Source organism: Pongo pygmaeus, chromosome 16, assembly GCF_028885625.2.
Source record: "Pongo pygmaeus isolate AG05252 chromosome 16, NHGRI_mPonPyg2-v2.0_pri, whole genome shotgun sequence".
Taxonomy (NCBI): Eukaryota; Metazoa; Chordata; class Mammalia; order Primates; family Hominidae; genus Pongo; species Pongo pygmaeus.
The window spans coordinates 24,920,440-24,992,528 of NC_072389.2; the positions used below are offsets into that span (position 1 = coordinate 24,920,440).

The 72,089-nt window shown below is 44.4% G+C and overlaps 1 protein-coding gene across 1 annotated transcript; it reads right to left on the bottom strand.

Annotated features, from left to right (window-relative positions):
• Window positions 1–31,727: 31,727 nt before the first annotated feature.
• On the bottom strand, window positions 31,728–45,002 carry LOC129028681 (putative golgin subfamily A member 8G). Its single transcript, XM_063653220.1, has 19 exons — window positions 44,837–45,002; window positions 43,021–43,140; window positions 42,375–42,434; window positions 42,106–42,186; window positions 41,212–41,250; window positions 40,905–40,952; window positions 40,732–40,816; window positions 40,527–40,636; window positions 39,407–39,493; window positions 39,194–39,301; window positions 38,911–38,998; window positions 38,268–38,524; window positions 37,932–38,000; window positions 36,507–36,582; window positions 35,983–36,074; window positions 35,316–35,413; window positions 35,133–35,233; window positions 34,888–35,043; window positions 31,728–34,802 (listed from the first exon to the last, which is right to left on the bottom strand). Exons 1-17 carry the CDS (start codon window positions 44,918–44,920, stop codon window positions 35,170–35,172), a joined length of 1,566 nt encoding a protein of 521 aa, XP_063509290.1. The 5' UTR covers window positions 44,921–45,002; the 3' UTR covers window positions 31,728–34,802; window positions 34,888–35,043; window positions 35,133–35,169.
• Window positions 45,003–72,089: the final 27,087 nt, after the last annotated feature.

The window sequence follows — 72,089 nt, forward strand, 5'->3', positions numbered from 1 at the left end:
AGTGAATCTGATATTAGTTGGTGTGGGAAGCAGGCTTAGAGAAATATCGATCTATTGCAAAAAGCGCACTTCTCTTTGGACACCTGAAAAAAAGAGCATGCATTAAATGCATTAAAACTCTATCAAGAATGCTTCAATAAAATGCTTCCAAAAATATATTGATATAGCAAATAAGATTTTGATAATTTTCAGGGTAATGCTGATAATGTTTTTAAATAAATGAGTTCATTTGTTTTGGCTTTTCCTTCTCCCCGTTTCTCGCTAAATATTGCAGATCTGCCACCTTTTAAAAAATAGATGACACTTCCATTTCCCACTCCCACTAATATACTTACAGCTCCTCTTTAGTGAAAATTCTAATGTTCTTGTGCTCCAACAGAAAGGAAAAACACAGTAGCACTTTATTACTTAATCTTGGAGAAGTTACTCACCTTGTCTGAAATTTATTTCGTGTCCTGTAAAATTGTGCTAATACAGTACAGTGTTATATTAAGGATCAAATTTAAAAATGCACGTGGAAGGTCTTTCAAAAATAAAGAGGTGTGTAAGATGTGAGGCATTACCCCCCGCCATGCATTCATTTGAATGATGCCATTTAAGAATGTTTTTTGGCTGGAGGCAGTGGCTCACTCCTGTAATCCCTGCACTTTGGGAGGCCAAGGAGGGTGGATCACAAGGTCAGGAGATAGAGACCATCCTGGCTAACACGGTGAAACGCCGTCTCTACTAAAAACACAAAAAATTAGCCAGGCATGGTGCCGGGCGCCTGTAGTCCCAGCTACTCGGGAGGCTGAAGCAGGAGAATGGCATGAACCCGGGAGGCGGAGCTTGCAGTGAGCAGAGATTGTGCCACTGCACTCCAGCCTGGGCGACAGAGCCAGATTCCATCTCAAAAAAGAAAAAAAAAATGTTTTCTGGCCGGGCGTGATGGCTCATGCCTGTAATCCCAGCGCTTTGTGGGAGGACGAGGCGGGTGGATCACGAAGTCAGGAGATGGAGACCATCCTGGCTAACACGGTGAAACCCTGCCGCTACTAAAAATATAGAAAAATTAGCCGGGCGTGGTGGCGGGCGCCTGTAATCCCAGCTACTCCGGAGGCTGAGGCAGGAGAATGGCCTGAACCTGGCAGGCGGAGCTTGCAGTGAGGCGAGATCGCGCCACTGCTGTCCAGCCTGGGCGACAGAGCGAGACTCCATCTCAAAAAAAAAAATTAGCCGGGTGTCGTGGCGGGCGCCTGTAGTCCCAGCTACTGGTGGGGGCTGAGGCAGGAGAAAAGCGTGAACCTGGGAGGTGGAGCTTGCAGTGAGCCGAGATCGTGCCACTGCACTCCAGCCTGGGCGACAGAGGAAGACTCTGTCCTGTTTTCTAAAAATAATTATTTATAACATATAGTTTACCTCCAGTTGGACATTTCCTCTGCATATGTGCATATATTTACAAAATTGAGCTTCCCAAAATCTGTAGTTTTCATTCTTTTTCAATATCATGAGTACTCAGACCGCTGGAAAATCCTCATATACCATGCTTTAACCATCCATGGCTTTTTAATTGGATCTCAGTCTTTTTGTTACTTGATTTCTTTGCTTATTTCATGACCTCCATGTATCTGCATTAAGGGAAATTATAAAACCAAAACCTAGAATGACATATTGGGACATTATATATTAAAGATTTATGGCTTTATTCAGTGGGCACTGAGAAATCCAATCCTGTTTTTTAAGCTGTAAAATGAGGCAGCAGATTGATCCAAAGATGAGAAAATGAATGGAAGAGGCCATTTTGAAGATGGTCACAGTAGTCTAGGTGGAGATGGGTATTGAAAGCATTAATTAGAATAATAATAAAGAGAATCAAATGTAAAGCAAAGTTTGGAGAAACATTGAAAGAGTCAAGTAGATTAAGATCAAGGGAATGATAAAACACGTAGAGGGAAAGTGGAGACAGACGCCTTTCTCTAATTATGTTCTCCATTTCTGACCTTCATTTCTATTCCTGTTCTCTCTTTTTGTAATATCCTTTTTCAATCATCTCTGTTTATTGAAATCTACACTTTAAGTGCCAGGGTACATGTGCAGGATGTGCAGATTTGTTACAAAGGTAAATGTGTGTCATGGTGGTTTCCTGCACCTATCAACCCATCACCTAGGTATTCAGCCCAGCATGCATTAGCTATTTCCCTGATGCTCTCCCTCCCCACGCACTCCCTGCACCAGCAGGCCCCAGTGTGTGTTGTTTCCCTCCCCATGTTCTCTGCCCTGGGTGATAGAGCGAGATTCCATCTCAAAAAAAAAAAAAAAAAAAAAAAAAAAGGTTGTATTTTCAGTGTCTACCACCATCACTCACTGTCCCTAGAGGATTTAGGCACAGTTGGGCTGTGGATTATACTTTGAAAAATTCTGGACTAAGTTGCTGATTGAATTTTATCTTTTATTACAGCATCTCTCCCCAATTGCCTTGGCCCACTAGTGAACAACTACTAGATTTAGATTTGTACGTTTCTTCCAACCCATCTCTTTTGAAGGTTTATTATAGGGTTATGTACCCATTCACAGCTTAGTACCTATAAATGGAGAGGATTCTCTGAAGATAACCTCCATTTATCACCTCTAACCTCTTATTCTTGGGTTGTGACCATTTTGCTTACTCAGGGATTCCTCAGCCTTTTAAAAAAGTGCTCTAAAGCGTAAATTAAAGTAAAAAGCATTTTTAATGATATTCAGGTATCCATTAACTATTTGGACTTAACAATCCTGAAATTCTATAACTCAATGAAATGCACTTTTATAATGTTATACATCTATATTTCAATTACCTATTAAGATTTAAATCACAGCAAAACTTCTTTCTCTCAGAGAATGCACAGTGAAAGTTGAGAATTTACCTCTCATTTCTTTCCAGTATTTCTTTCTCCCATTTTGTGTGAGATATTTGTCTTTATAATTTGATATATTATTTTGGTGTTTGCTGCTTAAATATTGCAACTATTATGGGTAACTGAGCTGGTTATTGACATTGCTTGCCACTTATTATAAATAAGAAAATGAAGACAAGTCAAAATGTCAGAACCTGTTAATGATGGGATCGCAGTTATGGTTGGATAGACATCAAGGATGGGAGTAGCTGGCTGCTATTTATTATGACATTGTACCAAGTGTGTTACCTTTCGTTATTTTATTTTTTTCTCATTTTATTCTTACTTGAATCATGTAAGTATAATCATTCTAGTGTTACAGAGGAGAAAACAGAATCTCAGAGAGTAACCTGCCTTAACCACACCAATGTAAGTAATAGAGACAGAGCAGAAATCCTGGCTTGCTTGACTCCAGTCTCTGCTTTCCACGCTACACTGTGCTGCTATGATGCTTAATTTATTTACTGTATGACAACTCAATCAAAATAGGTTTAGTCCAGTGGAAACTGTATGATACTATGTTGGTGGATGCATGTCATTATACATTTGTCCGAACCTCTAGACTATAAAACACCCAGAATGAACCCTAATGCAAACCATGGACCTCAAGTGACAATGATGTGTCAGTGTGGGTTCATCAATTGTACCAAATATTCCACTCTGTCCAGGGGTGTGGCTAATGGAGGAGGCTATACATGTGTGGGAGCAGGAGCTACATGGGACCTTTTTGTACCTTCCTCTTAATTTTACTGCAACGCTAAAATGGATCTTAAAATATATATATGCATTTCTTCTTCTTTTTTGAGACAGGGTCTCACTCTGTTGCCCAGGCTGGAGGGCAGTAGCACAAAATGCAGCAGCAGGATTCTCCTGCCCCAGCCTCCTAAGTAGCTGGGGCTACAGGTATGCACCACCACGCCTGAATAATTTAAAACTTTCTTTGTAGAGATAAGATCTCACTATGTTGCCCAGACTGGTCTCAAACTCCTAGGTAAAATGATCCTCCCACCTCTGCCTCCCAAAGTGTTAAAATTACAGGCGTAAGCCACTGCCCCTGGCCTAAAAAAATTATATATATATATTTATATTATATATATATTTATATGTTTATATATATTTATATTTATATATATATATATTTTTTGAGACAGTCTCACTGTGTCACCCAGGCTGGAGTGCAGTGGCATGATCTTGGCTCACTGCATCCTCTGCCTCCTGGGTTCAAGTGATTCTCATGCCTCAGCCTCTCGTGTAGCTAGGATTACAGGCATATGCCACTATGCCCCACTGATTTTTGTATTTTTAGTAGAGACAGAATCATTCCTGATATGGCTTCTAGACCCCAGGAGGTGCTGGCCAAGGGGAGGAGAAAGGAAAGAGCTGATGCTGGCCCCTGCACCTGCCTGGTAACACCATCATTCACTCAATTGAGGCACCGACTGCTCCAGGTAGGTGCTGTAGCATCCTTTTGAGACAGGGTCTTGCTCTGTGTCCCAGACTGGGGTGCAGTGGTGCAATTATAGCTCACCACAGCCTCCAACCCAAGCTCGAGTGAGTCTCTGCCTCAGCTTCCTGAGTAGCTGGGACTACAGGCACATGCCATCATAACTGGCCTTTTTTTTATTTTTACAGATGGGGTCTTACTATGTTGCCCAGGCTGGTCTCAAACTCCTGGCCTCAAGCAATGCTCCCACCATGGCCTCCCACAGTGCTGGGATTATTGATGTGAGCCACCATGTCTGCTTATGGCATCTATTTTTACTGACCAGAGGTGTTTGTCACTCACCCGAGGTCACAGGGCTGAGATGGGGACACAGGCACACAGCCTACACTCTTAGTTCCTGCTCCTGTCTTTGGAAGATTAGAAATGTCTTATTCTGGCTAGACCAAGGGGTGTGCAAAGGCAGGAGGTAGGGAGATGGGCCACAGAAGCCAATGATCAGAAATGCGCAGAGCTTCAGGCTTTTTTTTTTCTTTCTTTTTCTTTTGAGATGGAGTTTCACTCTTGTCGCCCAGGCTGGCGTGCAATGGCACAATCTCAGCTCACTGCAACCTCCGCCTCCCAGGTTCAAGGGATTCTTCTGCCTCAGCCTCCCAAGTAGCTGGGATTACAGGTGCCTACCACCATGCCTGGGTCATTTCTGTATTGTTAGTAGAGACGGGGTTTCATCATGTTGGCCAGGCTGGTCTCAAACTCCTGACCTCAGGTGATCCACCTGCCTCAGCCTCCCAAAGTGTTAGGACTACAGGGGTGAGCCACTGCACCCAGCTGCTTCAGGCTTTTTCTAAAGAGATGACCAACTTGTTTTTCTTGAGCCAGAGCCTCAAACTTAGGGAGGCCCTGTGGGTTTGGTTCTGAGTCTGTCTCCATCTCTGGACTGTGCTCTCTGGGAAGCCACGGCCGTCCTGGCTCATTTTGTGACCTCAGGGGCTGGCAGGTGGCCTGGCATGGCCCAGGCAATCAAGAAAGGTTCTTAAATAAATGAATGACTCAATGAAGGGCAAGAAGGCAACAGGAAGGACAGTGCTTACCAAGGGGCCAGTCCACAAGAGTGGAGCTGAGGGAAGGCTGGCTTGGCAGGACACTGAGACACTGCGTTGGGAGACTGGGAAGCAGGGAGGGGGAGCAACAAGTGCTATGAGATTGGGAGGCAGGAGAGGGGCTCTCCCCTCCCCACTTGTGCAGAGCAAGCCCTCCTGGAACTCTGTCTGTCTGTACTCCTTGGCAGATGCTTTTAATTGACTAGTACATGATATTAACAACTAAACGTTCTAATAATGGAAAGAAGGAAAAGGAGAAACCAAAACGCCATTGATTGCCTGCTCATCACTTGCTGGGCTCTGGGTTAGGCACTTTTATTTATTCATTTATTTTTGAGATGGAGTTTCACTCTTGTCACCCAGGCTGGAGGGCAACAGTATGATTTTGGCTCACTGCAACCTCTGCCTCCCAGGTTCAAGTGGTTCTCCAGCCTCAGCCTCCCGAGTAGCTGGGATTACAGGCACCCACCACCTCACCTGGGTAATCTTTGTATTTTTAGTAGAGATGTAGTCTCATCACATTGGCCAGGCTGGTCTCGAACTCCCGACCTCAGGTGATCCACCCACCTCGGCCTCCTAAAGTGCTGGGATTACAGGCATGAGCCACTGTGCCCAGCCTGGGTTAAGCACTTACATTCATGACATCATTTAACACACATACCACCTGGCAGGGAGATACTGACATACAGGGTACCTGAGAGGCTGTCCCCTGTCCGATTACCAGAATGTGACATAGCCATAATTCCAACCCTATTCCATGTGACTCTGAAGCGTTTAACCAACTCTCAGCTGCCCTCCTTCAGTCAGGGGTCCCCACAGGGCAAAGTGCAACCAAAGTGGGAGTGAGACCATTTTCTGTGGTTCACAGACCAGGGCTTTTTCATTTAGAATATCTATTTATCATATATTTAGATATATACATATATTATATTGTATTGGGGAGAGAGAGAAAGAGAAGGTGGGGGAGAGAGAAAAAGGAGGCAGGGGGAGGGAGAGACAGACAGACACACACCAGGACCTGCACTTTACTTATTTATTTATTTATTTTTGAGATGGAGTCTCGCTGTTGTTGCCCAGGCTAGAGTGCAGTGGCGCGATCTCGCCTCACTGCAACCTCTGCCTCCCGGGTTCAAGTGATTCCCCTGCCTTGGCCTCCCAAGTAGGTGGGATTACAGGCACTCATGACCATGCCTGGCTAATTTTTGTATTTTTAGTAGCGATGGGGTTTCACCATTTTAGCCAGACTGGTCTTGGACTCCTGACCTCAGGTGACCCATCTGCCTTGGCCTCCCAAAGTGTTGAGACTACATGTGTGAGCCACCCTGCTCAGCCTTTGTTATTTATTTTCTTGAGACAGGGTCTTGCTCTGTTGCCCAGGCTGGAGTACAGCAGTGCAATCATAGCTCACTACAGGCTTGAGCTCCCGGGCTCAACCAATTCTCCCACTTCAGCCTCCCAAGTAGCTGGGACTATAGGTGCACACCACCATCCCTGGCTAATTTTTTTAAAAAAATGTTTTATAGAGATCATGTCTCACTATGTTGCCCAGGCTGGTCTTGAACTCCTTGGACTCAAGCAATCCTCCTGCCTTGGCCTCCCAAAGTGCTGGGATTACAGGCTTGAGCCACTGAACTCAGCTATTATACTTTATATATACATATACATAGTTAAACCAAATACAATTGCTGTGATTATAGCTTGAAAACGGTCAGATGATGATTTCATATGGTCCACCATAAGTATTTGTTTATATGTGTGTATTTGTTTGTATTTACAAGGACCTTCTTATTCAGGGGTAACAGTGACAACAAACCTTTATTGAGCATTTACTATAAGCTATACATTGTTCTAAGCATTTTCATACACCAAACACAGCAAAATATTATAACCCACATTTCAGAGAGGGGAAAATGGAACAATGGCCTCATTATATGGCAAGTTATCCTGGCTTGTCACTGATGGTGATGGAAAGCCTCCTTTGTAAACAAGTTTACTGTAAGAGGAATGGGGCCGGGGGGTCAGCTGAAAGGAGAGCACGCAGCACCTATGGTGAGGACATGGTGGTGCAGGAGGCTGGGGAGGGACTGCGGTTTGGAATCCCCATACCTGAGGGGCAAGGCAGCAGTGCTTACATACGGGAGCAGAATCCAGCTTAACCAAGGCCCAAGCTTCGGGAACCAGTAGGCAGAGCAGAGCAAATTCTGAATGAGGAGTCAGAGGCTGTGGGATCCCATTCTGGGCCCCAGTGAATTCCCCATGGTACAGGCCCCAACCTCAACAGCTGGTCCTCAGGGTGGCTGAGTCAGGAGTGCCTTCAGCCACAAGTCACAGGAAATCCACCTGGCAGTGACTTAAAGCTGCAGACAGTGGCCATATTTGACAAGGTTGGAGGTTAGCACTGCAGCTCTTTGGCATCAAGGATCCAAGTTCTGGCTGTGCAGTGGCTCACACCTGTAATCCCAACACCTTGGGAAGCCAAGGTGAGAGGCTCTCTTAAGCCCAGGAGTTCAAGACCACCCTGGGCAACATAGCAAGATCCTGTCTCCACAAAAATAAATTTTTTGAAAAAGCATCCAGGTTCCTCCTGTCTTCTCAGTCTGCCACCCTTGTGTGTTTGCTTTCCACCTCCAGCCTGTGTGCTGTCACATCCTAGTTCAAGACAAAAAGAGATGGAAGAAGTGTCTATCCCTTGCATTGGCCAGAGCTTGATCACACGGCCACTTCTCTTTTGAGACAGGGTCACCCAGGCTGGAGTACAGTGGCACGATCTCAGCTTACTCCAACCTCTGCCTCCCAAGTTCAAGCAATTCTCCTCAGCCTCCTGAGTAGTTGGGATTACAGGCATGTGTCACCACACCCGGCTAATTTTTTTTTTTTTTTTTTTTTTTTTTTGGTAGAGACAGGGTCTCACCATGTTGCTCAGGCTGGTCTGAAACTCCTGACCTCAAATGCTCTGTCCACCTCGGCCTCCCAAAGCACTGGAATTACAGGCGTGAGCCTCGATGCCCAGCCCACATGGCCACATTTTTTTTTTTTTTTTTTGAGATGGACTCTCGCTCTGGTGCCCAGGCTGGAGTGCAGTGGTGCAATCTCAGCTCACTGCAAGCTCTGCCTCCTGGGTTCATTCCATTCTCCTACCTCAGCCTCCTGAATAGCTGGGTGCCTGCCACCACACCCGGCTAATTTTTTGTATTTTTAGTACAGACGGGGTTTCACTGTGGTAGTTAGGATGGTCTTGATCTCCTGACCTCATGATCCACCTGCCTCAGCCTCCCAAAGTGCTGGGATTACAGGCCTGAGCCACCGCGCCAGGCCAACAACTTCTAACTACAAGAGAAGCTGAGATACTAATGTCCAGGAAAGGGAAAGGGATTGCCGCAATGGGGCCAGAACCCTCATGACATGGCCCCTGGAGCTGGGCACATGTGCTTCCTCCCTTCTTGGTAGCACTCATCACAGCTGCAATCTGGTCTTTATGTGGACCTGTGGTTGTTCGGTGTTTGTCTCCCATGGACTAGGAGCCCCTTGAGGGCAGGACCTGCTTGTACATTCTCCTCCATGTCCCTAGTCCTGGATCTGGCACACAGAAGGTACTCAGATCACAGATTAACTGAATAAATGAACAAATGAATGATCTAAAGAAGTCTCCTTCTTGGCCAGGTGCAGTGGCTCACACCTGTAATCCCAGAACTTTGGGAGGCCAAGGTGGGCAGATCACTTGAGGTCAGGAGTTGGAAACCAGCCTGGCCAACATGGTGAAACCCCACCTCTACGAAAAATACAAAAATTAGCTGGGCATGGTGGTGGGGACCTGTAATCCCAGCTACTCAAGAGGCTGAGGCACAAGAATCACTTGAACCCAGGAGGTGGAGGTTGCAGTGAGCCGAGATTGTGCCACTGCACTCCAGCCTGGGCAACAGAGTAAAACTGTGTCTCAGAAAAATAAAGAAGTCCCCTTCTCTTTTGGGCTGACAGATGAAATCTGAAGTCTCTTTGATCTCCAACATCCTACAGCCAGTTGGCCAGGCTAAAACCACTCTTTATGGAGTGTCCACCATGCACACTAATAAATGTATGTGCTGGGTGCAGTGGCTCATGCCTGTAGTCTCGGGATGATGGCTTGAGGCCAGGATTTTAAGACCAGCCTGGGCAACATAGCAAGACCCCATCTCTACAAAACAATTTAAAAACTAGCTGGGAGCCAGGTGCAGTGGCTCACACCTATAATCCCAGCACTTCAGGAGGCCGTGGCAAGCAGATCATTTGAGGTCAGCCGTTCAAGACCAGCCCGGCTGACATGGTGAAACCCCATCTCCGTTAAAAATACAAAAATTAGCTGAGCGTGGTGGTAGGCACCTGTAGTCCCAGCTACTTGGGAGGCTGAGGCAGGAGAATCACTTGAATCCAGGAGACAGAGGTTGCAATGGGCCGAGATTGCGTCACTGTACTCCAGCCTGGGTGACAGAGTGAGACTCCATCTTAAAAACAAAACAAAACCACAGAAAACAAACAAACAAGCAAAAACTAGCTGGGCATGGTGGTACATGTCTATAGTCCCAGTTACCTGGGAGGCTGAGATGGGAGGATTGCTTGAGCCTACATGTTCAAGGCTGCAGTGAGCTAGATCATGCCTCAGCAGTTCAGCCTGGGTGATAGAGACTATCAAAAAAAAAAAAAAAAAAAAAAAGAAACAAAACAAAAACTCCCCACAGTCATATTCCATGGTGTGGTGGGCTTAGAATCCACACAGGCCTGGGTCCAATCACTGCTCAAAATACACCAGCCTATTAACAACACTCTATGCCAGGCCCGTACCAGGGGTGTTGTGTGTGTGGTGTCTGGTTGCCCGGTTTCAAGTTTTATGTGCTGGCTGTGTGATGATAGGCAGGTTACTTAACCTTTCTTTGTTTTATCTGTAACACAGGGATAAAAACAGTACCAAACTCACAGGACCCTTGTGAGGATTAAGTAAGATAAGGCCTTGAAGAGCTTAGCTCAGACAGGCACAAAGCAAGTTCTCAAAAGTGGCATAGATTTTTCTTTTCTTTTTTTTTTTTTTTCTGAGATGGAGTCTCACTCTGTCACCCAGGATGGAGGGCAGTGGCGCGATCTCACCTCACTGCAAGCTCTGCCTCCCAGGTTCATGCCATTCTCCTGCATCAGCCTCCCGAGTAGCTGGGACTACAGGCACCCTTCACCACGTCCAGCTAATTTTTTGTATTTTTTTTAGTAGAGATGGGGTTTCACCATGTTAGCCAGGATGGTCTCGATCTCCTGACCTCGTGATCCAACCGCCTCAGCATCCCAAAGTGCTGGGATTACAGGTGTGAGCCACTGCACCTGGCCTTAGAGTTTTCTTATCTGGGCCGGCACAGTGGCTCACGCCTGTAATCCCAGCACTTTAGGAGGCCGAGGCCGGCAGATCACCTGAGGCCAGGAGTTAGAGACGAGCCTGGCCAACATGGTAAAATCCTGTCTCCACTAAAAATACAAAAAAAATTAGCCAGGCATGGTGGCAGGTGCCTGTAATCCCAGCTACTTGGGAGGGTGAGGCAGAAGAATTGCTTGAATCTGGGATGCAGAGGTTGCGGTGAGCCAGGACTGCGCCATTGCACTCTAGCCTGGACGACAAGAACAAAACTCCATCAAAAAAAAAAAAAAAAGATTTTTCTTATATGTAGAAAAAATCCAAATCACCTTTCCACAGCCTGCTTTCAGCTAATGACTGAGCACAAATTTTTACAGACACAGACTCAATCCCCATTATTTGTGGATTCTGTATTTGCAAGTTCACCTACTTATTAGAATATATTTGTAACCTCAAAAATCAACACTCGAGGTGCTTTCAAGGTCATTCACAGACATGTGCAAATGGCAAAAACTTTCCACTGTCTGAGGGGCGTGTTCCCAGCTGAGGTTTCAGAAGATCTCACACTGCCTTCTGATCTCAGCTCTCACATCGCAAACAAGTATCCTTTTCATGGTCTACTTAGTGCCAAATTTGTCCCATTTTTGTGCTTTCTGCAGTCGTGTCGGTGTTTAGAATGACACCCGTGTGCAGTGAGAGCAAGGCAGGAGTGACGTTACAGAGAAAACACATGTGTTAGAGAGGGTTTGTTCAGGCATGCGTTAGTGCTGTTGCCTATGGACACGTATGTGTTTAATTATTTTTCTTTTCTTTTTTTTTTTTTGAGACAGAGTCTTGCTCTGTTGCCCAGGCTGGAGTGCAGTGGCACGATCTCGGCTCACTGTAAGCTCCACCTCCCGGGTTCACGCCATTCTCCTGCCTCAGCCTCCCCGAGTACCTGGGACTACAGGCGCCTGCCACCACACCCGGCTAATTTTTTTGTATTTTTAGTAGAGACGGGGTTTCACTGTGTTAGTCAGGATGGTCTCGATCTCCTGACTTTGTGATCTGCCCTCCTTGGCCTCCCAAAGTGCTGGGATTACAGGCATGAGCCACCATGCCCAGCCTAACTCCACCTCTTAGAAGAGCCGAGAGGCACACCTGAGACAGTTCATCTTGAATTTTGGTGGTTGAGCAGGCACAGGGATTTACCTGAGCCCATGAGCAACCTCTGTGAGAGATGTGAGCCTCATCCCCCCGTCCATTTCACAGATCAGGAAGCCGGGGCTCAGCACTAGTGCCCACAATGAGCCAGGCCCTCCCCATTGCCCTGCACCTTCCTCCTGGACTGTGCTGTGAGCACGGGGTGGGGGTAAGACAGTGCAGTACCCGGACCCCTGGAGAACGAGGAGGAAGACCAGAGGGGGCCCTGGCCTCTGTCACAACCCCCCCTCTATTGCCAGTTTCTCACTTTAGTGAAGATACACAGGACTAGGCATAGCCTTGGGTCTGTTCACTCTGCAGATGCTACAAACATTCATCCATCACCCACTATGGACCAAGCACTAGGTTGAACCAAGTGACACATGGATGCTGGTGCCCAAAAGGTCACAGTACAACATGACTCAGAAAGAGCTACATGTAGGGGCTTGTGAGGCCAAATGCAAACACATCTTCAGGGAACACAGAGCACTGTCGCCGTTTCACCTGCAGAACCAGCACATTGCCTTGGAGGCCACAGTCTGTAGGGCCATCGGGGTCCCCAAGTCACACAGCAGAGGGCAAATGAGGGGAACCCAGGTGTGGATGAAGGCATCTTCTAGAAGAGGGGTCAGCAAATTATAGCTCACAGGCCAAATCTAGCTGCTCCTTGATTTTTTTTTTTTTTTTGAGACAGAGTCTGGCTCTGTCACCCAGGCTGGAATGCAGTGGCACAGTCTCCACTCACTGCGAGCTCCGCCTCCTGGGTTCACGCCATTCTCCTGCCTCAGCCTCTCAAGTAGCTGGGACTACAGGTGCCCGCCACCACGCCTGGCTAATTATTTGTATTTTTAGTAGAGATGGGGTTTCACCGTGTTAGCCAGGATGGTCTTGATCTCCTGATCTCGTGATCCACCCACCTCGGCCTCCCAAAGTGCTGGGATTACAGGCGTGAGCCACCGTGCCTGGCCTGATTTTGTAAATAAAGTTTTATTGGCACACAGCCATACCCCCTCATTTACGTATTGCATATGGCTGCCTTCCAGCTACAACTGCAGCCTTAAGAGCTCTCATGGCCCACGAGGCTTAAAATATTTACTATGTGGCCCTTTATGGAGAAAGTGTGCCCACACCTGTTCTGGAAGATCAGTTGCATGAGGTTAGAACTTTGTCAGTTTCATGCTCTGCCATCTCCCAAGCACCCGTCACAGTGCCCAGTCCAGAGCAGATGCTTATGAAGTGATGGGAGGCTGCTTGTATCACATCCTAATTCTGTGACCGTGAGCTAGTTAAGCACTTACTCAGAAATGCATCTTCCGATCAAGTGGGAGGGCGTCCACCCCCCCTCCAGCCCTTGACAACACAATGGAGAATAAGGAGGCACAGCCCTGGACCCTCTTCTGGTCTCCTGGCCCCCGGGTAGCTCATCTCCTACCCTGCCCTTGGTGTCCTGGGGTTGCCCTGCAAGCCTAGCCAGGCCTGTGAATCATCAGGACGGACTCACTGTCTAAAAATACATATTGTCTCATGTTGGCGGGTGCTGCTTTGATCACTGTTTGTGCTCAATCTAGTCTTTTTCTGCTTGACTTTGAGGTCTTTGTGGGCAAGGTGTGGGTTGTCGCCATTCTGAGTCCCCAGGGCCAGGTTCCTGCTGCAGCCTGGAGCCAGAAAGGAATCTAGGAGGAAGAGGTTGTATGTTGGGGCCAGAAGACTAGGGGACAGATCCTGCCCTGCCACTCATTTGCTGTGCAACTCTCAGCAAAGCACCCAACCTCTCTGAGCCCTCGCTTCCCCATCGGTGAAGTGGGGATCGCAAGGCCCATCCTGCAAGGTGGTTTCCAGGGTGAAAGTAGAAAAGGAGGTCTGTTCCTACAGCCTGTGTGTCTTGGGAGGCAATGCTCATCATCTGTGATCCTTTTCTACCTGATTACATGAAAGGGGAGTGATCTGCTCACTGACCCCGGGCTGGGCTTTTCTCTGCCAGTGAAATCATTTGAAATTGTCCAAGGAAATCAGGAACCTGAGCTGACACCAAGTCACTGAGCTTGGTGCCAAGCACTGGGGGAGCTCCGGTTACAAAAAACAAGTGGAATGCGCAGGCCCCGGGCTGAACATGGAACTAATTTGGGAGGCAATGAGAAAGAGCAGAACATAAGGCGGAGCCTGGGAGACAGGTCTGCCCTGAGCCAGGACGCCATCCAGGTGGGGTATCTGGGGCCCCTTGAAATTTTCAACGTCCTGCTTCTGAAGTGGGGAGAGCCGGGACATGATGGGGACCCACTTCAGGATCTCTGAGTCTGGCTGTGCACAGACTCAGGGCATGGGCCCGGGGTCAGAGCAACTGCAATCATATCCTGACTTGCCCCCTCGATGCTGTGTGACCCGGGGCCTGTCACTTCACTTCTCTGAGCCTCAGCTGCCGCATCTGTGAATGTATGACCTAGGGATCCCTCCCTCAGAGGGCTGCTTCATAGAAGGCTCAGTACCATGCCAGGCACGTAAGCCTCTCTCAGGAAATCAGACATGTAGAGACATGACATGGGGGGTGGGGGGCAGCATTGGAGGAGCAAAGACCAGTAACGTCTCCCTCATTCATCTGTTCGTTCAGCAGATACTTACAGAACATGCAACCTGTGCCAGACTGGGGAACACAGGAGGGAACAAGACAGACCTAGCCCCACCCAAAAGGAAACAAATAGTGTGTATCTAATTGTAATCATCCTATGAAGGATAAGAACAGGGTGCTTGGATAAAAAAAATAACGGGTGGGCCAGGAGTGGTGGCTCACGCCTATAATCCCAGCACTTTGGGAGGCCAAGGTGGGCGGATCACCTGAGGTCAGGAGTTTGAGACCAGCCTGGCCAACATGGCAAAACCCCCTCTCTACTAAAAGATACAAAAATGAGCCAGGCATGGTGGTCATGGGCACCTGTAGTCTCAGCTACTGGGGAGGCCGAGGTGGGAGGATCTTGAACCCAGGAGGTGGAGGTTGCAGTGAGCCGAGACTGTGCCACTGCACTCCAGCCTGGGCGACAGAGTGAGACTCTGTCTCAAAAAGAAAAAAAAAAAGAAAGAAAAGAAAAAGTAAAAGTAAAGAGACAATGCACCCAAAATTTCGATGGATGGAAGGATAGAGGGATGGATGTGTGATCACTCAAATTTAGTAAAATGTTAGTGAGTTGATGTTGCTGTTTCAAAATTTTCATAATAAAATGTTGGGGGAAAGTAACAAAACCAAGAAGAAAAAGAGGTAGAAACAAATTCTTTAATGGCTCTCTTTTCCTACAGAACAGTGTCCAGGTGCTTAGCCGGGCAGCCACCCCACAAATCCTTGCCTCATGCCCCAAACTCACTCTAAGTGTGTAGCCCTGGGTGCACCCTCAAACCTCTCTGAGGCTGCAGTCCTGGTCTCCTAGGAAGTGAGAGGCCCTCCTCCGGGAGACGCGAGGCTGAGATGCACACAGTTGTTTTCAGAGCAGCAAGGCCACTTCAGCAACACTCAGAACTTAGGACTTGGTCAACCAGCCTTTAGTGGGGCCTGGGAGACTCCCCACCGACACAAACTCCCTTCTTGTTTGCACTGGGGACATTCAGTGCCTTGGGTTATCCATTCACTGGTCCAACAGATATTTTCTGTGTTCCAGGCCCTGCACACAGCACCGCAGTGTGAAGTCTGTCAGGTTCTTCCCTTTAAAGAACACCCCCAAGACACAGACAGATCCAATCCAGTGAGACACACACTCCGAGGGAGCCAAGTCCAGCACCACAGCACAAATCCTGCAAACTCCAGCCTGGATAGATGCCAAGCCCCACGGCCAGGCGTCAGACTGACTCCCGCCTCAGTCCGGAACCTCAGCACAGGAAGGACCCTCGTGTTGGGGTGTCCAGGCCCTGCCCCAGCCCAGTGGCCCCTGCCCCTCCTCAATGAACTAACTTGAGCTCCCCACCCTCTGGGGACAGAAGCCCCCCAGTGAGTCTGCTGCAGTCACAACAAAAGGTAATGGGGGCCAGGCGCGGTGGTTCACGCCTGTAATCCCAGCACTTAGAGGTTGAGGCGGGCATATCACTTGAGGTCAGGAGTTTGAGACCAGCCTGGCCAACATGGTGAAAGCCCATCTCTACTAAAAACAAAAATTAGCCGGCAGTGGTGGCGTGCACCTGTAATCCCAGCTACTCAGAGGCAGGAGAATCACTTAGACCCGGGAGGCGGAGGTTGCAGTGAACCGAGATCATACCACTGCACTCCAGCCTGGGTGAGAGAGGGAGACTCCGTCTCTAAAAAAGCAATGGGGTTGTGGTGTCCACTTGGGAAGAGATGGGGAGGTAAAGGGAATAGGAATGATCTACTCCCCTGCCAGCCAGGCTGAGGCTGTGATCCAGCACAGAGGACCCGAGTCAGGACAGCTTAGAGGAGCCCACCCAGTTGAGAGATCACATTCTCCAATTCAGCCAGAATTACACCTGCGTCCTCCTCAGGTGAGGCATGGGCCCAGAAATTATGCTTAGGGTCTCCTTCCAGCTTCACAACAGCCTCGGGAGGTGGATGCTGTCATGACCCCCACTTTGTAGGCGGGGAAACTAAAGTTCAGAGAAGTCTCATAACTTGCCCAAGGTCACACAGAGCCAGCCATGGCCACTGCCTTTACTTAAACAAGAGCAACAACAATCAGGACAGCTGGAGTCACTTTACGTGCATTATCTCACTTGACCAGAAGTAGGAAAACTTGTCTCCATTTTACAGGGCAGAAAACTCAAGTTCAGAGAGACTCAATAACTTTCCTAAACAACTGAATGGGAAGATGGCAGAGCCAGCCTACGACAAACAGGATAACAATAAGAATGGCAGCTATATTCATTCTGTATTGCTGCTCTAACAAGCTTCCACGAACTTAGTGACTTAAAATAAGATACATTTATTCTCTTACCGTTCCGGAGGTCCAACGTCTAAAATCAAGGTGTTGGCAGAGCTTGGTTCCTTCAGGGCTTTCTGAGGGAAAATCTGAGTCCTTGTCTTTTCCCGATTCTACAGGCCCCCTACAAAGCAGGTGCCTCCACCTTCAAAGCACGCATTCCACCCTCTGCTTCCAGCCTCACATCTCACGTTTCTTCTTGTCCTGCCCACAGCCTCTTATAAGGACCATTGTGGGCCAGGTGTGGTGACTCATGCCTGTAATCCCAGCACTTTGAGAGGACAAGCCACCTGAGGTCAGGAGTTCGAGACCAGCCTGGGCAACATGGTGAAACCCCCCCTCTCTACTAAAAGTACAAAAAGTGGCTGGGCATGGTGGTGCATGCCTATAATTCCAGGTACTCGGGAGGCTGAGGCAGGAGAATCACTTGAACCCAGGAGGCAGAGGTTGCAGTGAGCTGAGATCAAGCCTGCACTCTACCCTCGGCAACAGAGTGAGAGTCTATCTCAAAAAACAAACAAACAAACAAAAGACCCTTGTGATTGCATCATTGGGCCCCTCGGGGATAATCCAGGTGAATTCCTTCATCTCAGGAGCCTTAATTTGATCACACCTGCACAGCCTCTTTTACCATGTAAATTAGCACTTTCACAGGTTCTGGGGATTCAGATGTGGACCTCTTTGGGGGACCATGAGTCCATCCACCACATTAGCTAATATTCATGGAGCTCTTGCTAAGTGTCAGGCCCTGTGCTGAGCATTCTGCATCATTTTAGAACTGCACATCTCACACTTTTAAAAATTTTTTATTTACATAAATTTATGGGATACAAATACAATTTCATTACCTGCATAGATTGTGTAACAGTCAGGTCAGGGCTTTTAGGATCTCCATCATCCCGATAACATATGTTGTACCCATTCAGTGATTTCTTTTTGTTGTTGTTGCTGCTGTGTTTTTTTGAGACAGAGTCTCGCTCTGTGAGTAGGCTGGAGTGCAGGCTCAATCTCGGCTGACTGCAACCTCCACCTCCCAGGTTCAAGCTATTCTCCTGCCTCAGCCTCCTGTGTAGCTGGGATTACAGGTGCCCGCCACCATGCCCAGCTAATTTTTGTACTTTTAATAGAGACGGGGTTTCGCCATGTTGGCCAGGCTGGTCTCAAACTCCTGACCTCAGGTGATCCGCCTGCCTCAGCCTCCCAAAGTGCTGGGATTACAGGCGTGGGCCACCGCACCCAGCCTATTTTTGTTTTTTTAAACAGGTTCTCATTTTGTCACCTAGGATGAAGTACAGTGCTGCAATCATGGCTCACTGCAGTCTCTATCTCCCAGGCTCAAATGATCCTCCCCTCTCAGCTTCCTGAGTAGTAGGGACTACAGGTGCATGCCACCATGCCCAGCTAATATTTTGCATTTTTTGTAGAGATGGGGTCTTGCCATGTTACCCAGGCTGGTCTTGAACTCCTGGGCTCAAGTGATCCTCCTGCTTTGGCCTCCCAAAGCGCTAAGATTACAGGTGTGAGCCACCTCACCTGGCAGCCATTAAACTATTTCTCATGATTCACAGCGGTGGATGAACCGCCAGAATTCACATTCACTCTTCTGAATCTCTATTGTTTATTATTCCACTTTCTGTGGAGCCATGTGTATGCATTTTTTAGCACCCACTTGGGAGTGAGAACATGCAATATTTGTCTTTCTGTATCTGGCTTATTTCACTTAAGATAATGACCTCCAGTTCCATGCATGTTGCTACAAAAACATCTCACACATTAATGTACACACAGATCACCTGGGAGTCTTGCTAAAATACAGATTCTGGTTCAGTAGGTCTGGATTTCTAACAAATGTCCAGGTGATACTGAGCTATTGATCCAGAGGCTACTCTTTTTTATTTTATTTTAATTTTATTATTTTTGAGACAGAGTTTCACTCTTGTTGCCCAGGCTGGAGTGCAGTGGTGCAATCTCAGCTTACTGCAACCTCCACCTCCCGAGTTCAAGTGATTCTCCTGCCTCAACCTCCCAAGTAGCTGGCATTACAGGTGCTCACAACCATGACAGCTAATTTTTGTATTTTTAGTAGAGACAGAGTTTCCCCATGTTAGCCAGGGCGGTCTTGAACTCCTGACGTCAGGTGGTCCACCCACCTTGGACTCCCAAAGTGCTGGGATTACAGGCGTGAGCCCCCGTGCCCAGCCCCCAATTTTTTTTCATAAAATAAAAATCAAAATGCAAAAATCATTCTTAGTTTAACGTCCTTGCAAAAATAGACGGTCAACCAGATCTGGCCTGTGAGCCACAGGATGTGGACCCTTGTTCTACAATGCCAGTTCCAGGAGGGCATGTCTGTCTGTCTGTCTATGTTTCCTGAAGTATCACTTGCGTCTAAAACAGTGCCTGGCATCTAGTAGCTGCTCAAAAAATATTTGCTGAATGAAAGCACAATTCCTCTTGTTTAATTCTTACAACTGCTTTACCAAGGGGTTACATATTTGAATATTGTGTTACAGAGGAAGAAATGTTGAGAGTAATGTCTCTGGATTTATCGACAGGAAAACAGGCATAGAGATGGCATGTTCCAGCCTGTGCAGCTGGTCTCCTAGAGGAAGCAAAAGCACTGTGATCCTCCTCAGCAGTTCCAGAACCTCCTCCCCAACAGGTCTCCTGGTCCCCAGGTGGCTCGAGGCTCCCCGACCCTGAAGCTTGAGACCCCACCCCCAGGCAGCCCGAGGCCCCACCCCTGAAGCATGAGGCCCCGCCCCCAGCCGGCCCGAGGCCCCGTTCCTAGACAGCTTGAGGTCCCGCCCTCAAACAGCCTGAGGCCCCACCCCCAGGCGGCTCGGTGCCCCGCCCCTGCAGCCCGAGGCCCCGTCCCCAATGGGCTCCAGTCCTCGCTGGACCAAGTGCCACAGAACTGGATGCATCCCCAGCACAGCAGGTCCAGGACCCCTCACGCCAGCCACATCTCGGGCCAGGCCTTGCGGAGCTGTCACTGGCAATAAAAAGCAGCAATACATTCTCTCCTATGTTTGTTGGAAGCAGCAAACAGCCCTGCCCAGCCAGCTTGGGCAACCAGGCCTCACTCCACAGGGCGGGGCGTAGGTCAGGGGACACTGGCGAGGATGTCTCCAAAGCCCGTCAGGTCAGGGCCTGGCACGCAGATCCCCTTCAGGGGCCAGTCTGGTAACATAGACATGTGAAACGGGTGGAGTTGAAACCACAGGCGCCAAATGGCCGCTACTGCCACAGGCAGTGACACCTGTCCAGTTTTGGGGCTTTTTAAAGCCCTCTGTGGCGGAGACAACGCATCAGAGAGACCCACGTGGCTGAAAGCTTGTTGGTTTCACAGAGGCCGCCTCCCACTTCATGGTCTTTGCCCATGCCGTCCCCTCGGCCTGGGATGTTCTTCTTGCAAAACCATTCTCAGTTCCTAATCCCTGCGAAAACACTCGGCCAACGAGAGCTGGGCCGTGAGCTGCGTGTGCAGACCCCTGTGGGCCCCATTAGCTAACTCCTTCTCTGACTTCAAGTCTCAGAGAATTCTTCCCCAGCACAGGCACCCTGCACCTCACTTATTACAGGGCAATTTCACATTTGTTTGCTTACTTGATCAGTATCTGTCTACCCTTGTTTTCCTTTCCCAGGGCTACAGTAACAAATTATCATAAAGCTTAAAACCACAGAATGTATTGTCTCACAGCTGCGGGGAACATAAGTACAAAACAAAGGTGTTGGCAGGGTTGGCTCCTTCTGGAGGTTCGCGGGGAGAATCGGATCCATGCCCGTCTCCTGGTTGATGGTGGCTCCTTGGCTGGTGGCAGCATCACTGCAATCTCTGCTTTTCTCATCACACAGCGCTCTCCCTGTATGCATCTGTGTGCCAGGGTCCCTCTTCGTATAAGAACCCCAGTCCTACCATATATGGGGCCCATCCTAAAACAGTATGACTTCATCTTATCTTGACAACATCTACAAAGACTCCATTTCCAAATAAGGTCATATTTGCAGGTTCCAGGTGGATGTGAATTTTGGGAGGACACTGTAACCCAGGAGAGCCCCCGTGTGTGGGGGGTCCGCTTACACTGTGCCTGGAAGGTAGGGACCCCCATTGATGAAACCCTTCACTCACTTGCCACCAGTCCCCTGGCCTGATCTCTGCTGGGGTGAGAGGGTGACTGTGAACAAGACGGGGAGGAGAGATGGTCCAGGAGTGCACTGGCCAGGGCAGGAGCTGGTGGTGAGGGCACAGTGGGTACTTGATGTCTCAGTCTGTGTGGCCTCCTTTCCTCCTCTGCTTGATGACAGGGCCCGGAGTTTCTTCTGAAGTTTTGCTCCTCCCCACCTCCTGGCTGATGGGGTTTGGGTAGAGATGATGCCATTCCTAGGTCTGGAGATGGCCATGTGTCCCAGGCCTGGCCAATCAAACAATGCTTCTACCTGACACAGTGACTGGTTCAGGACTGAACAGATGACCCAGTCATTGCCAACGGAGTCTCGTTCTGTTGCCCAGGCAGGAGTGCAGTGGCGTGATCTCAGCTCACTGCAATTTCCGCCTGCCAGGTTCAAGTGATTCTTCTGCCTCAGCCTTGCAAGTAGCTGGGATTACAGTCATGTGCCACCATGCCCAGATAATTTTCATGGGTTTTTTTTTTTTTTTTTTTTTTTTTTTTTTTTTTTTTTAGTAGAGACATGGTTTCACTGTGTTGGCCAGGCTGGTCTCGAACTCCTGACCTCAAGTGATCCACCCACCTCAGCCACCCAAACTGCTAGGATTACAAGTGTGAGCCACCAAGCCCGGCCTCAACTTGGGCTTCTGATGGAACTTATCCTTAAGTAGCTGAGCCTTTGGCTATAAGCCTCTTGTCCTGGGCAGCCACCTTGCCACTATGAGGAGGCAACAAATGCTTGAGTGTAACCCCTGCAGAGAAAACTGAAACCAACAGCCAGGAGAGGGACTCCTGATGCCACATGTGGGTGCCTTGATCCAGCCATTCCTGAAGCCACACCTATGCTTACACTTTTTGGTTATATGGCCCAGTGAGAACCCTTTTTGCTTAAGCCAGTTTGAGTTGGTTTTCCGTCGGAGATAATAGAGTGAAGTGACATGTAGTGTGAAAGCCACATTGGATCCCAGGACTGTTATGGAAACTGAGGTTTGGTGTGGCTGGGCCACTTTCATTGAGGTCACAGCTCTGACTTGGCAGCAGGCACTGAACTACACAAAGCAGCGTTCCTGTTTAACAGGAGATAAGGAACAATTACAGTGTCAAGAGGTGAGGCCAGTTTGAGCATTTCAGTCCCCAAGCATACCCAGGAGGACTAGACTCAAGAAGAGAAACTTCAGGATGGCTCTAGATGCCGGAGGGAAGGGTTTGGGGAGAGGTGGGGAGATGAAGTGGATGTGCTGATTTGGATACCATCCCCAAGCCTGAGAAGGAGCCTGGGACTTGGCAGAGTCCCAAGAAAAGACAGGGGGTGTGAGGGCCCTTGGTACTAAGAACAGAGCCAGGCAAGGTGGCTCATGCCTGTAATCCCAGCACTTTGGGAGGCTGAGGCAGAAGAAGCGCTTGAGGCCAGGAGTTTGAGACCAGCCTGGGCAACATAGCAAGACACTGTCTTTACAGAAAATTAAAAATTTAAAAATTTAAAAACTAGCCAGGTGTGATGGTGCATGCTTGCAGTCCCAGCTACTCAGGAGGCTGAGGTGGGAGGGTGGCTTGTGCCCAGGAGTTTGAGGTTGCAGTGAGTTATGAGGTTGAACCACTGCACTCTGGCCTGAGCAACACAGCCAGACTCTGTCTCTATTAAAAAAAAATGCTAAGAATAAGGCTCTTTCTGGCTGCTAGGAAGGGCCCCGGTCCCTAAGCTTGGCTCGTGAGCAATGGAACTGCCACCTTTGAGGGCTCCTGGAGCTTGGAGTCAGGGCACAGAGCAGGCCCAGTGTGGATTTGAGCCTGGAGGGCCTTTCCACACATACCTGACCCAATATGCTCCTGAGACCTTCTCGCAGCTCTGGAGAACGACGGCAGGGAGCCCTGGTATTAAATAATTGTGGCTAGGTCCAAGCACGGTGGCTCACACCTGTAATCCTAGCACTTTGGGAGGCTGAGGCAGGTGGATCGCTTGAGGCCAGGAGTTCAAGACCAGCCTGGACAACGTGATGAAACTCCATCTCTACTAAAAATACAGAAATTAGGTGTGGTGGTGCACAGCCAGCTACTCGAGAGGCTGAGACAGGAGAATTGCTTGAACCCAGGAGGCAGAGGTTGCAGTGAGCTGAGATCACGCCACTGCACTCCAGCCTGGACACCAGAACAAGACTCCATCTCAAAAATAAATAAATAAGTAAACAAAATAAATGATTGTGGTTCACAACACATTCCATTTAATTTAGAAAAAAATAATGGATTATGGCTTTAAAAAAAACAGAGTCTTGTTCTGTTGCTCAGGCTGGAGTGCAGTAGTGTAATCATAGCTCACCACAGCCTTGAACTTCTGGGCTCAAGCAATCTCCCTGCCTCAGCCTCCCAAGTAGCTGGGACTACAGGTGCACACCAACACACCCTGCCATTTTTTTTTCTTTGGTAGAGATGGGGTCTTGCTATGTTGCCCAGGCTGGTCGGGAACTCCTCAAGCAATCCTCCTGCCTTGGCCTTCCAAAGTACTGAGATTATAGGCATGAGCCACTGCGCCTGGCTAGATCGTAATGTTTTTACAACCCAAGTTTGTGGAGTGAAACTTATGTGTGTGATTAATGCTCAGGGATTCCACCAGGAAGGCTGGGGGCCGCTCCCCTAACAGCCTCTGGAAACCCCAACCATAGATTGTCCTCAGCTATTCAAGTGCATCTCAACCCCTGCAAAGCACTTAGAGCAATGCCTTGTGTGTAACAAGGTTGCTTAAGAGCCTGCTCTTACTGTAGCTGTTTTCATTCCATCTAGCACTTTACAAGCTTCAGGCAAGAAGTCCTAGATTCATAAAACACCAGCTTGTCCTCCTGGGAAGAAAAGGCTCTTAGAGAGCCAAGCTTATGACAGAAAAGAGACATCAACACATTCTCCTCCTAATATTTCTTGATTGATTGATTGATTGATTGAGACAGGGTCTCACTCAGTTGCCCAGGCTGGAGTGCAGTGGTAAGATCACAGCTCCCTGTAGCCTCAACTTCTCAGGCTCAAGCAATCCTCCTGCCTCAGCCTCCTGAGTAGCTGGAACCACAGACACCTACCACAATGCCTGGCTAATTTTAAAATTTCTTGTAGAGATGAGGTCTCGACATGTTGCCCAGGCTGGTCTCAAACTCCTGAGTTCAAGCAGTCTGCCCATCTTAGCCTTCCAAAGCGCTGGCACTACAGGTGTGAGCCACAGCACCCAGCCTTCTCCTAATGTTTAAAGAGAAAAATATAAAGATGCATTGGTGAGTCCCAGGACGCTTCCCATCACTAACCTCTCTCTCCTTGGGCCACTGACTTGCTGTCCAAACAGTGCACCATGGTCATGATTCGTGTGCTTTAGCCATATCCAATGGCTACCCAGCTCCTCCTGCCATCTCGAAGCTGAGGCCTTCCCTTAGGAAGGGAAGGGACCCCTCTTTAGGGATCCAGATTTTCCCTCCAGTTTCATAGCAAATCCCATGACCCACCCACAAATGAGAGCAAGCCCACCCTCCCCTCCCACCTGGATTCCCCCATCCAGTGTGAGACACCTGTCCACCCAAGTCCCTGCTAGCTTCTGGTTGAGATTGACTCTCCCATTCAGAAAGCGTAAGAGAAGAAGATATTGATGGCTCCCTGCAAACACATGATCACCGTGGAGACAGAGATGGGCATGCCTGGAGAGCAATGGGGCTGGAGACCGGGCTGAGGGAGGGGAAGCCATCCCAAAATGAACCCTGGAGTGGGTTGGGACCCTGCATGGATACACTGTAACTGATTGCTTGTGCGCATGCAGCTTCAGCTCCAGGATGACAAGGCCACCAGATGAGGTCTGGAAAGGTGAGTGCTGGGTCCTTGCCATGGGTCACAAAACCCAAATAGTAATGTTTCCTGTAGTGGACACTACCCGAAAGGACCCTCATGTTAGTAAACAGGCAACTCACTATATCTTCTGAGCATATCAAATTCCTAATAGAGAATATAATGGCAGAGTACCATGGCAGAGTACCATGTTAAGAAAAGCAATCACAGGCCAGGTGCGGTGGCTCACACCTGTAATCCCAACCCTTTGGGAGGCCGAGGTGGGAGAATCACTTGAGGCCAGAAGTTTGAGACCAGCCTGGGCAACAAAGCAAGACCCCCATCTCTACAAAAATTTAAAAATTAGCCAGGTGTGACGGTGTGCACCTGTGGTCCCAGCTACTTGGGATGCTGAGGCAGGAGGATAGCTTGAGTCCAGAAGGTTGAAGCTGCAGTAAGCCATGATCGTGCCATGGCACTCTATCCTGGGTGACAGAGCAGGACACTGTCTCAAAAAAAGAAAAGAAAAAGAAAAACATCTAAGTACCAGTTCCGTAACTCTATTGCTAAGCTCAATTGTTATCAAATGCTTATCACAAAGATGGAAGCTGGACACATATCCAGCTCCTGGCTGCTTCATAAGTACTCCTGCTTTTTTTTGTTTGTTTGTTTGAGACAGAGTCATGCTCTGTCGCCCAGGCTGGAGTGCAGTGGCACGATCTCGGCTCACCGCAACCTCTGCCTCCTGGGTTCAAGCAATTCTCCTGCCTCAGCCTCCCGAGTGGCTGGGATTGCAGGCGTGAGCCACCATGAATGGCTTATTTTTTATTTTTTTTATTTTTTTGGTACAGATGGGGTTTCTCCATGTCAGGCTGGTCTCAAACTCCCAACCTCGGGTGATCCACCCACCTCGGCCTCCCAGAGTGCTGGGATTGCAGGCATGAACCACCGCGCCCGGCCCAATTGATTAATCAGAAAGGAATAGATGGGCCTGGCGTGGCAGCTCACGCTTGTGATCCCAGGACTTTGGATGGCGGAACGCTGGGGATCGCTTGGGCCTAGGAGTTCCAGACAGGCCTGGGCAACATGGTGAAACCTGGTCTCTCTTTTTGTTGTTGTTGTTTTGTTTTTGTTTTTGTTTTTTGAGGCGGAGTTTCGTTCTTGTTGCCAGGTTGGAGTGCAGTGGCGTGGTCTCAGCTCCCCGCAGCCTCCACTTTCCGGGTTTGGGTGACTCTCCTGCCTCAGCCTACCAAGTGGCTGAGATTGCAGGCATGAGCCACTATGCCCGGATAATTTTGTATTATTATTATTTTTCTTGGTACTGACGGGGTTTCTCCCTTCGTCAGGGCAGTCTCAAACTCCTGACCTCAGGTTACCCGCCCGCCTCGGCCTCCCCGGGTGCTGGGATTGCAGGCATGAGCCACCATGCCCAGCTTTTTATTTTTTTTCTTTTTTGGTAGAGACGGCTTTCTCCATGTTGGTCAGGCTGGTCTCAAACTCCCGACCTCAGGTGATCTGCCCGCCTCGGCCTCCCAGGGTGCTGGGGTTGCAGGAGTGAGCCACTGCGCCGGGCCCAATTTATTAATCAGAAAGGAACACATGGGCCTGGTGTGGCGGCTCACCCTTGTGATCCCAGGACTTCAGAAGGTGGAGCGCGACGGATCGCTTGAGCCTAGGAGTTCTAGGCCGGCACGGGCAACATGGGGAAACCCAGTCTCTCTCTCTTTTTTTTTTTTTGAGAGGGAGTTTCGCTCTTGTTGCCCAGGCTGGAGTGCAGTGGCAGGGTCTCACCTCCCCGCAGCCTCAGCCTCCCGGGTTTGGGTGGTTCTCCTGCCTCAGCCTCCCGAGTGGCTGGGATTGCAGGCGTGAGCCACCATGCCCTGCTACATTTGTATTTTGTATTTTTTTTTTTTTTTTTTTTTTTTTTTTTTGGTAGAGACGGGTTTCTCCATGTTGGTCAGGCTGGCCTCAATCTGACCTCAGGTTATCTGCCTGCCTCGGCCTCCCGGGGTGCTAGGATCCCAGGTGTGAACCACCGCGCCGGGCCTAATTTTTAATCAGACAGGAATAGATCAGCCTGGCCTCATGGCTCATGCTTGTGATACCAGGACTTTGGACGGCTGAGCGCGGTGAATCACTTGGGCCTAGGAGATCCAGACCCACCTGGGCAACATGGTGAAACCTGTTTTTTTTGTTTGTTTTTGTTTTGTTTTCGAGGCGGAGTTTCCCTCTTGTTGCCCAGGCTGGAGAGCAGTGGCGCGGTCTCTGCTCGCAGGGCCTCCGCCTCCCGGTTTGGGTGATTCTCCTGCATTAGCCTCCTGAGTGGCTGGGGTTGCATGCATGAGCCATCATGCCCAGCTACTTATTTATTTATTTATTTATTTATTTATTTATTTATTTTGGTTGAGACGGGGTTTCTCCATGTTGGTCGGGCTGGTCTCCAGCTCCTCACCTCCGGTGATCCGCCGGCCTCGGCCTGCCGGGGTGCTGCGATTGCAGGCGTGAGTCACTGCGCCTGGCCCGAAACCCAGTCCCTTAATGGAAAAACAAAACAAAAACCACAAAGATTAGCTGGGCCTGGTGGGCCCCGCGGGTAGTCCCAGCCACTCTGAAGGCTGATGTAGGAGGATTGCTTGAGCCGGGGGTGGAGGTGGCAGTGAGGTATGATGGCACTACTGCAGTCCAGACTGGGCAACAGAGCGGGACTCTGTCTCAGGAAAAGGGAAAGGAAAAAAAATAATAAAGAAAAAGAAAGTATATAAAATTGCTAAATCCAGGAACAGCTTCACAACTTTTCCAAAAGAAATCTATTATTGACAAAAAAAAAAGTTGGTTTGTTACAATATACAAATAGCTACACTTTATATAGCCACGACCCTCTTGTAGCACTGCTCTAAGCCTTTTCCTGCTCTGAAATAGCTGCTATTGTTACCTCCATTGTAGAGAAAACAGATGCCAGAGGTTGTTGTGGAAGGACACGGAAACTGACTGTGAAATTGACTTGTAAGTTTCCAACTTAAAGGTTCTTCCTGCTCTGCTCCTTACATTGCCACATTTTAGTTAGCATACCTCTTAAAACGATGGTCCTTTCTATATTTGGAGGGCATCTTCTTGCAGTTTGAAGTTTTTTCTTACACTAAGCATTTGGTCAGATCATCTGGTTTTATGTCAGTTTAAGTTTAGACATTACTCAGTAAGGAATTAAATATGAGCAAACAGTTATCTGATTGAAATAGATAACAGAAAAAAAATCACCTATGAGAAAGTCAAGAAAATGTGAACTCTGGATTCGTGGCTATTTTCAGAATATTAATTTTTTGGTATTTAATGGCATTGTGAATATATTTATTTTTAAAAATTCCTTGTCTTCTACAGATACATATAAGGTAATTAAAAAATGATAAGATGTTTAGGTTTTACTTCAAAATAATTCAGAGGAAGAAGGAATGTACAAAAATGAAGTGGGAATATAAATGAAACAAAACTGGCTGTGGCCAGGTGTGGTGGCTCACGCCTGTAATCCCAGCACTTTGGGAGAATGAGGCAGGTGGTTCACCTGATGTCTGGAGTTCAAGACCAGCCTGGCCAACATGGTGAAACACCATCTTTACTAAAAATACAACAGTTAGCAGGATGTGGTGCCAGGTGCCTGTAATCCTAGCTACTCGGGAGGCTGAGGCAGGAGAATCGCTTGAACCTGGGAGGCGGAAGTTGCAGTGAGCCAAGATCATGCCACTGCACTCCAGCCTGGGCAACCACAGCAAAATCCCACCTTTAAAAAAAAAACAAAAAAACAAAAACCAAAAAACTGTCCATGCCATGAATGAAAAATTGTTGATGATGTATATATGTAGGGCAATTACATTATTTTTCTCAACTTTTTTTAGGTTTGAAACTTTTTATTGAACACATGCACATGCCCCTTGATAACTGGGGCTGCTTCCCCATTCTTCTCTCAGTAGCCCTTCTGATTTTCACTTCATCTTCATTCTTAGAGATTCTGGATTTTTTTTTTTTGGCAAGTTCAAGTATGTCTTTGCAAGGACTATCCAGCATGTCTACCTACTCAGCCATATTATCAGAAACAGAAATGGTTTCCAGATTCTTGTCTTGTCCTGTTTAGATTTTTTAAATTCCAAGAACAGTCACCTTCTACCAGACACTCTGATGTTGGAAGGCAAAGCATATTGTGTAAGTGGCATGATTTCTGGGCTCATATTTAGAACAGAGACACAGCTTTCAACAACCCAAAAATAACTTACTGTGACTCACCAAATTTAGAAAGATGGAGATTATTTAAAAAAGAAAACCTTAATTTACTACATGACCTCTAAGTATCTCGGCTGAAAATTGTAAAGATAGAAAGGTAAATCGAAAGATATAGAGACTATAATCATGCACTTAATGAAATGCTAAATCAAAATATTTTTGGCATATGTGAAAGAGTTTAATGTTATCACTTTGTTACTGGCACTATAGCTATTTGCAAGTACACATAAACCTACAGTGTTACATATAAACTACCAAAAACTACTTTTTAAGAAATAAGGCAACTTTATTTAAAAATTTATCTTAAGGGAATAATTAAGGATGTCCGTACAAAAGGATGTAGCCACGGCATGAGAATGTTCTCCCTGGCAAATCAATGGAAATTATTAAATGTGCAAAAGGGGACTGTTGGAATGAATTGTAATACCTTCATATGGTCATATATCGTAACCTTTTAAAATGATATTGAAGAGCTGCGTAAATTGACTTAAACCCATCTTCGCAGCACATCACTGAATAGTAGAAATATAGGCCAGCAAAGAACATAAAATTGGTCCAATTTCTACAAAAAAAAAGGAGACTAATAGCATGACAGCAGGGAAGGGGGAATATGTCAGCGTATGTGTGTATATGTATATATATGCATAGCAAGTATGAACTTGAAAGGATATATTTCAAATTGTTTACACAGATTACCTCGGAGAGGTAAATAACTTTGGTCTTTGGTGTTCTGTATTCCACATATTCTGAATTTTCTTTTCTTATTTAAATAGAGATGGGATCTTAGCCAGGAGCAGTGGCTCACCCCTGTAATCCCAGCACTTTGGGAGGCTGAGGATGGCAGATTGCTTGAGGCAGGTGTTGGAGGCCAATCTGGTCAACACGGCAAAACTCTGTCTCTACTAAAAATACAAAAATTAGCCAGATGCAGTGGCTCGTGCCTGTAACCCCAGGTACTCGGGAGGCTGAGGCAGAAGAATTGCTTGAACCAGGAGGCGGAGGTTGCAGTGAGCCGAGATCACACCACTGCACTCCAGCCTGGGCAACAGACCAAGACTCTGTCAAAAAACAAAACAAAACAAAATGAAACAACAACAAAACAGTAATAAAGAGAAAACCTTATGGACAGGAGCAATGTCTCATGCCTGTAATCCCAGTGCTTTGGGAGGCCAAGACGGGTTAATCACTTGAGGCCAGGAGTTCAAGACTAGCATGGGAAACATAGCAAGACCTTTTCTCTACAAAAAAATTTAAAAATTAGCCAGGCATAGTAGTGCATGCTTATACTCCCAGCTACCTGGGAGGCTGAGGTGGGAGAATCACTTGAGCCTGGGAGTTGGAGGTTGCAGTGAGCTGTGATCACACCACCGGGAAGCCACGACCCTATCCCTGCCTCCTTCCTATGTCCAGTGCTAGCAATAAATAAGTTTCCCAGCCACAAATAATTATTAGAACTTCCTCCCATGTGCCAGTTCCAACCTCCGCTAGGTACGATACAGGGGCAGCCCTACCCTCTGGAATATAAAAAATGTTACAAGACACAGTATGTACACTGGGGAAGGGGGGTTACCCTAGCAGCCCGTGCCCTCTCCTGGTCCACAGTTAGTCCCACTGTCCTGCCTCAGCTACCTCTCTGAATAGGAAGACTGGAGGCCCCCAGAGGGAAAAGTTGCGAGTATGGAGGCCACGAGGCCTCCTCCAAACAAACCAACTCCACCAGCCTCTGGCTCTTAAATAACAATCATCATCATCCAGAAATTTAAGGACTCAGCCCTGGTCAAGGTGGCAAAGGGTCAGTTTGTCTTTCCCCATTAGACAGACGTCTTGTCTTGCTACCCTAATTGTAAAGGGGTGACTGGGAAGGGGTGGTAGGGACATGGTGGCAGTGGAGACTCCAGCCCCACTTCTCCAGGCTTTGCTTATAGGGGCCTGCTTTTAATTTTTATTTTTATTTCATGACTTTTTTTTTTTTTTTTTTTTGAGATGGAGTCTCACTCTGTTGCCCAGGCTGGAGTGCAGTGGTGCAATCTTGACTCACTGCAAGCTCCACCTCCCTGGTTCACACCATTCTCCTGCCTCAGCCTCCCATGTTGCTGGAACTACAGGTATCTGCCACCATGCCTGGCTCTTTTTTTTTTTTTTTTTTGTATTTTTAGTAGAGACGGGGTCTCACCGTGTTAGCCAGGATGATCTCGATCTCCCGACCTCGTGATCCACCCACCTTGGCCTCCCAGAGTGCTGGGATTACAGGCATGAGCCACCGTTCCCAGCTCCAATGACTTTTTTTAAAATCCCATAACTTCTTTTTCATAACTTTTTTTGGGTAACTTTTCATAAAACTTTTTTCTACTTTTTTGCCACAATTTTTTACATTTTTTATCCTGTAACTTTTTCACCCCATAACTTTTTTTATCCCATAACTTTTTTATTTTGTGTTCTTTTAATAAACCCTTGCATATATTACAATTTTGTAAAAATGAAACAGATTATCTCATGCCAAGCATGCCCAGCATTTGCGCAGTATCAATTCCTTTAATACTATAGTTTTCAAGACATGCAAAATAAAATTTTAAGACAAAAACAGCACTTTGCAACAACTTAATAATTTATTACATTACAGTAGCATCACACCAGCAGCAAATAATGCCATGTTAGGCAAAAGTCTTTCAGTATTTCCATTATACATTCTGTTTACAAGAATTTGTAAATTGGAAAAATTCATTCCAAGAACACTTGGCAAATAAAGCTTTGGACTGGAACTGGCATTTCTTTCTCTACTTTTCCTTCCCACCATTTCTTTCTTTTAAACTACAGTATTCATATTTTAAATGTTTTATTTCAGAACATTAAGAGAGCAGTTACATTTTTTAATAGTTGTACTATTTTAAAATGACTCTTTAAGATAAAGATTTAGAGAAACTATATTATGGATAGGGTTGATTTACATTTTCAAATTTTCTAAAAATCAGCTTTTGTTTAGAGCTGATTTTTGTTCATTTCTGGAAAACCTATCAGATTTAATCCAATACTTTAAAAATATTATATTTGCAATCTTTAAATAGGTGTTTTGATTCTTCCTACAGAAATTCAAATTTATTCAGTTGAACTCACATTTTAAAATTCTATGTTTCTGATGAACTCTAACCTTCCAATGTTGCCTTCTAAGCAAATTGAAAGCTGCCTTATACTGAATGAGGAAGAGCACAAATTCTCGGCTGAATCAGGTGTCACAAAAGACTGCATGCACTTTGAAGAAAGACTTAAGTTATTGGCCTATGATTTCCATTCTTTTTAGCTTTTTCTTAAACGTATGACAAATACCTCCACAAAGAGTGCTATTTCAATTAATATAGTAAATTTATTTTCCAGACTGGCATTTGGCTTAAATGTGCCAATGTGTGATTTAATCCATAGGCACCTGATGAACACGTTATTGTCAGATTGGTTACAGATGCTAAACCCTATCCGAAGGTCATTCTTAGTCATTGATATTTGTCAGGGTAAAAGTGAAGTGATTTCAATGATAAAATTACCTTTGAAATAATTTATCAATGTATTAGATAAACCCAGTTTCAGAATGATAAAGAAAAAAAATTAGACCAAATAATGTGGCTAATTAACAGTGGTCCGATTTCTAGCCCAAGGGTTTAAAATGGACTTGTCTTTAAACTGAACTCAAAGAATGCAAAAGTGGCAAGTTCAGAAAATAAAAGGCAAGAACAGGACTTTAAGTTCTGTCATGAGGATGCCAAATGCTAAAAATGGAGATGGCCTAGTAACTAGAAATCCCCACCCCAGGGAGCACACATACATATCTCCCTACATCCTAATAATGTCATATGTTTTGGAACACAGACATTAGAACTTCATGAAGTTTGAACTGTTGAGCCTTTCCCAAGCATCATCGAGTTATGATTTACGCAATGTATGACTGAAATTCATTCATTCATCATGCATAGGCACAATCACATAAATACTGCACAAAATATGCCCCTAACTGAAACTGAGAGTTACAAAAACATATTTCACTCTTCGTAGTTTGTGAGGAAATATAACTCTGTGATTGTGTAGACACATTTCCTAATACACTGACATTCACAAACAGTAGATTGCACTGCAGTTTGTAAACATTTTAAGTTGCATAAACTTTTCTTTGATTTTCAAAGATAGTATAATACTGTTTACTACAACTCTTTTTTGTTTCAACTAAGTACTCTCACATATATTAGTTTATAATAATGTTTCTATTATTTTTTAAAGTGTTTTCCACTCAAGGAAAAGAAGTAAATTCCTATGTCAGAGTAACCAAGGTGGTTGAAGAATAGGTAATAGCCAGAGACGTCTAGATGGTAAAATCAGTCTTCAAGCCTCAGAGAAGCTCCATGAACAGGGGAATGCCAGGTGTCACACAGCTTTCCTTCACTCTAATTCATTCTTGACTAGAGCCTGTATGCCTGTTCCAGGGACAGTTGAACTCTTAAAGGACTTCTTATGATCTTTACTAAATACATTAAGAAGAATGCCAACCAGTGCCCTTTTGTGTGCTGGGACATGTAGTCATGTGATTAAAACAGGGAACATGAACTTTGAGTTCAAAATGTATTGTAGATACAAATGCTCTAAGCTAGGAAAGGTTTTCCACATCCACAGTCAATGATGGGAACCTTTCATTCCTCAGAAATAATCCCTTTTTAGGTGATCGAAAAAGAGTACAACTGCTGCAGCTCATGATGCAATATCTTCATGAGCCCAGAACACATACAAATCCTAAGGAAACTACCATAGTACAGCACTAATTCCTGGCACCAGAACAAATGAAACACACTCTATCCTGCACATACCTGCCAGAGCAGGCCACTTTCCTCTTCTGTGAGATTTAAAAAGCTCCCCCAAAATGTTATTACTCCCATCACCAATACACAGAAAATGGGGGAAAGGCTGTTTCCAGTTCTCGGCCTTTAAACAACTCTAAGTGTCTGTACTCATGGTGGCATATTACAAAGTATTAAACAGTGCACACTTGGGGGCAAACCACATATTGATTAAGATTAGATCAAACAATAGCAGAACGTAAGCAAATTTTATCTGAATTCTGTAATGAATATACATGTGGCAATAACATTAAAAACACATGGCAGCCTATTCCAAACCAGCGAGAATAGTTTCGTGCAAATACTGGGTCTTTGTGTGTTTGAACTCCCACCACATAAGGGCAAACTCAATATGCATGCTAATGACCTACAATTATGAAATTGAAAAAGAAAATTGCTAAAGGATACCAGAGCGAACATCAGTGAAAGCCACAGAGTCCAACTCTCTTTTAACTATTTACAAAGAAACTTAAACTATAAATTAGAAACACAAATAATCATGAGTGGCTGTAACATTCAAATGAAGTAAATGAATTGTGTAGGAGATTAACCAATAACTTTGTTTCTTTTTAAAAAATTTCTTGAGCAGCTCTTGGATGACAGTGATATTTATCTCCTTCTTCTTGGCAGCCAAGCCCAGCAAAAGAATGGCACACAGTGGTTCCTGCCCAAGCCTGGGTGCTCCTGCTGGTCCTGCATGATTGGCTGTGCAGTAGGGTTGTCATGGGGAGAACCCACCCTGGCCTCTCCTTGCGCAGACTCCACACTGTCAGTGAAGCTCACCTCACAAAGATCTTTGGAGAGAGGGAGGCGGGGATCTGAGCACAGTGCGAGCCCCCCTGCTCCTGCCTGCCCACCTCGCCTGAGGGCTCTACTCACCACCATGCTTGTGGGCAGCTCCAAGCTCCTGGGGGGCTGGGGTTCCTGGACCGGGCTCATGAGCAGGGTTCTGGGCAGCGGCCAGGAATTTGCTGTACCCCTTTTTGTAGTCTCCACCAGCCACAACACCATCTCCTGCAGCTCCAGGAGCTTCACCTGGAGGGAGGGGTGCTCAGCTGTCATGCCGATGCCTGCACCCACCCTCACCCCCACCCCCACTCCCACAGAGATGTTGCACACTCTACCTTCATCTCCTCCCTGTCCAGGGCCAGCCTGATGATGTCATCCTCCAGGTGCCGCATCTTTGGCACTGCCCCCTGGCTCTGTGATAAGGTGATGAACTTTCCTGCGGGGGGACAGGGCTCAGATGCTGGGGCCCCTCCAACAGCCCTGCAGCTCCCCGTGCCATGCCGTGGCCTCCCACTCACTGATGGCATCTGTCTCTGCAGTACTGGATGAATCCAAGTTCTTCCTCCACCAGCTCACTCAGGTCTGCCTTCTCCTCCAGGTGGTCCATAAAGCCGCTCTGGAGCCAAAATAATGGGGTCACATCTCGGCAGCGACCTGCCCTCAGGTGGCATTTTCAAATCATGGAGAAGCTGGAGGTGAGTCCTGGCATGGACCAGCTTCTGCATGACTTCCTGCAGGGCCCACTCGGTCTCCCCACTCACAGACTCGCCCTCAGTCTGTGGGGGCTGGGACCACTGCCTCTGGCTCCTTCTGGGCCGAGGCCACTTGGTGAGCCAGGCTCTGGCAGCATACCCTCTGCTCTTTCACCTGCTCTCATAGCCATGCCTGCCTCTCCTGGGCACTGGCTCCAGCAGACTTGAAAAATGCCACCTGAGGGTAAGATGTGAGCATTCTTGCAGGGGCATACACAGAACAAATGGGACAGGCAGGTGGAGCACAGCCCCTTCCCTTGGGGCCTCAGAGAGTGAACGTGTTGGTCACAGGTGAAATGGTGTCTGACCACTGGCTCCCGGAAGGGGTGAGGGTCCAGAGAAATCAGAAGGCAGGGAAACTAAGAGCATAAAGGGGTCTTGGAGGGACCACAGAGAAAGGTGGCAAAATGGGTTCAGGTGGAGTCAGGCTCACCATGGCCTCCCTGCTCTCCAGGTCCTGTGGGATGCTCGGAATGGGCTGAGGTGCCTCTTCCTCCTCACTGTCCAGATGTCCTCCTCCATCTCCTGAGGGAGTTGGCCAGAGTGGTCCTCAGACAACCCAACAAGGGAGGTACAGTGGGCCCACCTCTGCCTCCACCCTCACCGTGTAACCCTAAGCCAGCCCCTCCCCAGGGAGGAATGAGCTGCTGTTCTTTATTTTTACTTTTAAGAACCAAGATCTTGCTATACTGCCCAGGCACATTCCCACTACTGGTCTGTGCGGGAGTTCTGACCTGCTCCCTTTCTGACCTCAGCCAGTTCAGCCATCCTTAGGCGACTTGGTGGCCCCCCCGCTCCCAGGAGGTCACCATATTGATGCTGAACTTAGTGCAGACACCCGGTCGGCATAATGAGCAGCTGTTCTAAAGGTCTCTTCCAACTCCTCAATCCTATGCTGCTAGCAGTCCCCCCTTCCTCCTGGGGCTCTCTCCTCTTCCTCTGAGCGGTCTCCCGTACCTTCCCCAGGGAGAGCCATGAGGCTCAGCTGGGTTGTTAGCTTCTGGTTCTGCTGGCTGGCAGCTTCCAGGCGCTCCTAAGGGGCCAGGAAAGTGTGAGAAGGGACGGAGTTTGGCAGGTCATCCCCCTCACGGCCCCATCCTCGGCAGCTCCCTCCCCTGGGTCTCCTGCAACTTTTGGCGGGTCATCTCGGCCACCACTGTGCCCCAAGCTTCCTGCCGCTGCAGCTGGTTGATTAGCTGGGTCTGCCGCAGTCACTGCCTGTGCAGCGCCTCCTTCTCAGAGGTCAGCTGCTGATAGGCGGCCACCTGCTGCTGATAGGTGGCCATGTACTGCTGCAGGTGACCCAGGTAATGGTCTGGCTGCCACTGCAGACTCTGAGCCTCTTGGCTCTTCAGCTCCCAGGAAGACCCTGGGTGTGAGGGCACGTGGTGGCTGGCTTCTAGATTCTGGGCCCATTAATAGGGTAGCGAGGGGACTGTGGGGCTCTGTCGCCTGCCCAGGCCCCTGGCCCCTTACTTCAGGCCTAAGTGACTGCCTTGCTTTCCTAGAACCCCATGCCTCCTTCCCCAGCCTCAAATCTCATACCCTCTTCTCACCATTTCAACTGTAGACCACAGACTGGTAGAAAAGTAGTGGGAGCCAACCACCATCTGCTAAGTGTGCTACAGGCCTAATGCTTTCCATGTATTATCTCATTTAATCCTCAGCACCTCTGTAAGGAAAATGCTAACTTCCTTTTGAAGTTAAAGAAACAGAGACTTAGAGATGTGAAGTATTTGAATGGTGACCAGTGGAACCGAGGCTGGAATCCAGTTTTAATCTAAGGAGACTTTTTGTTTTGTTTTGAGACAGAGTGTCACTCTGTGGCCCAGGCTGGAGTACAGTGGTGCAATCTCAGCTCACTGCAACCTCCGCCTCCTGGGCTCAAGCAATTCTCATGCCTCAGCCTCCTGAGTAGGTGGGATTACAGGCATGCGCCACCATGCCCCACTAATTTTTCTTTTTTTTTTTTTTTGTAATTTTAGTAGAGATGAGGTTTTACCATGTTGGCCAGGCTGATGTCAAATCCCCAACCTCAAGTGATTCCTCTGCCTCAGCCTCCCAAAGTGCTGGCACTATAGGCATGAGCCACCACACCTGGCATAAGGAGCCTGTTATACCACTCTGTCTTCCCCTTTGATTGGGGGGCTCCATGCCTCTAGCTGGGATGATGATGTCCAGACCTGGGAGGAGCCCAGGGCTACCCACCTGTAAAAGTCAGAGGGCAGGAAGCAAGAAACAGACACAGGACTGCCCTGGAGGGTGCTGGGGTCACCTGCCCCCAGGCTGGAGCTGCCTCTGGCCTGGCACCTCCCCTCCCCAGAGGCTGCTGCCTGCCTCCCAGACCTTCCTGGATGAGGTGGAGGTTACCGTCTCCTTCACCTTGCCTAGCTTCTCCTGCAGCTCCTTTACTTGCTGCTCCAACTGTAGTACACTCTTTTTCTCCTTGTTCTGGATAGAGAGAAGCAATCAGCAGCCACCCACTGCAGCTGGAGACCCCAGAACTTGGTGTCTGCCTCCCATGGCACCGGGAAGGGTGGAGGCAGGTTAGAAAAATCATCCCCTCTCTCCCACAGCCACCAGAGCAGGGCTCTTGCTCACAGGTGCCTTTAGAATTAACATTTCATGTGAGGGCTACACTGCCCTGTTTTACAGGTGGGGAAACAAATGCCTGGAGGGCTAGGGAGGAAGACAGGCTCCCCAGCTGGGGCAATGCACCCACTCCTTGAAGCTGCTCTGTGGCTCAGCCAGCTGCTGAAGCCTCTCCTCCTGCTCCTGAAGCTTCTCCTCCTGCTCCTGAAGCTTCTCCTCCTGATCCTGAAACCTCTCCTTTTGCCCCTCATTCAGGAGACTTATGCACTGATTGTTCTCCACCTGGGCCTGGAGTTCTCCTGCCACTCTCTCTAGTTCCTTCCTCAGGTGCTGCAGCTCCACCTCAGAGGGCACTGCTGGGGGCTCTGGGAGCAGAGGTTCAGCTGAGAAAGGAAGCAGACAATAAGGGCCTCTGGATTCTCAAAAAAAAATAAATAAATAAATAAAGGAAAAACCCTCCTCTTGGTCCACAGATCCTCTCAGGCTCCCCAAACTTGGCCTCGCTGCTAATGATTCCTCACCCTGATGGTAGCCAATTTTCCAAACCACTTTCAGATGGAGAGCACTGTGGGTGGCTGGCAATGGGCCCTCTTTGCTGACGGGGACACTGAGGCTTATTGAGATGACAAGGCTTGCCGTCTCCTGGCACAGACCTCTTTCCCTCTGCCTCAAAGCCCTTCCATCCACCCACCTCCCTGGGGCATTTGAAGCCACCCTCACAGCCCTCTGATGCCAGTCCTTCTCCCAGGTCACGCCAGCCCCATCGTACCCATATGGTTTTTGAGTTTGGACAAGCTCCTCTCCAGCTTCTCTACCCGATGCTTATCATGCTTCTTCTCCTTCTTCAATGTGCAAACCTGCCCAAAACACAGGGGGAAAGGGCCCTGGAGAGAGGGGCTGGAGGCTGGACAGGCTATCATCTGCCTCTCTGCCTCCACCTCCACAAAGCCCAGACCCAGGACCACCTCTGGCTGTACTATTCCCATTTTACAGATGCCCAGAAAGATCCAGTGACCTATCTAAGGTGGGGGTGCTGAAGGGTCAGATCTCACCTCCTGTGGCATTTTTCTCATCCTCTGCTGCCACCGGGCCCTCTCTCCTTTTATATGTTGAGCATATTCATCCCTTTCTAGCTGGACTTGTTTAAGCGGCTCCTTCAACTGCAAGAATGGGCACAGAAGTTAGGAAGGGCTGTCACTGGTCCTCACCTGCTCCTGGCCACCGGGGTCATCTTCCTTCTACATCCCTCCCTCTGAAAACCTCACCTGTGTCAGCTGCACTTTCAGCGGTGCCTGCTCCCGGACGGACTGCTCTAACTTCCACTCCATATGTGCTTTACTGCGGCTGGAGAACTGGATGGTGAAGAGTGAGAAGTTTCAATCTGGGGAGCCCAGGCCATTCCACACTGTGCCCCTGAAAAGGGCCAGGGCTAGGCCCAATATACAAGTCAGTCAGTAAAGATCAAGGCATTTCCAAGCCTGTGGTTTGGTTTTTGAAGAACTCAGTAAAGTTGGAAGGGACAGGGAAAGAGATAGAATGTATAGCTGGCTAACAGAGGCCCAGAGACATCAGATAATATTGCTATTGTTATTACTGTTATTATTACCACTGTTTGAAACTTTATGGAGAGCTTCACCAGGTACCATGCTAGCAATCCCATTCAATCCTGGCAACCACCATAGGAGACAGTTACTATGATTACCTCTATTGTGTAGATGAAAAAACATGGAGTATTTGAGGTTAAGTTCTTGCCTAAGATCACTTAGGCAGAGCCGGGATTTAAACACTCAGTTCTATCCAATTCTCCAAGCCCATTTTTCTTGCTGGGGGTGGGGGCACAGATAGGAAGGGGAAAATTAATCTTTTGTTCACTTTTTGAAAGGATGATACATTCACATAATCCAAAACTCAGAAGGTACAGAAGGGCAGTATCTCCTAGCCACCCTGTTGCTCTCTCCTGAGTTTTTATGAACCCTTGCAAACATGTTTTATGTATATTATCATAATATGTACACACACACACACACACACGTTTTCTCTCTCTACAGAAATGGTAACATACTAAATGTACTCTTCTGTGCCTTCACAGTACAAGTACCCAATACCCCACCTAGGACTTGGCCAAGACCACAGCCAGGTAAGGGCAGGGCAGGCACTTGGCCTCCAAGCTCTGTGTCCAGTGCTCACTCCCCAGAGTGCCCCCCAGCTCACCCACAGCAGATGACTCAGCCCCAGGCTGCCGCTAACAACCATACAAAAAAGCAGTGAGAAATGGCCATGCTGCCTTCTGGGCAGGACACTCCAACCTGCAGCAGGGACTTTTAGGCTGACTCCTCCATCTGTGAAGCCGGGCTCCCAGGGGATGGGGCAGGTGGTTGGACTCACCCTGTCCACCTTCTTCTTCTGTGTGGTGGTGACAGCAGAGAGAGCCCGCTCTAACTCTCCTTTACGCTGCAATGAATGTTGCAGGTGGATGGCCAGATCCTTGGACTCTTCTGTAATAAGAGAGTTGAGATGGGGCCCAAAGGACTCCCCCTGAAGACCTGTCAAAGTCCCAGGTTGAAGGATGACAGGGTGCCCAGATTCCCACCTTCAAAGTATCTGAGAGAATGTTTCATGTGGTACAGGTCCGTATTTAGTTTCCCTTTCTGTATGTCCAATCTCTGGATTTGAAACTTTGGGAGAAAAGCCAAGCAAGTGCTGAAAGAGAGGGAAAGAAACATTCTCCAGAGGACAGGAGGAAACTTCACACCCTCCACTCACCTCTAGCTCCCTTTCAGCTTTCTGTTTCTCATTGTTTGCTTTCTTTTCCTGTAGGAAGAGGAAGACAGAGCTCTTACCAGGCAGAAGCAGAGATGGCACAGCAAGAGACATGTCCCCAGAATGCCACCACTGCCCCAGGACAGGCCCACCCATGAGACCAGGTTATCAGGGACCCTGTGGGGGTGGGGTGGAATCTGGGGGTGAGCCTTCTTCCCCAGGCTGGGAGTGAGTGAGATGAGATTCGGGGCCTCTACATCTGAGTGTTCCCCAGCAGTCATGTCGCGAGCAAACAAAGAAATCATGTTACTTCTTCCAGCTGATGTTCCACTTGTTTCTTCTGTTGTTTCTGTGGGGAGAGTCACATTAAGGTGATGGAGGGTGGCCTCCTCAACTCTATTCCCCAGACCAGGCAGTGGTAGGCAGGGGCCAGGAATGGATTTTAAAGGCAAAGTTCTCAGACCCAGTGGGAACTCGAACTGGTAAACTCTCCTCAAGCTCCCAAGGACAGAGGATTTGGGTCTTTGTTGGCTTATGTCCACAGCCACAGAACTCAAGGTCTGAATCTGGAATCTCTTGAGAGGACAGTAACATAAACCTCTAGAGATGGAGTTTGAGAAAGTCACCCCCTTCTGCTAACTTGTGATTTAGAAAAGTGCGTTCATTCAATAAACATTTACTGAGCACGTACGGGCCAGGTACGGTTCTTCACAGAAGATTTAGGGTGGAAAAGGACAGACAGGAGCCCTTGGCCCTGAGGTTTCCATTCTAGGAGGCCTTTAAATGTCGGACACTCAGAGCTAACAGAGATCTTTGCCACTCACTACCTTCTCTGGAAACAAGAGCCCAAAAAGGAGAGGTGGCTTGTCCAGAATCAAAGAGCAAATTAGGGACTGAGTCATGGGCAGAAATACAGGGCCCCTGACAACCAGTCAGGCTAGCACTTCCCCGAGAGGCAACAAGCCCAGGGCATGTGTAGCAAGGACTCGAACAGGGGTGTCTGGAGAGGAAAGAGTTGGCAAAGAGGGCAGCAAAAAAGAACCATGCTGCATGCTCTGGGGTCCCTCCAGGTGAGGCCTGGGCACCCCAGCTCCCTATTTGCTCTTGGCACCAGGGGCCCCCATCCCCTTTCTTCAGGGCCCCAAGGGGAAACTGGAGCCCAGGATTGGCAGTGTGGAATCAGGGGACCCCACTGGACTCTTACCAAAGCTTTGATGGTGTTCTTCAGTTGACTGACTTTTACAGACCTTGAGTCCAGGACTACTGCTAGTTCTTGGCACGGGCTCTGAGGCACATGCAGAGAGGAGGAGGTGGAGGAGGAGTGGGTGGAGAGGTACAGAGAACAATCATTAGGGCTGGGGTGTGTGGTGTATGGGCTGTCTCAGCTGGCAGAGGGGCACCCAGTCCCCGCTGTGGGCAGAGGTTGGAGGGCTGGCCTGCAGGGTCACTGCACCTCTGCCCAGAGCCTCTTACCTCCAGATCCTTCAGGGTAGCAGATGATGTAGGGCCCTCCCCGTGGATATCTGTTGCTGACTACAAGAGATGAGAGTGCACATGGAGATGTTCTGTCCCCCTCAGTATCTAAGCCCTCTGACTTCTTTTCTTCCCCATCAACTGGCACAATTTTCTTTTCTGCCTGTCTTGGACCCTTTGTCCCATAACTCCTTTGTGCCAACTTCTCTCATGGTTCTTATCTCCGCATCATCCCATCCTGGGGCCCTTTCAGTGATTCCTGATGGCAAGTGACTGTTCTCATTGTCCTGGCTTCCCCTTGAGACTGGGGATGAGGAAAATCAAACAGCAATGACCATATCCTGGGTGTCCTGGGTGTTTACAGCAGGTCATGTACTAGGGATTAACATAAAAACAACAATAATAAATCTCACTTAAACTTCACAAATGGAAGTGAAACAATACCATCTCTATTATACAGATGTGAAAAGAGAGGCCCAATGAGGTCAAGCAACTTGCCCTAAATCATATCCCTACCAGACAAAGAGGTAGGATTCAAACCTAGAATTCTTCACTGGTACCCAACAGTCCATCCACAATCTTAACAATTATCCTCTTCTGCCCCTTGGTTCCCCTGTCCCTAGGAACCTGGTCAGCCAAGACTCACATCTCTAGGTGAGTGGCAACCACCAGAAATGGCTGTCTCAGGGATGCTACCATTTGTTTTCCTGTTCCTCTTGGCTCCTGCTGGAACACCAGGGCTGTTTCTCTGCCAATATTCTTTTAACTGTCAGAAAGAAGAGCAGTAATACTCATGAGAACTATCAGCCCCTAAAGCCACATCCTCCTTTACAGTTTTTATAAAATACTTTTATACACCATCTGATTTAATGATACCAACAACTATACAAGGTGTTGTCACAATCATTTAGTGACTCAGAGAGATTGATATCATGGCTAGAAAAAAAAGAAGAAAAGAAAAAGGTGACACAGGAACTTTGAAACTCAGTCTTCTGACTCCAAACTCTGGGGTTTTGCCAAGAATCAGCAGCTGCCAGGGACAAAAACCAGAGGCAGAGGTAGAAAAGTAAACATTAAGTAGGCAGGAACTGTATGCCTTGTTGTTCAGAGTCATACATCCTCACACGTCTGTCAGTGTGAAGAAGCGCACCAGTACCTCTCAAACTTTTATATCAATGTGTCCTCCTGGCAGAAGGAAGCCTTTCTGTTAAATCTGGGAATTTATCAGAAAGAGGACAACCCAAGCCTCATTTCAGAGGATGTCTGGTATACTCTTAGAAACCTATGTTACTGTCATCCCTAAGTACATTAATGTTTTTTCTCTTGATCTCAAGAGAATCAAGGGAAACTGATGCTTCAGAAAGATGTCCCACATTTATCCTGTGGCACTCAAAGTACCCCAGGTTTACACAATATGAGGAAGATTCAAGCTGTCAAGTTCAGTTTCCCAAGATCTTTTCCACAGAAGATGAGCAAATCTCACTTCAGAGACAACTGACTGAAGGGCAGTCTGGTCCCAGAACCATGGAGAATTAGAATATGAGGTGGAGAACTCAGAAAAAAATGTTAAAATCTCTCTGGAAAGTAGAAGCCTGGGAGAAAACCAAGACAAACCAAACCCATTCTCCAATTGGCATCCAGAGATACTGTCAATGTTTTGAGCTCACAGGGGAACTGTAGGCCTTTCCCACTGTCAATGTCTATGTTAAGGGAGTGAGGCAGCCTGAAACCTCTTGCTCCTAGGTCCCAGTCTCCATTCCCCTTCCAGCTGGAAATTTGTGCTGTGACCAGAGGAACTAGAAATGGGGTGACAATGCTTAGGGGACTGGGTTGTAAGATCAAAGGCCAGTCTTGCAGTAATGACAGTTACTAGGCGGACTGTGACATCACTACATTCCACTCCTCCTGGTGAGGGGGAGGGACCACATCAGCATGATGTCCGAGTCACCGCTCCATGATAGGGGAGGGAAAAACAGAGATGGGACCCAGGTCCTTGGAGACGTGAGTGCACACAGCCCAGGGAGGTCCACCTTGAGACAGCAGGAGGGGAGGGCAGAGTCTGCAGCAGGGAGCCCCAGGAGTCACCAGCCCAAAGTCACCCAGGGATGACTGGTGAGGGTGGGGCCTGGGGCTGTGAGACCCATGTCCTTGGAGATGTGAGCCCAAAGAGCCCAGGGAGGTCAAGCTTGTGGCAGCAGGAGATGAGAGCACAGTAAAGGAGTGGGGAGCCCCAGGATTCACCTGCCCAAAGTCACCCTGGGGTGATTGGTGAGGGTAGAGACTGGGCTGCTTGCTGAAGGGGTGGGGCTGACTGACAAAACTTTGGTGGGGGTAGCCCAGAGGCACCCGGGTGGGGGTCCCAGTCTGGTGTGCCTCAGAAGTGGTATGGACTCTGGCAGCAGTCTTGTCATTGGAGGGGATCTGTAGCTGTGTTGGGGGGCCGTGATCTGGTGGGTTTTTACCTTTTTCTTGGCTGCTGCCAATTTGCTCTGTCGACTTTCTTCTGCCATCGCAGGGTGGGGAAGGAGGCAGGGTTGGGGCCACATCAGCAAAATCCCAGGGAGCACTGATCAACACCTCCAGTCACCTACCAGGTAGCTGTGCGACTGAGCCAGAGGAGGCGTAACCAGGGCTCCAGTAGAATGCAGAATAGGGGTGTGGCCTTAATGCTCCAAGCTCATTGGTCAATGAGAAAGATGAAAGGGAAAGGGGGCGTGGCCAGGTATCATGTGTCCAGAGGGACCTGTGGCCCACAAGGAAAGCTGCCCATGCAACCGCTGTTCCCACCCACTCTAAGAGAGGGGAGAGGCCACCCACTCTGGGAGAGGGGCGGGGCTGGCTTTTGCTTTAAAAGCTTTTAAAAAATATATGTGTGTATACTTTATATATATGTATATATTTGTGTCATAGTGCTATAACAAAACACCTGAGACTGGGTAATTTACACAGAGCAGAAGTTTATTTTCTCTGTTCTGGAGGTTGGGAAGAACAAGATCAAGACTCCAGCAGATACAGTGTCTAGTGAGGGCCTGGTCTCTGCTTCCAAGATGGTACCTTGAATGCTGCTTCCTCTGGAGCAGGCAAATGCTATGTTCTCATGAGGCAGAAGGGACAGATTTACCACCACCCACAAACCCTTTTATAAAGCACTAATCTCATGCATGAGGGCTCACTCTTATGTCTTAATCACTTCTTAAAGGCCCCACTTCTTAGTACTATCATCTTGGGAATTAAGTTTTAATACATAAATTTTGGGAGACACATTCAGGCTATGGCAATACTCTTCATGAAAGGCCTTATGTATACTTTGCTAGATATATTCTCAGGGTTTTGTTGCTATTGTGAATAGAATCTCTTTTTTTTTTTTTTGCGACAGAGTCTCACTCCTTTGCCCAGGCTGGAGTGCAGTGGCGCGATCTCAGCTCACTGCAAGCTCTGCCCCTCCAGGTTTAAGCAGCCTGTTGCCCAGGCTGGAATGCAGTAGCATAGTCATAGTTCAATACAGCCTCAAACTCCTGGGCCCAAATGATTCTCTAAGCTAATATTTTTAATTTTTTAGAGATGGAGTTTCATTCAAGGATCACTAAAGGCCAGCGATCCTCCCACCTCAGCTTCTGAAATTGCTGGGATTACAGGTGTGATTGAGCCATGGCGCCTGGCCAGACATGGGCTATTGATTCTCACCATTGCTCTTTTCCCTTTCCTTCTAATCCTTGTATTGGGAAGAAAACAGTATGGAAATTTTATTTCTTCATTTTATTGATACGTAGATCTCTGCTTAGAAGACAATTTTAGTTTTAAATTATAAATGTTTTGTTCATTATTCATAGAAAACTAGATTTGCCATGGGATATTTTTAAGTGTTGCATGAATGAAGGGTCTTCTAGTCAAATAAGTTGAAACACATTAGGTAAAACAAACTTGGACAGTTTTGTTTCTGGTCATTTTTAAAGTTCTAAATTATGATTCTACTCAAGAGGATATTGTATGTGGTATTTTCAAACCGACTCATCCTGCGTCAGGTTGTGGTTACGCTTTGGGAGAGGAAGCTATAATCTTATACTGAGACTGTAATGAATGTATTAAAGTAATTTTCATAGCTTTCTCTTTTTGGAGTTACCTGAGAAATTATGACACCTTTTTCCAAACAGGTCAACCTGCTTTGCGAACATGATTTCCATGATTTTAACAATGGTGAGGCCAGGCACGGTGGCTCATACCTGTAATTCCTTCCAGCACTTTGGGAAGCCTAGGCAGGAGGATCACTTAAGCCAGGAGTTCAATACCAGCCTGGGCAACATGGCAAAAACCCATCTTTACAAAAAATACAAATATTAGCCAGGCATAGTGGCACACACCTATAGTCTCAGCTACACAGAGGTTGAGGTGGGAAAATCGCTTCAGCTCAGGAGGTCAAGGCTGCAATGAATGGTGATCACACCAATGCACTCCAGCCCAAGTGACAGAGCAAGACCCTGTCTCAAAAACAAACAAAACAAAACACACACCAAGCGTGAGAGAGATGTTAGACGTTTTTGTCCTTGTTACAGATGTAAATGCTCAGTTGGAAAGAGGGAAGTATTTAGAATGAAAAACTTTTCATGGAACACACACAAAAATAGGAAGATCAGGTATAACTGTTCAAAAAAAAAGAGTATGGCAGTATACAAGAAAAGGTCTCCCTGATAATGCAGGGTAACAATTTCAGAGCTGGTGCTGGCATTTCAGAGACCTTGAGCTGGGAATCAAAAGATAGGACTTTCAGTCTCAGATGTGCCACTCCTTAGAGGTTTAATATCTACTAAACCCCACGGGCTCCACTTGGTGGTGTTTGCTATTTAAAAAAACAAAAACATGTTGCAATGATTTTCCAGGTGATTCTGACTTGAGTCCCACCCCTGAGTCTGCAGACTTACCCTTCCATTGTTTTGCCCTTCAAGTTTGTGCCCATTAGCAAAGAGAAATTTTCTCTTTGGGATCACTGCTGTGTTGATCTCAGGAATATTTGGCATTGAATTTAACATATTTTTCATATGTGTGTGCAATAGGGAGGCTGAGAAAGTTCTCTTTTTTTTTAAGATGTTCATTTTTGGGGGACAGATAGCAGCCTGCTCCACAATCCACACAGAAGCTGGAAGTAGCCTCTAGAGAATTTCCACATGTTTAGAGAAGACAAATTTAACACATTTGTAACTAATCAACATTTTTTAGCTTACATACTAGTCTGTATAATTATGGGTACTGAAATGACACCTGGCATATGCTGTATTTAAAAATGTGAGGTTCAATGAGAACACATGGACACAGGAAGGGAAACAACACATAGTGGGGCCTGTCAGGGTGGGTGGGGGAGGAGCATCAGGAAAAATAGCTAATGTGTGCTGGGCTTAACACTGAGGTGATGAGTTGATAGATGGACCAAACCACCATGGCACACGTTTCCCTACGTAACAATCCTGCACATGTACCCTAGAACTTAAAACAAAATTTTAAAAATAATAAAATATAAACATTTGAAATTCAGAACATAAACTGTTGGTTTTATTATTCATATTTTCTTAATTCAGAAATTATTTTCTGAACTAAGGTTTATTAGATAATTTTGATGTAACAATTTTTTGAGAGGAAATTTAAGTTTTACTTTTTAATTAGGGCTCTTTGTTCTTTTCAAGAAAGCCAGAGATAAAAATTTATACATTTAATTAGAAGAGACTGGGCTTGAATTTTTAAAAAGTACTAGAAATCGTAGCCATTATATATGTTATCTTTGAAATGTTTTAAACACTAATTACCTAAATGAGGAGCAAATAAGTTAAACCTCTTGGATTTTAATAAGAGCTAAAATGTACAGTTGTATTTTCTGGTTTTTTAAATTGTTACAGTCTAAATTTATTCTTCCTAATGAAGAAATGTATGTGCCATCAATATCAGGTTCTTTGTGGGTACTGACAATTCCCCTTGCCTTTTACGCACTGAATGTGGGCAACATGTGTGTGGAAAAGAAATGATGTCGTTTTCTTTCTTTTGAATATCACTATGAATCTAATAGTTCAAAGATTCCTAACATTCTGAATGCCATTATTAGTTGGATTCACAATGGCTTACCAGGGACAGAGTTGCCCAATATGTCTTGGGGTGAACTATTGAGAGTGGTATGAGGGAAGTGACTGTCAGCTAGCACTGAGTGGGGTAGACCACTTCCAAAGAGGTGATGGGGTAAGAAGCACACCCAATGTGGCATTGTCACTGCAAAGGGAGGTTTGTGCTGCCTCTCCCCCTGTGGCAGGTCTGCTTGCAGGGGAGGCTCCAAAGTTTGGCTTTGCTGGGTTTGGCATGTGAGAACTGATGAAATATCTGTATGTAGTATCTTTCAAGGATTGATATTGGTTGGATTTCTGTGTAAATTTGCGTATCCCTTTGACTGCTTTATCCCATACAAGGTTTTTATGCTTAACAAAATCTATAACATTTCTGTCACTTTCTCATTTACTATCTGCCTTTCTGGCTTTTTACTTTATCTTTTTATTATTGTTTTTAGTTTAATGAGATTATGGTTAGAGAGAAAGATGGATGCATGATTCCGCTTCTTTGGAATTTCTTGACATTTTCCTTATGGCTCAGTACATATGTACTTGGGAGGGGTGAATTCTGTCACTTTGGAGAGATATGCTTTTTCTGTACATTAGGTCAAGCTTGTTAATTTTCTAGACAGATGTAGATCTTCTATGTCTATGCTGATTGTTTTTTGTCGCTTTTATCAGATACTGAGATATGTGTTTAAATTGCCCTCTCAGGGTTGCAATTTTGTCATATTTTGCTTTCATGTATTTTGAGTGCTAGTTATTAGATACATTAAAATTTTAGATTACCTTCTCCCTTGGTTTATTAGATTTTTTATCATTATATTGTGACCTTAAAAAGTCTCCCACATTCCTTTTTGCCCAAAGTCTATTTTATCTGATAATAATATAGCTTCCAACCCTTCTTTGGGTTAGGTACATATGACATGTGGAACTTTTTTCATTCTCTCTGTCTTTCTGTGACTTTATGTTTTAGATGTCTTTTCATACTGTTTATTTTCTGTTTTTTGTGGGGTTTTTTGGTGTTTTTTTTTTTTTTTTTTTTTGATACAGAGTCTTGCTCTGTTGCCCAGGCTGGAGTGTAATGGTGTGATCTCAGCACTGCAACCTCTGTCTCCTGGATTCAAGCAATTCTCGTGCCTCAGCCTCCTGAGTAACCAGGATTACAGATGTTCACCACCACGCCGGCTAATTTTTGTATTCTTAGCAGAGACGGGGTTCACCATGTTGTTCAGGCTGCTCTTGAATTCCTGACCTTGTGATCCCTCCGCCTGCCTCATCCTCCCAAAGTGCTGGGATTACAAGTATGAGCCACCACGCCTGCCCTAATTCTGTTTTATAGTCATTTTCTCTTAATTATTCAGTCTATTTACATTTATTGTGATTATTGGCATAGTTTCTTTTATAACTTTCATCATATTTTGTGCTATTTGTTCCATCTGTTTTGTATTTCTTCATGTCTTTTTTGTTTCATTTTTGCTAATTCCTTTTATATTCATGGTTATTCTGCTCTTGAAATACATGTTATGTGAATATATTTGTGAGTTGACAATACTTTATTAGCAATTAAATATACTATTTCTCTTTTTTTTTAGAACTTGTTCAAATGTTACATAACCTCAATATCCTTAGTATCTAAATTAAACTGACTTTCTGAACAATCATCATTTTAAGGCAGTTACCATGGTCTACTAAAAATAAAAAAAAATTAGCCAGGTGTGGTGGTGGGCGCCTGTAATCCCAGCTACTCAGGAGGCTGAGGCAGGAGAATCCCTTGAACCTGGGAGGCAGAGGTTGCAGTGAGCCGAGATAGCACCACTGCACTCCAGCCTGGGTGACAGAGTGAGACTCCATCTCAAAATAATAATAATAATAAAATAATAATAATCATCATAAAAATATAATTTTTAAAAAGACTGGGTTTAACCAAGTTGCCCAGGCCGGTCTGGAACTCCTATGCTCAAGTGATCCCCCATGCTTGGCCAGTCCAAAGTTCTGGAATCAAAAGCCTGAGCCACCACACCAGGCCGATCACGCCTGTCATCCCAGCACTTTGGGAGGCGAAGGTGGGTGGATCACCGGAGGTCAGAAATTTGAGACCACCCTGGCCAACATGATGAAAACCTGTCTCTACTAAAAATACAAAAAAATTAGCCGGGTGTGGTGGCAGACGCCTGTAATCCCAGCTACTCAGGAGGCTGAGGCAGGAGAACCACCAAAACCCGGGAGGCAGAAGTCGCTGCGAGCGGAGACCCAGCCACTGCACTCCAGCCTGGGCAAGAAGAGGGAACCTCGCCTCAGAAAAAAAAAAAAATAATAAGAGACCGATTTTCACTATGTTGCCCAGGCAGGTCTGGAACTCTTAGGCTCAAGCAATCCGCCAGGCTCGGCAGTCCAAAGTCCTGGGATCACAAGCATCAGCCACCATGACAGGCCGATCGATTCCTTTCTGATTAATAAATTGGGCCGGAGCGGTGGCTCACGCCTGCAGTCCCAGCACCCCAGGAGGCCGTGGAGGGCGGATCACCTGAGGTCGGGAGTTTGAGACCAGCCTGACCAACATGGAGAGACCTGTCTCTACCACAAAAAAAAAAAAAAAAGAGCCAGGCATGGTGGCTCCTGCCTGCAATCCCAGCCACTCGGGAAACTGAGGCAGGAGAACCACCCAAACCCAGAGGCAGAGGCCGTGGGGAGCTGAGACCGCACCACTGCACTCCAGCCCTGCAACAAGAGGGAAACTACGCCTCAAAAAAAAAAAAAAAAAGAGAGAGAGAGACCGGTTTTCACCATGTTGCCCAGGCTGGTCTAGAACTCCTAGGATCAAGGGATCTCGCTCGGCCCATCCAAACTCCTGGGATCAAAAGCGTGAGCCACCACTCCAGGCCGATCCCTCCTGTCATCCCAGCACTTTGGGAGGCCGAGGTGGGTTTACCTGAGGTCAGGAGTTCGAGACCAGCCTGGCCAACATGATGAAAACCCATCTCTACTAAAAATACAAAAAAAAATTAGATGGGTGTGCTGGCGGGTGCCTGTAATCCAGCTACTCAAGTGGCTGAGGCAGGAGAATCACTTGAACCTGGGAGGCAGAGGTTGCAGTGAGCCGAGACAGCGCGCCTCTGCACTCCAGCCTAGGTGACAAAGTGAGACTCTGTCTCAAAAATATATATATATAGAAAAATAAAAAATGAAATAAAAATAAATTGGGCCGTGTGCGCTGGCTCACGCCTGCAATTCCAGCATCCCTGGAGGCCGAGGCGGGCGGATAACCTGAGGTCGGGAGTTTGAGATCAGCTTGACCAACATGGAGAAACCCCATCTCTACCGAAAACAAATAGACAAACAAAAAATTAGCTGAGCCAGGTTGGTCACATCTGCAATCCCAGCCACTCCGGAGACTGAGGCAGGAGAACCACTAAAACCTAAAACCCTGGAGGCAGAAGTCCCCAACAGCGGAGACCCAGCCACTGCACTCCACCCTGGGCAACAAGAGCCAAACTCCGCCTCAAAAAAAAAAAAAAAAAAAAAAAAGAGAGAGACCGGGTTTCACCATGTTGCCCAGGCAGGTCTGGAACTCCTACACTCAAGCGATACCCAGCGCTTGGCCATCCAAAGTACCGGGATCACAAGCGTGAGCCACCACACTAGGACAATCTATTCCTTTCTGATTAATAAATTGGGCCGGGAGGGGTGGCTCAAGCCTGCAATCCTAGCACCCCGGGAGGCCTAGGCGGGTGGCTCAACTGAGGTCGGGAGTTTGAGACCAGCCTGACCAACAGGGAGAAACCCCGACTGTACCAAAATAAAAATAAAAAAATACAAAATTAACCGGGCTTGGTGGCTCATGCCTGCAATCCCAGCCACTCTGGAGGCTGATGCAGGAGAACGACCGAAACCTGGGAGGCGGAAGTCGCGGCAAGCAGAGACCCAGCCACTGCACTCCAGCTGGGCAACAAGAGCGAAACTCCGTCTCAAAACAAAACAAAACAAAACAAAATGACCAGGTTTCACCATGTTGCCCAGGCCTGTCTGGAACTCCAAGGCACAAGCGATCCGCCCTACTTGGCCATCCAAAGTCCTGGGATCACAAGAGTGAGCCACCAGGCCAGGCAGTTCAGAGTTGAGCTGAACAAAGAGTTATCTTTTAGCATTTTGTGGAGCAGGGGTAGATCTGTGCAGGCGGAAGCATATTACAGAAGCGGGAAACAGAGGGTTATTTAATTGAAGCATGCATTATATTTTTTTTACGTTTTTAGGAAAAATATGTTTTGTGACTTACATTTGTTTGTTTAGTGACCTTGCAGTTGCACAGTTAGGGAATTAGGGTTTTGATAATGCCTGGGAAGGGAGCGATAAGGCTCACTAGCCGTAGGAAAACAGGCAGTTTTTTTAAAGGACTGCAGCTCTTTCTCATTCTCAGGGGAAATTGGGTTTTTTTAAACATACAGCGGAGTTTTTGCTTACACATTTTTTCATTTCTTTTAATTCCTGTTCCAATCCCAGCACCCAGGGAGGCCGAGGCAGGCGGATCACAAGGTCAGGAGATCGAGACCATCCTGGCTAACACGGTGAAACCCCGTCTCTACTAAAAAATACAAAGAAATTAGCCCGGCATGGGGCGGGCGCCTGCAGTCCCAGCTATTCGGGAGGCTGATGCAGGAGAATGGCGTGAACCCAGGAGGTGGAGCTTTCAGTGAGCCGAGATCGCGCCACTGCACTCCAGCCTGGGTGGCAGAGCGAGACTCCATCTTAAAAACAAAAAAGAGGAGCAAGCTGTTGCCTTCTCAGATTTTGTACAGGGTTGAAACATCTGCTCCTCTGATGAAAGAAATATTTAAAGATGCTGTGGAAACTAGGTTAGGCGAAACATGAAAAGTTTTACCTTTCCTCACTGTTGAATTTGTAAATATATTCCCTGTGCTTTTTTATAAATGCAAAATGTCAGCATAAATGTGGAATAAAAATGGGCTAGTTAGCCTGTTGCTTCAGGTTCTCTAAAATGGAGGAAATAAAATAGAAACCTAAAATGGTGTGTTCAGGGATGAAGTTGTTTGTTTGTTTGTTTGCCTTCAAGCAAAAGGTAGAAAGAACTGCCTTGCTTTTTGTTATTTTTAAGAAATCAAGTCGCCTTTTGTTAATGATTGTTAGAATCAGTAGCTTATAGGCTTTTCCTGGCATTCTTTGCTGAAGTATTCTACAAACCTTTTACAAGAAAATATCAATGTTGCTCAGAAGCACTTGGAATTTGGGATTTCTCTATGATGAGAGAAAAGAAAGCTGAAAGGGGCTTTTCTCCTTTGCTCTAGCTTGGACTTTGTCTGTTACCTTTCCAGCTCCTCAGGGTATTTCACAGCTTGAGACTATGAATTAACAGAATTGGGTGAGTGGCTCCTTTTTGGTGAGAGGGCAATTGTGGAGGAAGTCAGAGGTTGGGGAGCTAAGCTTAGGTTTTGCTGTCAATCTAATTAAGTTAGAACCTCAGTTCCATCATTTACTTGCTGTGACACCTGGAGTGTTACTGAACCTCTTTGAACCTTAGTTTCCTGTTTTGTATGATGCAGATGGCACAGGGTCAGCTTTGTGAGGAATGTAGGTGGTAAACATAAAGTGAGTGGCACATAATAAACACTCACAAATGTTAGTTGGGGTCTCCAAAACCACCATTTTTTTTTACTTAATTAAAATTGATTTTATTTTATTTAATTAAATTTTTTTATTATAATTTAAGTTCTGGGATACACGTGCAGAACGTGCAGGTTTGTTACATAGGTATACACGCGCCATGGTGGTTTGCTGCACCCATCAACCCGTCATCTACATTAGGTATTTCTCCTAATGCTATCCCTCCCCTAGCCCCCCACCTGCTGACAGGCCCCAGTGTGTGATGTTCCTCTCCCTGTGTCCATGTCCAGCTTCATCCGTGTCTCTGCAAAGGACATGAACTCATCCTTTTTTATGGTTACATAGTATTCCATGGTGTATATGTGCCGGATTTTCTTTATCCAGTCTATCACTGATGGGCATTTGGATTGGTTCCAAGTCTTTGCTGTTGTGAACAGTGCTGCAATAAACATACGTGTGCTTGTGTCTTTATAGTAGAATGATTTATAATCCTTTGGGTATATACCCAGTAATGAGATTGCTGGGTCAAAGGGTATTTCTGGTTCTAGATCCTTGAGGAATCACCACACTGTCTACCACAATGGTTGAACTAATTTACACTCCCACCAACAGTGTAAAAGCATTCCTGTTTCTCCACATCTTCTCCAGCATCTGTTGTTTCCTGACTTTTTTTTTTTTTTTTGAGATGGAGTCTTGCTCCATTGCCCAGGCTAGAATGCAATGGCGTGATCTGGGCTAACTGCAACCTGCACCTCCCGGATTCAAGTGATTCTCCTGCCTCAGCCTCCCAAGTAGCTGGGATTACAAGTGCCCACCACCACGCCTGGCTAATTTTTGTATTTTTTAGTAGAGACAGGGTTTCACCTTCTTAGCCAGGCTTGTTTCTAACTCCTGACCTCGTGATCCACCCAGCTCAGCCTCCCAAAGTGCTGGGATTACAGGCGTCAGCCACCGTGTCTGGCCAAGACCACCATTTTGAATGTCACATGTAATGAGCCAGAAAAAATGAGGTTCACTGGAACTCTCCTGAGAAAGTGAAAGGTGTCTCTGAAGGACAGGATTTTTATGAGTGTAGAGTGGTACTATGCTCTCCCTTTTCCTTTGCCCCAAGGAATTAGGGTATATTCTAAATCGATTCCATTTGGGTGATACAAGAGATTGGTTGTTTAGAGATGTTGAAAGATCAACCAGGAGACTGTGGGCATATGTGAGCTCTCTGAAGTAACCCCTCTCCATGTGTCACCCCTGGTCTTCAGGAAGCCTCTCCAATTCATGAAATGTGCTATTTTAGTGGTGTCTTTCTTCTGGAAACTGGCAAAGGGCCTGAGGGTGCTGCGGAATTAAAGACAACCAAGGGCCAGGCATAGCGGCTCATGCCTGTAATCCAAGCACTTTGGGAGGCCAATGTGGGAGGATTATTTGAGGCCTGGATTTCAAGACCAGCCTGAGAAACATAGCAAGACTTTGTTTCTAAGAAATTAAAGTAAAAATAAAAAAGCTGAACGTAGATGCATGCATCTGTGGTCCCAGCTACTCAGGAAGCTGAGGTGGGAGGACTGCTTGATCCCAGGAGTTCGAGTTCATAGTGAGCTGTGATCATGCCACTGCATCCCAGCCTGGGCAACAGAGTGAGACCCTGCCTGTCAATAAAAACAAATAAGGAAGACAGAGATTTCAGTGGCAATAGAAGCAGGAGGAAATGAATCTTTGAGCTTGCAGATGTTGTGGGAAGACTGTTAACGTCAATGGAATTGGGAGTCAGGAGAAGTTTAACCGAATCTCTGAGTGGCAAGAGTCAGGAGAGGTTTAACTGAATATAGGTTAGTTTTTCTCTTTTAAGGTTGTGCATACTTGAGATTAATGTTTCTATTTACATCTTTTTTCAGATACTGCTGCAAAACTGACTTAGCCAAATCACTCCAAATCTTTGAGTCTGACTCTTTTGCCTCCCAGATAGATTAACTAATCCATTGGCCTGTCAGCATTTTTATTACCCTGTAAAATGTTTACTAGCTTTCCCCACGAATCCTGGCACCTTACTCAGAAGTAACAGAGCTGGTAGCAAGGATGGGACAAGGTTTGATGAAATCTACAGTTAATGCAAGAAATGTTCTTGTTTGCCCAGAATATAATTTCTTTCCATTCTAACCCATTTTCCCCCTGGATCTTGGGCTTGTGCTTATCTTTCTGCATTATTCTGCATTTTACACTATACAGTTTTTTCTCTTCAAAGACACAGGCTGTAAGTCAAAAGCTAGAATTGGAATACAAAGCTTGGACATAGACTATCCAGGATGACAGCTAGAGAACAGATTTCAGATGGAACCAACCAGTAAAGGAAATATCGTAATAAATATACATAGATTGCCAAATTCTTTGTTTCCTCTTCGGCTTAACTATATGCAGCCTGCATTGCTTAATGATGGGAGTATGTTCAGAGAAATGCATCATTAGGCAATTTCATCATTGTCTGGACATGATAGAGTATGTGCTTACACAAACCTAGATGGTGTAGCCTACTACACACCCAGGCTATATGTGAGAGCCTATTATTGCTCCTGGGCTGCAAACCTGGATAGCATATTACTGTCCTGAATACTGTAGGCAAACGACTAAAACACGATGGTAAGTATTTGTGTATCTAAACATAGAAAATGTGCAGTAAAAGCACAGTATCATAATCTTATGTGATCACTGTCATGTATGTGGTCCATCTTTGACCAAAATGTTGTCGTGTGATATATGACTGTATATTCAACAGCCTGTAAATTGTGTTGATATTAACAACTTTATTATGGTAATTGTTAGAAAGAGAATTAGCTTTGTGCTAAGCCATGCATTAGATGTCCACACACAGACTATGTATGTAACAAGTCAAAGTGTCCCTTAAAAGGTTGTAGAAAAATAGTTTTATTATAAATAACAATATAACCCATGCATTTGTAGTTACAGCTGGTAACAAGGATATAACTAATACTGGACACAGGATGATAAATTGTGCCTTGGCAATTTCAGAAAAAAGTGGCTGGAATATTAATTGGAATGATCCCTTTCACTAAGATATTATGAGTCCTGCAAATGCTACTGAATGCCAAAGCTATTAGCCAGAGAAGATTATATTGAGGAAAAGAAAATGAATACTTTTGAATATCCATGAAGTTCCAGATACTTAAATATATATAGACTCCTTAAATACTCCTAATCTTGTGATATAAGTATTACTATTTTCACAGATGAAGACTTTGAGGGTAAGAGAGGTTAAGGATTTGTCTGATCTCAAATGGCAAGTGAATGCAAATGATGGATGTAAAATTGAAACCACATCTGTTTAGCTCCTAAATGTATTCTCTTTCCATTAGTCAGACCTCTGTAGGGTTAATGAATTTGATTCAGAAGATGTTTTGCTTCAACACCAATATAAGGGGTAAAACAAAGGAGTTATCTACAAGTCAAGAAATGAGAAGATTCAGCTTCACATATTTTGGCAGTTGGCAAATGCCCATCTTCCATTGCTTCTCTGTCTCTTAGAGAGAAAAGAATACATGCGCAAATGTAGTGAAAAGGATGGGACTTGTCAAGGTGTTTTCAGACATAGAATGTTGAGAATAAAGATAATGAGTTGGAGATATTAAAAAGAGACAGCCTGACTTCTTAGGGAGGGTTTGCAATGTCGATGTGCAATCCAAGGGTCTTTCCTTTCTGAATCCACAAACTAAACTTGTCAGTGCGCCAGATCTGATGAGCCTCAGGGAACTGACTAATGTTTAGAATAGAGTATCTATTTATTACTTTACAAGCAAAGCTTTTATTTCCTGTGAACATAATAATGGTGCCCACCACCAAAGAACGTTTTTCTTCATACTAAGATAATGGTGCTACAGACTTTGTAACCTTAGGTTTATTAGTGAATAGACTCGGAAGAAATGGAATTAGGTGACCATGTGAGTACTTCCTCCCATTCACAGAAGAGAGTAAGCCACTTTAGTGACCAGAACATTCTCTTGTGATAGATAACTGCTACAACATTGTTGTTCTTTCGTGCTGCTTTCCTAAACTCCACATAGTTCTTACTCCTTTTTTAGATTCATTAATTTAACTGTTTAAACTACTGTTATAAAAATATACACTCTAGTCACCTTAATTGGATCACCATAAGCTCTCTTTAGTGTCTAGAATGTGGAAAACTCAAGATCATTAGATACTTATGTCCATTGCCAATCTCCTCCATTAGTATAAATCTCAGGTGCTACACATATTCCCAAGTTTGATGCTATCTTGTCATAGTCATCGTATATACCAACTATAGGCACATCAAGCCTCACTGAACAGTCTGACCTGACAGTCAGCTTTGAAATAAAATTAGGAAACTCATTAGCTAGAGATTGTTTGTAGGGAAAGAAAGTTAATATAAAGCAAAATTGTGAAACTATTTCTATAGATAAGAATTAAAGAAGAAATGAAGTATAGAGGGAGAGACTGACATGGCATTTTATTTTGGTCAAGAGAAAACACAGGAAGAAATATTTCCTGGGAGAGAAGCTGTGTTTCTGATGTATCATTTTCATTAAGGATGGCAATAATTTGAAGGACCCATGTAAATTAAGCCTTATTATTTTAAAACATATTTTAACAATTTCTTTTAAATCATCCAAGGGTAATATGGCATGGTTGGAATTCTGCTTATCCCAATTATGGTTGTTCTTTATGTTATTAACATATATCTAATGAGCACTCACTATATACAAGACGGGTGTTAGGCACTGTGAATAAACAGAGTAAGATGGTCTCTTTTTAATGGGACATTTGCTCTAAACCCCATAATAAAATATTCACACAGCAGAGGGTGATTTACCACCAAAGGCCGTAAGTGGGTAATGCACTCCAATGTTGGGAAGGGTTGTGAAAATATTTTGGAGGTCAGAAGCTGCATAAAGTAACATTAAGTCTGGTTAGGGCAGGTAATCAGTGCTATTTACCTCCTAGAAGAGATGGGGTGTTCTCTTCAGGCACAAGTCCTTGCTAGGGTCCTTAAGTTTCCCAATAGGTTCCTTTTTTGAATTTCACTATCTGTGCAGGGCCACATACTCTTCACTCACATGGTCACATAGATGCCTGTGTTCAAGTACTTCCCAGGAGTGCACTCTGGAATTTATAGCTGTCCAATAGTTATTAAAATCATAACTGAGAAAAGCAATATTCAGCATGTATTTTGTAAAGGATATGCAATTAATTTTTTCTTTTGAAATGTAAATATTTTCTTCCAGACCCAAGAGAGCTATGAATCTGGACCGAATAATAATGGTGTCCTCAAACATTTGTACTATAAGGTGAATCGTGTGCCTATATTGAAAAATATTATGAGAAACAGCATTAGAAATACCTTCTGGGGCTGTGGAGAGAATATGCCTGAGGATGTCTTGTATTGTATGGTACAAAACATGGAGGAAAAATCTGTTGAGCATATTGCTTCACCAATAGTCTAGCCTTGCTCATTGGACACTGTATCTTTAACTGTTTCTGGGTTATTTGTCCCTCCATGATGATATGAGCAGGAGAAGATAGAATAATGGGAAGCGAGATCTGCTACTATTGTGAATTGATCACTATATAAAGGGACATAGTCATTAGTGACAAAAGACTTGTTTAAGATGAAGAAAATGAATCTAAATGAAATTATTTCTACTTACCAGATGATATGACTTAATTAGTCCAGATCTGCACTGTCCAAAATGATAGCCACTAGCCACATATGGCTATTTATATTAACATTTCAACAAAGCAAAATTAAGTAAAGTTAAAATTTCAGTGCCTCGGTTATACTAATAATGCCTCTGGTGCTCAATAACCACATGTGACTATTTGGCTCCCACATTGGACAGAACATTTCCTTTATTGCATAATGTTTTATTGCATAGCACTGGTTGAGATAATAACAAGGAATGAATGACCCAAGGAATTAAATCAATGGTCCATTTTGTAGAACAATTCATCATGATGTTTTATACCCTCTTCCTACTTTGTTCATCTCATTACATTATTAGTGCTTTGACTGGAGCTAGTACAAATAGGTCAGATTTACTTAATTATTTTAGAATAATATTTCCTCATTAACCAAATACATGAACTCACATTTATTCTTCCTTCCTTTCTTTCCTTCCTTCTTCCTTCCTTTCTCCTTCCTTCCTTCCTTCTTCCTTCCTTTCTTTCCTCTCTCTTTTTTGCTTGCTTTGCTTCTTTCTTTTATTGGCTTTGTAGACTATCCAAAGTTAGTACATCAGCATCGACTCTGCAATAAACTGTAGAAAAATACTACCTAGAAAAGTTGATTGAAATTAATAGTTGAGGGAGTCTTTTGAATATTTTGCAGACTTAAACTCTTCCTATTCATTTGTTTTCTATGAGCACAAATAATCAAGAATTAGTTGTAGTTTTTATTAAAGAGAAAAATTAAGTAAGACACTGACAGATGGAGAGGACAAAGACAGGGGCAAACAGATAAACAGATGTATGAAAGGAGAGACACTTATTGAGTACATTCTTTGGTCTATTATTAGACTAGGTTATTCCTTTAATACTTAAAAACCCATTGAAATAAATTTTGTCCTGATTTTATAGATGAGTAAACAGGCTCAGAGAGGGATTTCACTTGCTCACTGTAGATGATAGTGCTAAGATTTGAACTCAAACTTTCTTACTTCAAGGATCAGGAATATTCTATTAATCTCTAAGCCATTATCTTTTTCCCCCTTATGACTGACAGCAAACTCTCCATGTCTTTTTGTTGTCTTATATTTTCTTTTACCTCTTGTTTCTTCCTTAAATTGTTTTTATTCAAGGAGTTTTTGTCCTCTTTCTGTGAAAATAAATAGTAATGTGTCAGGAAGATTTTTCACCTGTTTTCTAGAGTAAATCTTTTTCTGAATTGTATTTTACCTACTTTTTGCTCTTATAGCACTTCCAATTTTTATTGGAAGATTTATGCAATGGCCCATGCTGTTTTATTTCTAATTATTACTTATCCTTTTTAGTGGGAGTGACTTTGTCTTTGATTTGCTCACTTAACATGTGGGAGTGGAATGAGAGGAGGGAACTAAGGCAGCAAGTTACTTCTATTTGGTCTCCTTGTCTCCAAATTCCTTCTCATTAAATCTGCTGCATTTTCAGTTCTCATGGACACCTGTTCTTTCAAATTTTGACATTCTGGTCTTAAAAGCGAGAAGTTTAGTGTAATTTTCAGTGAAGCTGAAATTGTCTTGTGATTTAATATGAACAACATATACATGTATACTTAATAATGTAATGAAAACAATTGCCCATTACTCAGTTTAAGAAACAATTATTTTCAGAACCTTAAAAGCTCCTATTGATGCTTTTAAAAAAATCCCATTTCTTCCTTCCCTCAGAGAAGCCAATCCCTTGGATTTTGTGGTTATCATTTCCTTTTCTTTATACTTTTATAATGCATAAATATTTCCCTAAGTAATATATCTATATTTATATATACGTATACTCCCTAAGTAGTATACCTATATCCCTAAGTAATACTTGGTATTGCCTGCTTTGAACTCTATGTAAGTAGACCCATATTAAATATATGCTTCCCTGATTTGCTTCTTTCACTCAACATCATCATTTTGCATTTCCCACATGTCCAGACATAAAACTGTAGCTTTACATTGCACATATGAATACATTGCATGAATAAATCACTTATTTATTCACTCCAATGTTTCTGATTGTTTCTTTGTTTTTGTTTTGAGATGGAGTCTTGGTTCCTCACCCAGGCTGGAGTGCAGTGGCGCGATCTCGGCTCACTGCAAGCTCCGCCTCCAGAATTCACGCCATTCTCCTGCCTGAGCCTCCGGAGTAGCTGGGACTACAGGCACCCGCCAACAGGCCGGCTAATTTGTTATATTTTTAGTGGAGACGGGGTTTCACCGTGTTAGCCAGAATGGTCTCGATCTCCTGACCTCGTGATCCGCCTACCTCGGCCTCCCAAAGTACTGGGATTACAGGCGTGAGCCACCACGCAAGGCTTCTTTCCACTGTTAATGGACATTTGAAGTGCTTCCAGTGTTTCTCTTTAAACTGTGGACTATGCTCTTTTGAGCATGTTTTCAGGTCTCTATTTGCAAAAACAATCTCTTGCTAGAGAGTTTTTTGAAATATACTTAAGAGGAGAATCACTGGGCTATAGAATGTGCCATCTTCAACTTTATTAGATAATGCTAAACAGTCTTCCAACATAATTGTAGCAAACTATAATCTCCGCAGTAGGTGAGAGCCTGTTGCTCCACATCTTTGTCAACATTTTGCATTGATAGACTCTTTGAAAATTGATTCACTGAGGGAACTTAAAGGACAGGGCAATAGGTGCAGCAAACCACCGTGGCACACGTGTATCTATGTAGCAAACCTGCACATTCTGCACATGTATCCCAGAATTTAAAGTAAAAAAATAAAAATAAAAATAAATCCGGCAGGGCGTGGTGGCTCACGCCTGTAATCCCAGCACTTTGGGAGGCTGAGGCAGGTGGATGACGAGGTCAGCAGATTGAGACCATCCTGGCTAACACAGTGAAACCCCGTCTCTACTAAAAAAATACAAAAAACTTAGCCGGGCGTGGAGGCGGGCGCCTGTAGTCCCAGCTGCTGGGGAGGCTGAGGCAGCAGAATGGCGTGAACCCTGGAGGTGGAGCTTGCAGTGAATCGAGATCGCGCCACTGAACTCCAGCCTGGGTGACAGAGTGAGACTCCATCTCAAAAATAAATAAATAAATAAATAAATAATCCTTTTCTCCCTAAAATATATATAAAAAGAAAATCAATTGACTGTTATCCAAAGCCTTTTTGTCTAGACTCTAAATTCTATCTGATTGAACAATATGACATCTTCTTGGCAGTACCAGGCTATATTTATGACTATAGCTTTTTAGAAACTCTTGGTCAGGCGTGGTGGCTCACGCCTGTAATGCCAGCACTTTGGGAGGCCGAGGCCGGCGGATCACGAGGTCAGGAGATCGAGACCATCCTGGCTAGCATGGTGAAGCACCATCTCTACAAAAAAATTAGCTGGGCGTGGTGGTGGGCGCCTGTAATCCCAGCTACTTGGGAGGCTGAGGCAGGAGAATGGCGTGTACCTGGGAGGTGGAGCTTGCAGTGAGCCAAAATCGTGCCACTGCAATCCAGCCTGGGTGACAGAGCGAGACTCGGACTCAAAAAAAAAAAAAGAAACTGTTGAAATTGGCTCCACCTACTTTGTTCTTCTTTTTAAAGGTTGTTTTGGCTACTATAAGTTCCTTGACCTTTAGAATCAGTTAGTCAATTTCTGCAAGGAAGTCATCTGGGAGTTTAATGAAGATTACATTGAATATTTTAGATCAATTTTGGAAATATTTATTGCCATCTTCGACAAGTAGTCTTCTAATCTATGAACATGGCGTGTCTTTCCATTTATTTATGACTTTTTCAGTTTCTTTCCACAGTAATTTTTAGTTTTCAGAGTACAAGTTTTACACTTTTTGTTAAATGTATTATTTTTCTTTTTGATGCTATTGTAAATGAAATTGCTTCTTTATTTCATTTTTGATTGCTCATTGTAAGTGTATAGAGATAGAATTGATTATTGTGTATTGATTTTTTGTCCTGCCTACTTATCAAACACTTTTGTTAGTTCTAGTAGTTTTTTAGTGAATTATTTAGGATTTTTTGTATATAAATCATGCCATCTGCAAGTAGAGACAATTTTAATTCTCTCTTCCCAATATGGATGTCTTTTATTTAATTTTTCATCTAATTACACTGGCGCTGACCTTCAGTACAATGTTAGATAGACGTTGTGCAGAATTTTTTTTTTTTTTTTGAGATGGAGTCTTGCTCTGTTGCCGAGGCTGGAGTGCCATAGCACAATCTCGGCTCACTGCTAGCTCCGCATCCCGGGTTCACGCCATTCTCCTGTCTCAAATTCCCAAGTAGCTGGGACTGCAGGCGCCTGCCATCACGCCTAGCTAATTTTTTTTGTACTTTTAGTAGAGTCAGGGTTTCACCGTGTTACACAGGATGGTCTCGATCTCCTGACCCTGTGATCTGCAGGCCTTGGCCTCCCCAAGTGCTGGGATTACAGGCGTGAGGCACCGCGCTCCGCCAACTAGCAGTCCCAGTGTTGGCTGCCGCCCTTCCTGCAAGAAGCTCAGATGGCTTAGACAGCAGGCAGCCACAGCTGTGGTGATGGCTGCCCTTCTGCCCGGGAATGCAACAGGCTTAGACAGATTCTAGCTGAGTGGCTGTTGAGAATTTGTGCGGCTCCGTGGCTGGGATCCTAGGCCCTGGTAGTACGGGGTCACAAGTGGGATCATCTGATCTGTGGGTTGCATAGTTCCATGGAAAAAGCATGGTTTCCCAGGTTGGGTAGCACGCTCACTCACCGCCTCTCTTGGCTGGGGGCTCCCCTCCCCCATGTGGCTTTCAGGTGGGCCACCTCACCACACTGCTCTTCCTTCCTCTCCGTGGGTCACACCAGCCACCTGGTCAATCCTGATGATAGAACCCGGATACCTCAGTTGCCAGAGTAATTGTATCACAGGTGAAATTTCCTGTGTTGTTCTGTGTCAATAACTTGTGGGATAGGGGTTGATAAAATTCTCTTGTATTTTAATGTCTACATCCTTGTGGATGATTGGATCTCTGAGACATCAACTATTCGAATATATTTGAAGTGACACTATGTGTGGAAAGCAGGGGTTGGAGTATGGAGGACGGGAGGTGAGGATGGAAAATTTGGAGGTGAAAACAAAGAATATGAGATAGAAAATAAAAGATCAAGACTATTTAGGATATTTGCATCATATTAATGATTTTGGATTTTAAATCTGAGAACAATGAAAAGTCACGATTGCAAGTTTTGTTACTTAATTCACATTTTAAATATTGTTCCTTATGCTTTCACCAGTTGGTTTTTATGGCTTTCTTCTTTCATTTCTCTCCATTTGTTCTTGCTCTCATCACTGCTTCATTTCCTAATTTAGTCATCATTTAATTGTCTTCTCTAATTTTAGCTCCTTTTGCTTATCATGTTGTTAGTGCTGTTATGCGTTATCTCCTTTGTCAATTCTTAGAGAGAAACAAATCACAAATTATTTGAGAAACACTTGAGTATTTTCTAGGCTTCTTGATTTATGTATTTTGACATTTAGATATTACATTTTACTTGGTTCACTATCTTTTCCTCAGAAATTTATTTATATCTGTTCTCTGTAGTATATATTTTTAATAATTGTCATGAGTTTTATGTCATTTAATTAGTCCTCTCTACATTATATCAATTTATACTTTAGTATCTGTGTATTGAGTGAATTGGATAAGATGAAATAAAAAGTTTAGGGACTAGGTGTTATTACTTTTATCAATTTGTGCTCAGACCTTGCAAAACTAGTATATAAACCTGATTTTTATGAACAATTAATGTTGTTCCCAGATCAAAACTCATTTTAATGTTTAATAAAATTCTTTTTTGATAATATTCTCTAAAGAGCAGAATACATTCAAGGATAAATAATTCATTATTATAGTAGATTTTTAGAAAGAGTGTTTTCCTAGGACTTATCGTTTTAATAACCAAAGGCTATACTTGTATCAAATATAGTCTGATTATGCTCAGCACATGAAATCTAATTATTTTAGCTACTGAATGTGGAAAAAAACAAAAACATATGCTTATGTAATTTTGTCTACTGGTATCAGAAAGTTGGCCAGTGCTAATATATTGGTTTGACTATATGGATAAGAATGCAATTGACTAATTTTTAAATATCAGAAACATTTATTCAGCTAAGACATGATTCTCTGGATGCAGTGTTAGCACACCATATTAAGAGTATTATTTTTATCTCTGATTATTTCACCCTTATCTACTCATTTAATCTTCAGCCTTGCTGTCTGATTGGTCACTGGCATTCACAGAAACAAATCACATGCTGTAGGAGAGGAGCTGAAAAGCCCCACATTGCTCTATAAGTGATGAGGTTTTTGACCTCAGTGTCTATTTATATTCTATTCTCTGACACACTGGGACCCAGGAAACAGTTGACAATAGCTAGGGTAGTTAACCAATGGTGAAGCCCTTCATATTCCTGTAGAGAACTCAGTAAGTCAATGGTTAGGCTCAAACTCATCAACATGAAAAAAATGCTCAATAACCAGCCTGGACTATGATTGTTAATTTAGCAAAGACATTTTGAATAGGAATTTTAATCGCTTTAGTTTTAAGTAGTAGATGAGATGCTTGCCCTTACTAAGCCAGAATTTAAAGATTTGAGAAGTGGTAATGATTGGTTAAAACCTGGCTACTGGTGCAGAATATGAAGGAAATAAGCTCCAAATGTGAGGGACTAAGAACATAGAGAAAAACTGAGGATGCCATAAATCTATAACAAAGGCAGTATGCAAGGTTAAATAAAGCAAAAAAGCAGAATTGCTTTGGGAAATGAACAAATTTTCTTGGATTTTAAGGAAAAAGTAGCACAGATGTTTAAATATTTTAATAAACAGAAAGACAGAAAATAATCAGTACTGATGACTGTATTTTATCCATCTCAGTGATTGAAATGAAATGCCCACACCATTTGAAGGTGCATTTTTTTTGTGCAATGGTACAATTATAGCTCATTGTAACTCTGACCTCCTGGACTCCAGCGATCCTCCTGCTTCAGCCTCTTGATTAGTTGGGACTACAGGTCTGAGCAAGTACATCCCACCTAAGTGAGTTTTTATAAAGAGCCAGTATTATTAGCAGCAGCCTTTGAAAATGTCAGAAGTCTTCTTTGTAAATTTGATTTGATTTTTTAATTTTTAGTTTCTGTGGGTGCATAGTAGGTATACATATTTATGGGGTACATGAGATATTTTGATACAGGCATACAATGCATAATAATCACATCAGGGTAAATAGGGGATTCACAACATCAAGCACTTATTCTTTCTTTGTGTTACAAACAATCCAATTATACTCTTTTAGTTATTTTAAAATAGACAATAAATTATCGTTGACTGTAGTCACCTTTCTGTGCTATCAAATACTAGATCTTATCCATTCTATCTAGCTTTGTTTCAAGTTTCAAAAACCGTATACTTTACTTTTTCATTTTCTATTTAAAATTTCTTTAAACTTCAGTTTCAAAGAAAATGAAAACTATATTTTATTTAGTTGTATTTTCACTTTATTTAATTACTAACACTGCAATATTTAAGCAATGTACTTTTTACCCTTAAAATTTATCATATTAGGTTTTGACCAATAGTTGTCACAAGATAAACTATTAACCATTTCTGCTGCTTCATTATTTTATTGAAAGTAAACATTTGAATAACCACATTATGGTTACATGTTTTCATATGAAACTACAAAGCCATTTTCAAAACTTTATCATGTTTATGTTCTCACTCATGTGAGAGACTTAAAAGTTTATCTCATAGAGGTAGAGATTAGAATGCTGGATACCAGAGGCCAAGAAGAGAGGGGGTAGAAGGTGAAGAGAGGTTCATTAAGGGGTACAAACATATAGTTAGATAGAAGGAATAAATTCTAGTGTTTTATTGCCCACTAGGGTGACTCTACTTATCAATAATTTGCTGGACATTTCAAAACAGCTAGAAAAGAAGATTTGAAATATTCTCAACACAAATAAATGATCAACGTTTGAAGTGATGGATATCCCAATTGCTCTGATTTGATCATTACATATCAAAATCACCTGTAACCTATAAATATGTACAATTATTACCATAAATAAAATAAAAATAAACAAAAAGATTATCAAATGTTAATGCGAAAATATTTTGCAGTCTTAGGAAATGACTTGCAAATAAGAGCATGATCTTCCATAGGCTGAATTTTCTTTGCAATGCAGTGGCAAGTAGATTGTCAGTAACAAGATATTTTGGCATTTAGAAATACATAAAGTGACTTGAGGGCAAATTGACTAATTTTGTCATAAATTTGCTTTTTATTTCCGAATTAAAAGATTTAAAATATATCTTAAAAATACAAATATGAAAAATTTGGTAAAAAGCTAATTTTATAATGATGAAAAATTTAATATAAAAGTAGCTTATAACATATATTAGGGTGTCCATTTATTTTAGAATTAGCATAGGATAGGATAGCTTGCTATTTGTTTGAGTACGAGACATTTATTATAAATACTACTTCATAGAAAGTATATTTGATAATATCTATTTATTTATTTATTTTGAGACGGGAGTCTCGCTCTGTCACCCAGGCTGGAGTGCACTAGTGTGATCTCGGCTCACTGCAACCTCTGCCTCCCAGGTTCAAGCGATTCTTCTGCCTTAGCCTCCCGAGTAGCTGGGATTACAGGCTCATATCACCATGCTCAGCTAATTTTTTTTTTTTTTTTGTATTTTTAGTAGAGACAGGGTTTCACCATATTGGCCAGGCTGGTCTCAAACTCCTGATCCTCTTGATCCGCCTGCCTTGGCCTCCCAAAGCCCTGGCATTATAGGCGTGAGCCATCATTCCCAGTCGATAATTTCTATTTAGACATAAAAATGATTAATAAAATGATAAAACAATCCTCTTTGTGAGATAAATTCAAAATGTTTTTTTTTTTGTAAAGTAGTAATATATAACTTAATATCTACTTGGGGCTCTAAGTATGAATCAGGTGAAAACTAAACACTATTTGTTAGTGAGTCCTTAAATATAAAAGATATATTAGTGGGTAAGTTTAAATTAAGACCCATGTTGAAAAATAAAATGAGGTTAGAACCAAAGAAACTTTCAAACAACATTAATTTTCAGAAGTCATGATATTTGAATAACAATAATTTATTTATATACCAAGAAATCACATAAACGCAAGGAAAATGTAAATATACAATTTTCAGTACGAAAGAAGTAATGATAGGACAGAACTGCAAAACTGATATGAGAACTGTAGGAAAAACATTAATTTTGAAATTATTTGCAGAGGAGTAAGAGTTTGTTCTGTGGCAAGGGACTAAGAGTTAACCAGGCAGAAGGGAGTGTGATGGGGCTATTCATTTTAAATATTTATACATTGTGATCAAAGATGCAGAGGAAGAAGTAAACATGTTTCATTGATTAAGGAAATATTTATACTATCAAAATATTCATTGTCTAGTGGGTTAGAATATATAACAATTATAAGTCTGAATAATTCGTATATTGCATGTGTATAATAAGAAAACAAATCCAACAGAAGCAGATTCACCTATTCAATGCACATTTATTTATGTACTAGTTACTGTATTAGACCCTGTGGACACATCTGTCAGCCAAAAAGGCAGGGCTGCAGTCCTTGAAGAATGTATATCTATTCTTCAGTGTTTGCTTTTAACAATTTTATGACCAAAAATATGGAATCTGTGACACGTCAAGCTGCTTTGTTGGAATCAGACAATAGTAGTTAAGAACAGTAAAAGTTCTGCACAGCAAAAGAAACTAGCATCAGAGTGAACAGGCAACCTACAAAATGGGAGAAAATTTTCGCAACCTACTCATCTGACAAAGGGCTAACATCCAGAATCTACAATGAACTCAAACAAATTTACAAGAAAAAAACAAACAACCCCTTCAAAAAGTGGGTGAAGGATATGAACAGACACTTCTCAAAAGAAGACATTTATGCAGCCAAAAGACACATGAAAAAATGCTCATCATCACTGGCCATCAGAGAAATGCAAATCAAAACCACAATGAGATACCATCTCACACCAGTTAAAATGGCGATCATTAAAAAGTCAGGAAACAACAGGTGCTGGAGAGGATGTGGAGAAATAGGAACACTTTGACACTGTTGGTGGGACTGTAAACTAGTTCAACCATTGTGGAAATCAGTGTGGCGATTCCTCAGGGATCTAGAACTAGAAATACCATTTGACCCAGCCATCCCATTACTGGGTGTATACCCAAAGGACTATAAATCATGCTGCTATAAAGACACATGCACATGTATGTTTATTGTGGCACTATTCACGATAGCAAAGACTTGGAACCAACCCAAATGTCCAACAATGATAGACTGGATTAAGAAAATGTGGCACATATACACCATGGAATACTATGCAGCCATAAAAAATGATGAGTTCATGTCCTTTGTAGGGACATGGATGAAATTGGAAATCATCATTCTCAGTAAACTATCACAAGGACAAAAAACCAAACACCGCATGTTCTCACTCATAGTTGGGAATTGAACAATGAGAACACATGGACACAGGAAGGGGAACATCACACTCTGGGGATGGTTGTGGGGTGGAGGGAGGGGGGTGGGATAGCATTAGGAGATATACCTAATGCTAAATGGCAAGTTAATGGGTGCAGCACACCGGCATGGCACATGTATACATATGTAACTAACCTGCACATTGTCCACATGTAACCTAAAACTTAAAGTATAATAAAAAAGAAAAAGAACAGTAATTAAGATTTGGTGAACATCAGAAAAATGCAAAGCAACATCGCAATGAGATATTACTTCACACCTGTTAGGATGGCTGTTGTCAAAAACAAAACACTTGTTGGAAAGGTTGGAGAAAAATTGGAACCTTTTACGCTTTTGGTAGAAGTAATTGTAAAATGGCACATGTAATATGGAAAACATGGAGAGTCTTCAAAAAATGGAAAATAGAACCACCATGTGATTCAGCAACCCTACTCCTGGTCATATATTAAAAAGATCTGATGTCAGGGTTTCAGAGAGATATCTACACTGCTATGTTTATTGCAGCATTATTAACAATAGCCAAGATATGGAAATAACCCAAATGTCCAATGACAGATGAATGGGTAAGGAAAAGTGAAAATGTGAAATATACGTGCAATGGAATAAAATTCAGCCTGAAAAAAAGAAATCATAACATTTGTGACAACATACATGAGTCTGGATGACATTTTGTTAAGTGAAATGTCAGTGACAGAAGGACAAATGCTGAATGACTTCCTTTATATGGGATATCTAAAATGGCCAAGGTACAGAAAGGAAAAATAGCATGGTGACTACCAGGAGGTAGGAGGAGGACGCAATGGTTATTGTTGTTCAGTGGGTATAAAGTTACAGTTATACAAAATAAGTAAGTTCTTGATATGTGGTATACAGCATAATGCCTATAATTCAAAGTAAAGTTTGTGCACTTAAAAATTTGTTAAAAGGATAGAGCTCATGTTAAGTGTTCTTACAAAAAAAAAAAAGGACATGGGAAAACCTTTGGAAGTGATGGATACGTTTACTGCCTTAACTGAGGTGATGGTATCGTGGATGTACACTTATATCCAAACTCATCAAATTTTATACATTAAATATGTGTGGTTTTAAGATACGTCACTTTTACATTCATAAATCTGTAAAATAATATGGTGTAATTTTTTTCTCTGCTCTTTAATTCTGAAGAATATATCACTATATGTAAAAGAATTCACAGAGAAGAATGAAAGGTTGTATTTCTCATATGATGATTCCAGCTTAAATAAATAAGAAGCCAATAGTGACTCTCCCATTCAGCAGTTCTAAAACTTTTTATAAATTATTTGGCCGCTTTGTGTTTCTTCATATGAAAACAAAAATAATATAGTTGTAAAGATTATAAAGTAAACATGTAAACTTTTACAGCTATGCTTGGCACATAGATGTGTTGGTTATTATAGTATAAATAATTTGATAATAATTTCATTGTGGCTTACTTTGCATTTTCCTCATAAACAATGAGATTGAGCCTGTCTTCATATGTTTATTAGTCATTTGTTTATCTTATTTGAAATGCCCATTTATTTCTAGTTCATTTTGTTATTACATTTATCGCTTTTATATACTGAAATTTTTAATATATTTGATGTGTGAATCGATTGATCAGTATAAGTATTACAACTATATTATTTATGTCTGTGGTTTGCCTTTTCAATTTTTTAAAGTTTTTGATTAATAGAAGTTCACAATTATACTGTTTTCCAACTTTCAAATTTTATGGTTAGTTGTTTTTG

Bases quoted from the DNA above. Each gene is read 5' to 3' on its own strand.
- LOC129028681 (XM_063653220.1), bottom strand. From the start codon at position 44,920: ATGTGGCCCCAACCCTGCCTCCTTCCCCACCCTGCGATGGCAGAAGAA. The intron at 41,251-42,105 runs GTAAGAGTCCAG...CTCTCCCCACAG, and splicing joins AGAACACCATCAAAGCTTTG to AAACAACAGAAGAAACAAGT. The intron at 36,583-37,931 runs GTGAAGGAGACG...CTGGCCCCTTAG, and splicing joins TGCAGGAGAAGCTAGGCAAG to GAGCGCCTGGAAGCTGCCAG.